General features: G+C 59.1%; 1 protein-coding gene across 3 annotated transcripts; it reads right to left on the bottom strand.

The window, feature by feature from the left end:
- Nucleotides 1-27,243: 27,243 nt before the first annotated feature.
- CYTH4 (cytohesin 4) lies at nucleotides 27,244-55,998 on the bottom strand. Of its 3 annotated transcripts, none has more exons than XM_030320555.1 (13): nucleotides 55,883-55,998; nucleotides 48,427-48,509; nucleotides 46,063-46,127; nucleotides 44,891-44,957; nucleotides 43,237-43,355; nucleotides 41,898-41,978; nucleotides 40,334-40,446; nucleotides 38,565-38,713; nucleotides 32,704-32,815; nucleotides 31,265-31,341; nucleotides 30,797-30,868; nucleotides 30,099-30,253; nucleotides 27,244-28,913 (listed from the first exon to the last, which is right to left on the bottom strand). In XM_030320555.1, the coding sequence occupies exons 1-13, from the start codon at nucleotides 55,899-55,901 to the stop codon at nucleotides 28,841-28,843; spliced, it is 1,185 nt and encodes a 394-aa protein (XP_030176415.1). In that variant the 5' UTR covers nucleotides 55,902-55,998; the 3' UTR covers nucleotides 27,244-28,840. The 3 variants fall into 3 exon arrangements, with proteins under 3 accessions (XP_030176415.1, XP_030176414.1, XP_030176416.1); XM_030320554.1 differs by lacking the exon at nucleotides 55,883-55,998 and adding an exon at nucleotides 49,639-51,143; XM_030320556.1 differs by lacking the exon at nucleotides 55,883-55,998 and adding an exon at nucleotides 48,710-48,908.
- Between the last annotated feature and the right edge of the window lie 12,920 nt (nucleotides 55,999-68,918).

Here is a 68,918-nt window from a genome sequence, read left to right as displayed (position 1 = left end):
TTAGCGCTAATGACAGGATTAGGGACTTGGTATCACACACACTCAGCCCCCGGGGCCTGCAATCAGGGGAAGGCTGGCAGGTGGATGGAGGGGCCTGAGGTTGGGGGGGGGGGGGGGGGGAAAGCAGGGAGGGGAGGGGAGGCCCAGGGGCCCTGGGTCCGCCTCAGGATTCTCTCCAGCAGCCTGGGGTCGGTGGGCATTCCCTCGGCTGCTGGGCCCCGAGTGTCCACTCCCTGGAGTGTCCCCAGCTGAGGTCACCGTGTCCCCTTCCCCCCCCCCCCCCCCCGCACCGTCTGCTCACTGAGCTGCACACAGTGTGGTGGGGGCAGACTTCTCCAGGGGGCAACTCCACCGTGGAGTTTGTAGGAACTAAATGTAACGTTTTTGCCTCGCCCCGCCCCTGCCTTTTCTTCGCTGCCGCCTGGCCCTTTCTAGACAAGCGGGGCCCACGCAGGGACTTTCCTGGTGCATCGAGGTCTCCTTTGATCTGCCCTCCTGGCGGTGTGTCTGAGCCCGTGATCTCCCGGAAGGAGAGGGGGACAGTGGCCCCGCAGCAGGGGCGTCGCCGGTGGGCGCCGTGTCCTTCCCGAGGCTGCCCTCCCTGTCCCGTGGCCCAGGTGGCGCCCCACCAAGAGTGCCCTTGGCCGCTGGCCGCTGTCCCCAGGGGCAGAGCTGGGGGCTCTTCCTCTCCCCCTCGGATCCCAGAGCCCCCACTTAACTCTCAGCGGCCCCGTCCTCACCAGCCCCATCTGGTGTCTCAGGACGCGCTGGCCTCCTCTGCGCCCACCGACTGGGCGGGAATCTCCTTCCTCTCCGTGCGGTGCACAGACACAAGCTTCAGACTTTTATTTAGAAACTCAAAAGCTGAGCCTTAACTCCTGTGGGCATAATCACACTCTGAAGGTGGTGAGTCTGGAATGTTCCAGGCTGGAGAGAGCCGGTAGCATAAGTCGGCGGTGTGGAGAGGGGGATGTAGGCACGGCACGGGTTGACATGTTTTTCCACGCAGAGCCTCCCATACCTCGGTGCCCCCCCCCCCCCCGCCAATGAGGGAGAGGGGGAGGGGGAGGGTAGTGAGGGATCCCAAGTTCCTGGGAGGGAGGAGGGCCCGTGGAGGGGGTCTCCCCTGCCCAGGCTTACCCTGAGCCAAGCTGGGAGTCCGGTGTGTGGGTCCAGGATGGGGTTGAGGCTGGAGGTCGAGGTGGGCAGGGCCCCTGGGGAGCTTCTCTGGAACCTCCAGGCATCCTTGAGCAGAAGTAGGCCGGTCTGTGAAACTGGGGCAGGAGCAGGGAATCTGGGCCGAGGGCCGGGTTTGTCCCCAGGGCTCTGCCTCGTGCGCTGGCACCTTTCTGCTGCCCGCCGCTGCCGGGGCAGCCCAGGGCAGGGCCGTCTGTCCGCCCACTGGTCCGTCCCTGGCCCTCACAAGTGCGGAGGCTTCTGCTGACCCCGGTTCCATCACAAGTAACCAAGGCCCCAAGAAGCGAAGTAGCCCGTCTCCAACCCCAGGACAGCTACGTGGCAGGGCTGGGGTCTGTACCCCGGCTTCCCGGCTGGTAGGGCTTAGCCTTTTCTAGGCCATCACACTGCTGTGATGTCCACAGGGGAGGGGAGAGAGCAGGTGGGAGTGAGCTCTCTCGTCCGGGAGGTGTGCAAGTATAGGCCCGGTAACCCTAGGCAAGGATGCCATAAAGGAGGTTTGAAAATGCGAGAGCTTGGATTGAGGGATTGTTCTGGCCCCGGACTAAAGGAGTTTAGGGGTTCTCTGCCTTACAGTATCGAACCTGCATCGTCAGAGGGAAATCTTAAAGATGCAAAAGAACGGATTGATAATGGTAGGTCGGAGGCCCAGCGACTAGCCTCTGTGTGTGTGTGTGTGTGTGTGTGTGTGTGTGCTGATGTCTGCCAGCTGGGCAACACTGGTGAGTTCCTCAACCTCTCTGAGCTCCGTGTGCTCACTGATGTCATGGAGGCCGCCGCCGTCCCAGGCCCCATTCCCGGGGACGGCCCGCCCAGTGGTCCGTCAGGGGCTGCGGGGGCAGATGTGATCGTGAGTACGGACGTGCCTCAGTGGCAGGAAGTAAGGGTTACTATTATGTCCGTGGTTTTGCTTGCGATCTCTGTCCGGCCAGGCCACAGGACGCCCGTGAAAGCTAATGAATGAAGCAGAGATGTCTCTGCACCTTTGCGTCAAAGGGATAGACCTTTGGAAAAAGCGTGGAAGTCAACCCCTTCCAGAAATCATGAAGGTGAGCCTGGTCCCAGAGCAGGATGCAAGGGGGTTTGGGAGTAGAGACAGAGAGAGCTGGGGGCAAGGCTGTTCGCAGCACCCCCTCCTGCACAGCTGAGGGGGCTGCAGAGAGGTGGCTGGGGACCCCGGAGGGGTGGGTAGGGGCTGTTCTCCAAGTGGGGGCTGGGTGTCTGTATGCAGCGTGCACGCACGTATGCGGGTCAGTTGCGTGTGTCTATTGTGTGTGCACGCGGGGCGCACACGCGTGTTGGGGACGCGTGCCTCCCCCGCGCACACCCGTTTTCTCCTGCCTCGGGGAGAGCTGCACGCAGACCCCGCGGTCTCTGGCCAAGGGCAGAGGAATTCTTTATTTCCGTGGCCTTCCACGGTGATTAAGTCTCCAAACTTTTCCTTAACCATCATTTCTTCGAAATGAAAAATCAAATTACATCTCCAAGCAGCTTGGAAATCGATTGCTTTCAAAATGAACTTTTGGAGAAGCGATTCCAAAGAGAAATAGGAGGAAGAAGGTGGGAGGGGAGAGGGGCGGGGACGCAGCCCCTGCCAGGGCCTCCCAGGACCCGAGGGGGGTGCCCTTGGCTGGGCCGGTGGCGGCCCTCTCTCCCCCACCCCGCACCCCCGCTCCCGCCTGGACAATCTCACCGCCCCTGCCTCCGGCCCCCGCCGGCCCTCAGTCCGCCGGCCCTCAGCTCTGACCCTTCACCGGGGACCTGGTGGCCTGGAAGGGGACACTCCGAGAAGTGCCCACCTCCCGCACAGGCCTGAGCCCTTCCGGGACAGAGACGGGTCTCCACAGTAAACCCGGGAAGGCTGGGCTATCGTGTCTGTGCAGGACTCCGGTGAGGGTAGATGTGAAACGCTCAGCACTGCACCTGGGGTCAGTATGGTGTCGATGGGAGGGACACCCGCGTGCCACAGAAGAGTCACAGGCAGGTCCAGGATTGAAGAAAGGACCGGGTGGCCCTTCGTGGGGGAAGAAGTCAGTGTGCCTCAGGGTTTGTTGAGTGCCAGGGACTCTGGTATTTATTAATATGTTCTATATATAAGGAACTAAGGCTCAGAGAGGTGGGGCACCTTGCCTGAGGTCACACAGACGGGGAGAGCACCCAGATCATCCTGGGTCTAAAGCCCGTACACCAGCTGGGGTCACCACAAAGAGCCTCTGGGGAGGGCTTCCTGGAGGACGAGGCTAGAGAGGGTATTTCTGGCAGAGGGGACCGCACAGAGACAGGCAAAGAGGGGGGAAAGAGTGGGGATGACTGGGAAGCGGCTCACTGACTGGTGGGGCAGAGAGGGGGGTGGGGACGGATCACGGGGTCAACTCAACCCCTGTGAGGGGGCAGGGGGAGGGGCTGCCAGTGCTCCACAGGCAGAGAAGGTGAATGGGGATGGCTGCCCGGCCGGCCGAGGGTACAGAGGTGGGGGTGGGGACGGTGATGATGGCTCACACTGAGCGCTTACCAGGCGCTAGGCACTGTTCTAAGGGCCTCATGTGAACGGATCCAACAGTCCAGTGAGGCAGGTACCATGACCGTCCCACCTGACAGATGTGACAACTGAGCTTCACAGAGGTTAAGCCAGAGCTTAGAAGCGGTCACGCTGGAGGGCCCCTGGGTGGCTCGGTGGGTTAAGCGTCCAACCTTGGCTCAGGTCCTGATCTCACGGTTCATGAGTTCGAGCCCCGCGTCGGGCTCTGTGCTGACGGCTCGGAGCCTGGAGCCTGCTTTGGATTCCGTGTCTCCCTCTCTCTCTGCTCCTCCCCTGCTTACGCTCTGTCTCAAAAAGAAACAAACACTAAAAAATTTTTTTAAATTAAAAAAGGAGAAGAAGAAGAGAAGTGGTGAAGCTGGGACTCCCAGGCTGACCCTGGTCCCCGAGCAGGTGCCCCTGACCCCTGTTGCTCTGCTGGAGAGAGCAGGGGGAGGAGCGGGGAGGCGGGTGGGCACCGCTGAGCCGCTGGGTGGTGGCCCCAAGGAGAAGGAGGGCAGCGGAGGCCTGCTCTTGAGCAGCCTTGAAGGCCGTGCTAAGGAGCTGGGGCTTCCCCTGAAAGCTGAGGGCCTGTGGAATCTTCCAGGAGCCGGGTAGAGGGCGATGAGGAGAGGATGATGGGACCTGGTGGCCGAGCTGCCAGGCCACGGCAGTGTGGGAGCTCTCAGAGACCCTGGCCCGTCCCCACGTCCCCCTTCCCCACGTTGCTCCGCCCACCCTGTCGCTGACACGCCTGAGAGGGAGGCCGAGGCTGGAAAGAGCTGGGGGACACTGGGGGTGTCTGGAGGAGGAGGGTTGGGGACAGCTGGAGGGGCCTGGGGTCAGCAGAAGGTGGGGCCTAGAGGTCAGTGGGGGGCGGGTCAAGTTGCCCCGCCCCTCCCCCAAGAGAAGCACCAGCGAGCCCCCCCCCCCCCCCCCCCCGCGTCTCCCGCGCCCCCTCCCTCCCGGGCTGGCGGCCTGGGTTTGGTCACCTTTTTCCAGGCCTGAGTGGCGGGAGCACTGAGGAGCGAGCAAGATGGCATAGCAGCCGCGAGGGAAGCTGGCCAGCGCGGAGGTGGAGGAGGCAGGAAACACAGGCAGCGAGCTGCGGGGGCTGAGAGACAGACAGAAACCTCAGACTGGAGGCAGCCTGGTGGGGCCGGGGGGGGGGGGGGGGGGGGGGGAGGGGCTCGTCTTCAAGGCAGACCCAAACATGGGCTGGTGTGATGCCCAGTCTCCCTGGGGAAACTGAGGCTCGGCTTGTCATGTATGCCATGGATTACAGAGCCCACAGCTCTGTGGGGGGCGGGAGTCGGAGGGGGAGGGGGGAGGGGGGATGTGTGGTCCAGACGTTCGGGGCGCTGGGGCTTCCTCCCTCCTGGGGATTTCTGGATGGAGGAGGAGGCTGGCCCGCGGGCAGGAGCGCTTAGATCTAGTCTCCACCTTGTGAGACCTCATTGTGCGGTTCTTGGCCAGTCACTGCCTCACTGGGGGCCTCAGTCTCTGTGTCTGTGAAATGCAGGAGGCCTTGGACCAGATCATCTGCAGTGTTTCAGCTTTTGAGACTCGAACCCCGCGAGACCCACCTTGCTGGCACTGACGAGGAGCTGGTGGGCACAGCTAAGCTCCCGACCCAGGACTGTTCCTTAGCTGCTGGGGACCTTGGGCCACTGTCTCAAGCTCTCTGTGCCTCAGTCTCCCCCTGCTCTGATAGGGTATTGGGGCTCGAAACGGATCTGTCTGCCCGGGCCTGGCACAGACTAGCTGGAGGGATGCCTCCTGGTCCCCCTCCCCCTCCCCACACCTAGCTCCGGCTCGGCTCGCTCTGGAAGCCTCCGCAGGCTGGTTCTGATGAAAGGTTCATTTTCCTTTCATTGTGCAGGTGACAAATTCTGCCGCCAATAATCACTTGTGAAAAATCAACAGTGAGGCCCAGCGGCTCCCAGGCCCCCCGGAGAAATTTGAGTGGATTTCCGGAGGAGCAGGGTGGAAAAAACCCAGGGGCAGCTGTGGGATCTGGGAGGGGAGAGGGTGCAGAACGGGGAGGGACAGCCACACTCAACAGTGTGCGGCCAGGGCCACACTGACACTGCGAAGGGAGGGGCTGCCCTTCTCATCACATCGGGGAGCCTCTGCACAGGCAGACCTTCCCTGTCCCCAGCTCCCGGAAGGACACAGGACAGACTTTGGGGGCAGCAGAGGAAGATGGGAAGGGAATACAGAGGAAGGTAGAGGGTCCTGCTCTGATAGGGCCTGACAGCCCAGGAGAAGTTGGGCTCATTTGGAGGACACTAGGAGCCATGGAAGGTTTGGGAGCAGGAGAACCCCAGTTGGCACCAGAGGTCCTTCTCTGAGCTGGTGCCACCGTCAGAGAGCATGAAAGCCCCAGAACCATCTGGGAACCGTTCAACCATCTCGGAAACACAGCCCGGAGAGGGAAAGTGATTTGTCCGAGGCCACACGGTGGCAGAGAAAGGATCGGAACCCAGGCGCTCAGACTCGGCCCCCATCGCTGAGGCCAGGCTGGTGGGCACTGTGGACGTAGCCCCGAGCTGGGCCGGAAGTGTGGGCACTTCCAAAGCTGAGCCCAGGATGGACGGGAAGAGAGGGCAAGGGTCATGGCCACCAGGCACGGTGATGGGGTAGCAGGCCGCAGAGCGGACGGCAGGGCAGTGAGAGGGATCGAGCCTCCTTCGGCTCCCGGGTGGCCCCCTTGAGCGGCAGCCAGAGCTCTCAGTGGCAATCCGGTCTCCTCGAGCCCTCAGCCCTCTGTCTCGGCCTCTTTGCAGCCCCTTTGACCTACTCAGCCCCTAATTTGCATGGCCGCTGGTGAGAACAATGGATCTCTTTCGTCTTGACCCTTCCTCTCTCTCTCTCTCTCTCTCTCTCTCTCTCTCTCTCTCCATCTGTCCTGATGTCTCTCAGACTTCAGCTTCAGCCAGACGTAGTTTCAGAGGAAGGTATTTCTTGGCTGTTGTGACCTTTGTGGAGCCATATCCGTTTATCCATTGCCTTCCCCGGGCCTCACTTTTCTCATCTGTACAATGGGCTTAGTATCACGCTGCCAGCTTCTCGAGGTTTAGGCGTCGGCCGAGGCCCCCGAGCCTCCAGCAGGTGCTCCCTCTGCGGTAGCCGCCAGACAGTGATGGGGATTTGTGGTAGAAATCATTGGACTCCAAGCGCCTCACCACCCACACGCCACCTGACAGCCGCCTTCCGGCTCTCCGTCGTCGCTGCGGGGGAGGCCGGGAAAGCTCCCCACTCCCTGCTTTCTCCTCTGAAGCCTCCTGGGAGGTTAATAGCAGCTTCTCACCGGGATAGTTGGCTTCTTCCCCAGTCTCCTCTGCCTCTTTCTTCTCTATGAGGACATTCTCAGGGTGAGAAGGGAAGGAGGGGAGGCATGTGGCAGTTAAGGGGGCGCCTAGGGATGGGAGGGGGGCCTGGTCCGGGCAGGACCTTGGGGCTGTTGGGGCTCGAAATGGACCTGGTGATCCGCGGAAGAGAAAGAGGTCTGCGGAGCTACAGACGGACGGGAAGACCAGACGACATGCTGCGGGATGGGGGTGGCGGGCAGAACGCCCGGGGTCTCCCTGGCTCATCACTGGAGCCTTGGGTTCCTCCTGCTCCCACACCCTTCCCAGTATGAGCCCCAGCCAGCCCTGTGGGGTAGGGGCTGACCGCTGTGTGTGTGTGTGTGTGTGTGTGTGCGCGCGCTTTAAAAACTGTGGTAACATAACATTTACTATCTTAACCCGTTTTAAGCGAACAATTCTGTGGCACTAAACACATTCACAGTGTTGCACAGCCCTCAGTACGGTCCACCAAAGTCCAGAGCTTTCTCGGCTCCCAGACAGAAACTCTGCCCATTAGACAGGAACTCCCGTCCCCTTCTCCCTCCCTCTGGCCCCTAGGAACTCCTTCTACGCTCTGTCTCTATGAATTTGCCCACTCTGGGCACCTCACAAAAGTGGCATAAAATAATACCTGTCCTTTTGGATCTGGCTCATTTCACTTAGCAAAATTGGGTGGCCTCTTTCGACAGATGAGGCAACTGAGGCACAGAGAGACCACGGGGCTTGCCCAAGCTGTGCGCCCCACCCCACATCCTTTCTGTCTTGTCTCTTTTTTCCATATACCCGTGAGCGTCCCAGTTCACCTGTCACACCCGTAGGCCCCCATTTCAGGGAGGAAGAGAGAGGGAGCTAAGGGCCCCTGGGTTGAAAGAATAGAGGAGCCCCTGTATTCCCCTTCAAGGGAGTCTCCCGGCTCTGCCCGGAAGAGGTCCTGGCAGTTCCAAGGCTTGATGGGGAACATGCCGGAGACTGCTGTGCCCTTGGGGTCCCGGTGGCTCTCTTCTGATGCTGACCTGGTGACCGGACAGATCTTGCAGATTGCCTCTGGCCGTGCTGACATCACCCCTCCCCAGGGCTCTCTGGGTAAGGGAGGGGACAGGCTAGCAGCTAGCAACGTGGCCTGAGGGGCCGCCAGAGGCAAAGAGCCTGATCTAGGGCTCTGGCCTCTGGGTGACTCACGCAGCCTAACAGCCTCCATGGCTTCCTCCTAGGCCTTCTAGGCTCAGTGTGTGTGTGTCTGAAGAGGGCCAGAGTGGCTGGGAAGCTTGGAGTTATTGGGGAACACTTTATTATGCTCTCAGTGTGGGTGTATGTGGGGGCGGGGGGGGACATAAAGCAAGTCAGGTGTCTGATGAGGGAAAAGAAGCTAGAAAGATTTCCCACATGCCCCACTCACCTTCTTAGTCTAACACGTAAGGCCTTTTGTGATCTGGCCCAGCCCATGTGGCCTTCTGCAAATTCCATAGATTCATTCATTCATTCAGCGAGTATCGACTGAGGACGGCTAGGCCCCGGGCACACGGCGTCAGACGCCGTGGCCGTGGCCGTGGCCGTGGCTAGGCAGAAGACAAACACACCCTGCTGGCCTCGAGTTCCTGAGCCTGTGGTCCAACAGCGACGCCCAACGTTAAGCAGACCATCAGACGAGGTATAAGCACAGACAGCGCCCAGGGCTTTGAGCGGGACCCGGGGCCTTGTGAGCAAGCTGGATTCAGACTGGGAGCTCGAGGAAGGGATGGGCCAGCCAGGCAAAGAGCTTCGGGAGGAGCATGCCGGGCAGAGGGAATGGCCCAGGGGTGCAAAAGAGCTTGGCGAGATTGAGTAACTTCAAGGGAGCGCGAGAACAGCGGCCTCGGAGAGTGAGAGTAGAGTGGGGGTAATGGGGCTTGAACCGGGACATCGAGGACTCACCACAGGGTGATTAGCGAGGGACAACGAGGAGAGGTCCCCTCGGCCAGGGGGACAGAGTGGGGGGTGGTGCTTGCCAGAGTCCAAGGACCGTGGAACCAGGCTGGGAGTTGGAGCCTTGGAGGGGCGGGAGCTGTGGGTACCACCCTCAGAGAGGGAGAATCGCCTGGCTTCTCCCTCCTGTCGCCCTGCAGGCTCCCAGTAGGGCCTCCCCTCGGCTGACGCGAGCCAAAAGACAGGTGATGCGGAAGCTCAGGAAAGGTGGTCGGTGTGGCCTCGAGCCTCAGTTTCTTCATCTGTTAAAGGGACCAATCCCACGGACCTTGCGGGTCTTCGGTAAAGGCTGGAGGTAAAGGCAAGGGGACTGCTTCTCTGCCGGGCTCGAGTGGCACGAGCATGGCCACGACCCTGCTTGGCCCCGCTGTCTGTCGTTCCTCTGATCCTTCAGGGGTCACTCTGTCCCAGGGGTCCCGGAGACTCAGGGATGGGTCACGCCGCAGCCTCTACGCCCTCAGCTCAGGGCTGGGTGATGGTGGCAGAGAGCAGACTGGTCTCATGGGCACAAGTGAGCACTTGCCCCTTCGGAAAGACCTCCTCGGGGTAGAGGCTGTGCCTTGAAGGCCAGGGAGCATATGTCAAGCAGATGAAGCATAGGGCACATTCCAGGAACCGGGAAGAAGCTCGTTTGTGTGGCAACAGGGACCTTCCAGATAGGACTAGAGATGGCGAAAGGGAGCCCAGTGGGGCCGGGTCTGAGGGGCCTTGAACCCCCAGTGGAGTTGTTTGACTTGCTCCTCGAGGCTGTGGGAGTCACCGACGATGACAGAGAGACACAGAGACACAGAGACAGAGAGACTAGGCAGATATGCACCGGGAAAGACCTGTTAAGCTCCAGCCCAGAATCAGGTCCTTTAAGACCTGCATTGGTGGGTGGTGGCCTGGAGGGAGTGAGGCCGGAGACAGGGAGACTAGCGAGGAGGGTCTTTCTAGGGGGTCCCAAGACTGAGTCCCCTAGGTTCCCAGCCAGCCCCACCCCTTGGACTGGCTTTCTGGGGCTGCCAGGGTGATGCCTCACCCCTGCCCTGGACATCAGATGTCACTGCCTGGATTCTGAAAAGGTCCCCAGTTCCTGGGCCCGCCCCACCATGTGCCCTGCATTGAGGGCCACGCTGCCACACGGAGACTGGATCACCTGTTGCCTAGATCGGGAAGAGGAGAGCTGGAGGAGGCTGGGGAGGGAAGGGGAGGGGAGGGAGGAGGAGCCTGTGGAGGAGAAGAGGGAGGGCAGCGTGCCTTGCGGTGGGGTCTTCCTGACGCTGGGACAGGCTGTGTGTGTGCACTGGGGACTTCTGTCTTGGAAAGGAGTCCGCAGGGAATTCTATCCGTCCAGCTGTGCCTGCTGTTTTTTCCCCCCTCCCACCCTTTCTTGACCCATCAAAGGTTAAATAGGGACCCCTCCACCCCCCTCCACCCCCCCCCACCCCCTCCCCACCCCCGCACCAGCCTCCAAGCTCCAAGAGAGGGTTAGCCCTGAAGTCAGGCTGGGAATCCCAAGCCAAGGGAAACCCTGTGGGCTGGTGGGAGGCACAGCCACCCCTCTTCCTTCCCCTAGGCGACACTGTAGCCCTGCTCCTTTGTCACACACCCTCACCAGCCTGCCTGGAGATAGGCTAGGGATGGGTGGCAAGGGGCTTCAGCACAGGGAGGGGCTGCAGGGAGAGGAAGAGGAGGAGGAGGAGGGCGACTGAAGAGGCAGGGAGCTCAGAAGAAGCTGGGAGAAGGTGGGGGGGGGGCGGGGAAGGGGACCGAAATTGACAGCCGGCAAGAGACAGCTAGCAAGCCAGGGGTGACAAAACAGGGGCGGTTTACTGAACCTTGCGTGTGGGTCTGGCTGCTTCACACACTTCATCTCATTTAATCTTCTCAACACCCCCAGGTACTGGTTATTATTTCTAAAGTTTCCTTCTGTAAATGTGTGCGTTTTATTTAATCTATTCATCGGAATTGCTAATGCACTTACATATTTCAATATTTACAAAGACAAGGGTGCAACACCAGGTCTCCGCGTCTCCTGGTCCCTTCCAACAGGGACCAGGCACCCCTCCCGGGAGACGCGCAGCTTCGCCAGCGACTTCCTTTCTCGGCCAGGGTTATCTGCGCAGAAACATGGAAACACATGCGTAGGAAAACAAATATGTACACAGATGTTTCCCCCCGCCCCTTTTTTTTTAACCCATTGGAGGGTGGCATTCCATCCCTAGGCTCTTCTGATTCCGCCCCCCCTCCCCACTCCAATCTATTTTATGCCGAAGGCCGGTACTGAAGCTGGGCAGGTGGAGGAGGGGGAGGGGGAGTGCTTGAGACGTTGGTCTAGGGTCGCGCAGCAGGAGGTTGAGACAGTCGTCTAGGGTCGCGAAGCAGGGTTGGAGAGGCGGACAGCGACCAGTGGGAGAGGGGAGAGGATCAGTTTGGGGTGGGGGGAGGAGGGGAGGAGCTCTCCAGGAGGGGGCAGACGGAGGAGGCGCCACGGGAGAAGCGGGGTGGGGGGGGGGACAGCGGAGCGCGGAGGCGCCGGCCGGGGCGGGCGGGGGGGAGACGGCGGAGGCGCTGGGGCGGGCGAGGCTCCGTCTCCTGCCGCCTCCGCTCGGGCGGGAGCGGGTGGTGGCGGCGGCTGGTGCGGGTGGGGGCGCCGTCCTGGATGTTCTCCTCTGCCCCCTTCCCAATTCCGCCGTCGGGTCCCCGCCCTCCCCGGCGAGGGCAACTTGGTTCTAGTCCCGCCCCGGCAGGCCGCCGTCCGACCTAGGACAAGCCACCTGCGAAGTGTGTGTGTGTGTGTGTGTGTGTGTGTGTGTGTGTGCAGGGTCGCGCTGAAAGGAAGACGGGAAGGGGACGAGGTTTTCCGCCCCGGGAGGTTCTGGGGCTCTACTCTCCTCGTTGGCACCGTCCCTCCCCTATTTAGTGTCCCCCCCCAACCCCCCACTCCCCAGACTCGGAGGAGAGGCGGTCCCCGGGCGTAGGGGGCCCTGCAGCCCGCCCCCCTGCCCAGCGTTTCTCCGCCGGACGCAGGGGGTCGGTGCCGGGAGCGCCCAGGCGGGGTCGCCACCGCCGGCAGCTTTGGGGAAGGCCCCCCGCGGCGCCGGCTGATGAGCGCTGAGCCCCCCCCCCCCCCCCCCCGGCGCGCGCCGCCCCCATCGGGTCCCCGGTGCACCGCCCGGTCCTGGAGCGTGGCCTCCGCTGACCTACCACGGGGTTCGAATCCCGCGTCTCTCTGCTTGATCTCGGAGAGCGACCTCCCTGAGCCTCGCTTGGCTCCTCTGGAAGGGCTGGGGGTGCGGTGCGGAGGGAGAGTAAGATCTCAGGGTGTTTGAGAGGGTGGAAAAGAGCCATCCGTGGCGATTGCTTAGTTCAGTGCCTGACTCAGTGAATGCCCGGTTGACGACGGTGATGAGAGTGATTCCAGGGGGCCTGGCTGGAGGGTTCTGGAGCCGGAATGGACCTTAGAGAGGCCCCCATGCAAATCCCCAGCCACCTCTACATTCGAGAATAAAGGAGTAACTTTTTCCTCTCTACAACCGACACTCGGGGAGGGAGTGTGGTTCCCAAGTGGCAATTTGAGGACTCTTGGCCCTCCCCTGCCCTGCGACACTTAATCTCCCCCACAGTGTCCTGCCGCACCCGAGCCCCCCTTCACTCTCTGTCCTTACTCCCTTCTTTGAAACAGCTAAACTGCAAAGGGCTGTTAGATCATCCGGCCTAACCCTCTGCCTCCCTGTGTGTCCCTGAACTAGCCACTCACCTTCTCTGGGCCCATATTCACACCTGTCAACTGACGGGTTTAGGCTAGCCTGGCAGTCCCCAAACCCCAGCCACGTGTGAGAGTCATTTACAGAGCTTAAAAAAAAAAAAAAAACAACAACCGGCTAGACACCTTTGTAGACCTGGTGAGCCAGCTCCTCTGGGATCTGAACTGGGGAATCCGCACCCAGCTGAGTCCTGGTCCCAGACCTGTCCCTGGGAGGCCCAGGCCAAACGGCCTTTTAGCTCTTGACCCCGAACCCCTCTGCAGCCTCCTTTGGGACAGGTAAGGACCCTGAGACCCAGAGAGGGGAGGTCATCTGCCCCTCTCCCTGTCTTCTCTCACTGGGCTCCTGCCCAACCTCCACTGATTCTCTTGGGCTGAGACGAAGCGTCAGGGACCAGACTGACTTGGGAGAGTCCGGGAGGGGGGCGGGGGAGGGTAGCTGCCACCTTGCCTATGGCTGGCCATCTTTGTGCCCTTGTCATCTGATTCTGACCCCAGCGCCAGAGGCCCTGCCTCCCTTTTCTGAGTCCACAGTTGTAAGAATCTCTTGGGTGCTCCCTGAACACCTCAGGTGCCAACAGGCCCCCTCCTGCAGGGGCATCTGGGAAGGACAGAAGAGGAGGCGGGGGGGGGGGGGGGGGGAGGGGGGAGGGGGAGCAGCCATGCAGGAAGTAGGCTCATCCGTCTTCCATCTTGAAGAGCCTGTGTTCTGGTCCCTCTTAGGAGGGATGGTTTGGGAGAGGAACTGATTGAAATGTACTTTACGTTTCGGGAAATTGAAGTCCTCAGTTTGAGAGCATGGCGGCAATTAGTGTTTAATCATGGGAGGGGAGAGCGTGGGGAAATGTTCCCAGTGCATGGATGGGTGGGCTGATTATCAGCCTTGCTTCCTCCTGGGGGGGGGAGGGGGCTGAGGTTCATCCCTCCCCTTCCCCAGGACAGATTAAAGGTATAATTTGATGAATCAATTTGTTTTCTGGAGGAGGGAAGAGGGAAAAGGGAAGCAGAAATATGATAATAGCTGGAATCAAGTTGTCCTGTGCTACGGAGTCACGGAGGGGGGGTGGGGGGGCAAGGAAAAGAGGCAGGTCCAGTAAAGGAGGCTCCAGTGTCTTCCTTCAGGTATAGTGGCCTTGGAAGACTCGAAAACCTGAGCTCAAATCCTGGTTCTGGCGTCGATCAGGTGTGTGTGACCTCGAGAAACCTGCTTAGCCTCTCTGCGCCTCTCTGTCCTCGCCTCTAAGAGAGGCACAGCCCAGCAGGGTGGCTGGGCCATTGGTAAATGTGTCTCATGTGGCGTCTGGCATATAGTAGGTGCTCAGTAAAGGTGACAGGAGAGAGAAGACTGGGTCTGGAGTCCGGTCGGCAGGGAGGAGAATGTAGTGGAGACCGTTGCCCTGCTGAGCTGGGCTTGGGGTGCTGGGCCAGATGGTTCTCTGCGGAGCATCGCGGTAATGGAGTGACTGCGTGGCGTCCGGGGCCAAGCCTGAGGAGTGAAAATAACCTCTTCCTTCCTTCCTCCCAGAAGTCTCCCCATCACCCTGCCAGGTGGGGTGCCCCAGCGCCCTGCCAGCACCCCTGAGGCTTCACGTGGGGGTGGGTGCCTCGTACGCCAGGTAGGTCAGTCAGTGTTGAGCACTGCGGGGAGCTGGCCCGCGGTGGCACAGGGTGACAGGTTCTGGCTGCAGCTGCACTGGCCAGGAGAGGCTGTGCTGCAGCAGAGAGGGCTCGGGTCTGAACCAGACAGACCTGGGTTCAAATCCTGCCTCTCCTCGCTGTGTCTGGGGACAAGCTGCTGCCTCCTCGAAATCTCACCTATAAGTTAACATTTTCCTGGGCTGGTTATTAATGACAGGAACATTTGCCTCCTCTCTCCCTCCCTCCCTCCCAGCAAGGGTGCCCTAGAGAGGCCTTAGCTCAGCTCGAAGGGACGGTTTGGGGGCACTGAGAGGGGACAACAGGGATGGAGAGAGGGGCCTCTGTCTGTTTACTGGCCAGGCTCTGTGCTAAGGTTTTTATGTCCTTTGACTCTGTCACTCCCCTCCAAGAGAGGGATAATTGTCCCCACTTCCCAAACAGAAACTGAGGCTCAGAGAGGTTCCCTGGCTTGCCCAGGCACACCCGTGAGGAGCCGGTTGTTGAACTTGGGGCTCTCTGACTCAGAGTCTGGGCTCTGTCCAATCTGGCCGGACCTGCAGGAAGACGGGGACTGGGGCTCGAGGCTGCAGCCGGCGTGGGTGGGGAGGCCCGTAGATCTTGCCTAACGGTTCCAAGTGGGCCCGAAGCTAATGGGCACTGTGAGTGTCGAACGCAGACCTAGTGGGAAAGTGGGTGCTGGGGGGGAATGGGGCCAAGAGCTCCGCCCACCCCTTTCCTGCTCCCACTCCTCTAGCCAGGGAGGAAGGGGTGGGGGCTCGGGGAAGGGGGGGGTCTGTGCCCAGCCTCCCTTCTCAGCTTCCCTCAGTTTTCCCTTCTGCCCAGTGGGCTAACGATCCCCACCTCTCAGGTTTGTTCTGAGCACTGAGGGCAGTAACGTACGGGGATGAAACTTGTAAAAATCAGGAGGCCAGCTGGTCGCTCTCCCCAGCCCCAAGAAAACGTTCTTTCCTTGGGACCCCAGAAATCTTGGGCATGCAGGCAGGTGCTCCCAGATTCTGCCAGGTCTCCCGCTTTCCCACCCCCTTCACCACCACCCCCCCCCCGCCCGGCAGCAGTCCTAGGTGAGAGACCCACACAGCCTGGCCTGCATGGGTGGGTGGGTGGGTGGGTGACGCTGGCATTGCCGAGAAGTGCCTGCCTCTGATTGGAGAGCTGGTTTCCATGGCGACCGATTGATTGCCCGAGTTGCGGAGACTCAAGGGGAATGAGCAATGGGCCTTTCTCCCAAGCTGGACAGCTCAGGTTCAGGCTGCGAGGCCCAGGCAGGGGACACACCTCTGACTCCTCTCAGGGCTTGAGGGGGTCGGCGGGGAACCGGAGAGCACCTCGGCTCAGCCCGGGAGCCATGGTTTGGAATCTCTGTGTCCTGAGCTACGATGCGATGGGGGAGGGGGCGCGGGGGGGGGGCGGCTGGCAGTTACGAAGCACCTGCTGTATGAACATGAAGCTACTGGCCCAACAGAGTGCCAAGCTCATGGGCTTCCCGACTAGGCTGGATGTTTGCGAGGCCCAAGCTCATTGGGGGGGGCGTGCACCCCAGCACGCACCCTTGGACCACCGGGATGGAACCGGCAGCCTCAAGCCCTGAGGGTGAGGGAGAGAGCGGCCACTGCTGAGGAGGAGGTCGGGGCTGGAGGCCGCTTCAAGAGTCAGTGAATGGATGGGCGATGAGTTGGGACGAAGGACGGTGTTCGGAGCAGGGGGGAATAAAGGCGTCCCTGGGGGGGGGGGGTTGCTGAATAACCTCAGAGGGATGGCAGGGGGCTCTCTGCTTCGTTAGCCCCACCCCTCTCTTCCTCCTTCCCGCTCCCCTCCCTCCTGCCTCCTCTCCAGGTCTGGAGATAGGCTGCTTGAACTCTGAACCCCCTTTGCTGGGGTCTGGGTGAGCCCTTGTTCCTCTGGGGCCGCACTGGTGCCACCTGCCGGAGGAGGGGGCTGGCGCAGGTGGGGTTGCCCCCAGGACTCAGGGGTAGGTGGCTCCTGCCTCTGTGCTCCCTGCTCACGCTTCCCTCTTGTACTCCTTCCTCTCCCCCTCCTCCTCAAGCTGCTTCCTTCTGTTCCCTGGCCCGGGAGGCCCCCTTACTCTGTCACAGTCTTCTCCTGCCCCTTGGGATGATTTTGTCCTGATCCCCGCCACAGTCCTACCTGCATCCTAAACCCAGTCCTCGGATTCCTGCCCCACCCTGGCTCCCCCCTCCCCCACCCCCGCCAAGTGCTGGCCCCCATCCTGTGCTTCTGCCTGCCCCTGCCCCTGTCCAGCCCTGTCTTCATTCCCAGCCCTGTCCCAGCCTCAGCTTCCCAGATGGGCTTGCTGAGGTACTAGCCTCATTGTCATTCTATCCACAGCAGCATCAGTCGCTGGCTGCAGGCGCTGTCGGGGTGAGGGAGAGAACGAGAAAGAGAGAGGTCGGGGCTGCTGGTTGCGGGGAGGTCTAGGTCCACTCCCTGGGCGTCCTCTCTGGGCGGGGGGGTGGGGTGGGGGCTCCAAGCAGGATTGGAAATAGCCGCTCTTTATTGAACACCTACTATGTGCCAGAAACTTCAGACAACAGTGTCCCTGACTCCCGGCAGCCCTATGTGGCAGGTACTATTCTCCATTCCATTTCAAGAGGTGACCCGATGGCCCTCGGGGTGGACATTGACAGGATTCACCCTGGACCCAAGTCCTCCCGGTCAGAGCCCCTGCTGTGTGCGGGCTTTGGGGAATGCGAGAGTAGTTGGCCCCCTACTTTAGGCGCCCCTGGATCCCTGAAGCCCCGTGAGATCTCCAAGGATGGTCAGGGCTCCCATAGGCACAAAAGGGGTGAGTGGGGAAGACACATGGCTGGGGCAGGGGAGGCGAGCTGCACGAGCAGATACTTGGGAGAAGATAGGCCTGGGGCATGCGTCTTGGGACAAGGCTGGGCGGTGATCGGAGCCACCTTATATAGGGCTCGAGGACTTGGAGACCGGGCTGGGGGGGCTGGCCCTCACAGAGGAGAACTGGAGAGCCACCGGACGTTGTTGAGCAAGGGACACCTTGCTCAACACCCGTCTGTATCGATTCCTTCCTTCCTTCCTTGGTTCATTTATAAAACATGCACTAAGTGCCTTCTCCGGCCAAGCCTTTGCTGGGACTGGTGAGACAGAAATACCAGTCACACTCTTGGCCCTCAAGGGGCTCACAGGCTCACCAGCAGAATGCATATTCTTGCATTTATCTTCATGCATATTCATAACGCACTCAAGTCCCACTGGTGCCCCGGATAGCTTTGGTATACTGGGGGCAGTGGACGTGGGAGAGAGATCTGGAAGGGTTTCATGGAGTCAGGGCCTGAACTGAGTCTTGGGTGGGGTGGGTGGGTCCAGTAGAGAATACCAGGCCCATTGGACTGGAGATAAAAAAGAAGATTCGGGACCAGAGGCAACAGCATGAGCAGCTCTCTGGAGGCTTGATCCATCCTCTTGGATTCAGGCAGTTGCGAGCGGTTTGGGTGTTTGGTAAGACTGAGGGAGGGTATAGGAGCTCAGCCCCTTGTGTGCTGCACTGGGGAGCACGGCCTGGATGGAGAGGGCAGTGAGGGGCTCGGGTGGGGGCACAGCACCCCGTCTGCAGGGTAGGAGCTAAAATGGAGACAGCTCTGGGAGGGGGGGGTGGGGAGAGACCCGGCAGGCGATGATGAAGGTCAGAGCAGAGGGAATGGATAAAAGGAGAAGACTGCAAAGTAGCCACCCCTCCATCCATCTAGGAGATGTTTGCTGAGCACCTACTCTGTCCCACGGACTGTGCTGGGCGCTGGAGGAGGAACCAGCCAGGCTTGGTCACTGACTGGGTAGGCGGCTGGGGGCTCAGCTGGTGAGCAGTGGAGTGAGGACAGTTAGGCGGGGTAGGTGATGGACACTTTGGGGTCAAGGAGCTGATTCCAGGATAGGGGAGACAGCGAGGGGCAGGGAGGGGAGAAAATAAAAGGTATTTCCCATGGGGGAGTAGAAAGGGGCTAATTGCGTGGTGCTTTGCTGGTCTTTTAATTCAGCCCCCATTTAATATTGTTCCCATTTGTCCGGATCAGAAAACTGAGCCCGGGACACTTCACCCCCTTGTCCCATTAGTGTGGTGGTTGAGGGGCTGGTGGGACTTTTTCCGGAAAGTGATAGGTAGGAAATACTTCCAGCTTTGGGGGCCATACCTCTTTGTCAAACAGCCTCCGGCCTGCCACTGTCGTGAGAAAGGCAGCCGTACCCAGCACCGAAAATGAATGAATGTGGCTGTGTGCTAATAAAACCGCATGAGCAGTGGGATTTGAATTTCCTATAATTTGCTCGTGTCAGGAAACATTCTTCTTCTTTTGATTTCTTTTTTTTAATGTTCAAAAATGTGAAAACCATGCCGAGTTCCGGGTTATGTTTGTCCGGGTAGAGCTGGGTTTCCAACCCGCCTCCTCCGCGAGCCCATGGACTTCCGGCCAGCTCAGCTCCCAAGTGCTGCGCAAACCCCGTCCTCCCTCCTGCAGTCTCTGTGCAGTTTGTCCCGTGGCCCGGTCACCTGGGATGCTCACGGGGCACCCTGCTCCCAGGAGGCCAGTCTTGGGGAAGAGGCGGGGTGGGTAGGCCATCCTGGACGGGCGGGGATCCCTGGCACTTCCCACTCAGCAGCTGGGAAGACGTGAAACCTCTCCGGGTCTCAGTTTCCCCATCTGTAAAGTGGGGCTTAGCAGAGAACCCACACACTGTCGGGGCCGCTGTGAGGCCACAGTGGGTGCAGGCGTGGAAACGTGCCTCCTCCCTGAGGGCGGCCTCAGTTTCCCTCCTCCGCGCCTGGTCTCCGAGCCTCGTTTCCACGGATGGCTCCGCGCCTCTCCGGGCCCCCGCCTCCCCGCAGCCCCGCCGCAGTCCCCCCTCCTTCACGCCGGGTGTCTCCCAGCTGCCGCCAGCGCCGACGGTTTCTTGATAGCTTTTAAAAATGAGGCTCCCTCCGGGGCGGCGGGGGTGGTCGGGAGGGGGGCGCCGCCCGCGGGAGCTTCCCGGGCGGTGGTGGCTCCCGGCCTTTGGGAAGATCGGTGGCTTATTATTATGGAAATCGGGCCCGAGCGGCTTGCCCCCAGGCGCGGGAGTCGGGGGTGGGGGTGGGGGTGGGGGTGGGAGGTAAGCGCCCGCTAGTGGCCAAGTCCTGCGGCCTGGGGGGGGGGGGGCGGGGGGGGGGAGGGGGAGGTGGGGGGGGATGTCCAGCCCCCCTCCGGGCTCCGGCCACAAGCCTATCCTATCCTAGCCCGCAGCTGTTCCCGCAGGGCTGATGGGCTGAGGGGCAGCTGGAGGGTCTGGGCTTTGAGGCGCTGCGACTAGAGGTCCTGGTGCCGGTTATTTTCAGTCCAAAAGGAGGAAAAAGGCTGTGGGGCCTACCCTGGCCATGGGAACAGAATGGGGTATAACCCCAAGTCCCTTTTACCGAGTGTGCACTTTGCACCCAGCACTCTGCCAAGCCCACTGTGGCTGTTGGTCTGTTTCGAAGTTTCCATGGATGTGGGCGTTACCGCTCCCATTTCAGAGATGGGCAAAGCGAGACTCAGAGAGGCAGAGCCTGCAGGGCAGAGAGATCTGAACCCGAGGCTGCTGACAGCTGCGGCCGGTTCTTACACCCCTGGTCTTCCTGTCTCCCGTTGGAGGAGGGGCCACTTGAACTTCCAGGGGCCCCTCGCCAATTCCGAACATCCCATGCCTCTCTGGAGGGGGCCCCTGCAGATGGGGAGACACACAATCTGCCCACGTCTGGGGCACAGCTGAGGGGGGAGGGGCCTCCGGTAGTGCCGAGGCCCCCGGGTTCCTGGCTACGCCCATGACCAGCAGAGGGTTTGGGGTGAGCCAGAAGGACTCCCTCCTCCCACTCTGCCAACCTTAGGCACACAAAATCCTATCCTTCAAAATCCAATTCCTTTATATGTTTCACACGCTGCAGAAGGGAGACAATCTCGGCTTAAAAGTGATGGAGGAAATGAAATTGGGAACGTCAGATGGATGTGGCCACTCTGGAAGCCAGAAAAATGACCCCGGTAGAAAGGCACGCAGCAGCCCTGGAAAAATTGTTGTAGCAAACAAGACCGGCTATGGCGTCCGCTGTCTTTGCTCTATAACGAGCCAGAGAAACCGGCAGGTACGCGGGCAAAGGGCAAGCGCAGACAATTCACACTAGAAAGGGAACACAGATGCTTAACCATCTCGTGGCAAACGAATCCGTTCCCACTCAGAGCCGTAAAAGGCGCGAAGACTTGAATACACGCAGTTCCAATCAAATTAACAAATATTTTAAAACATGAAGTTATTTAATCTACTGCTGAATGAAAAAAACTGTCTCTGACTGAACCTCCCGGGACACGCCTTTCGGAGCTCTGCAGCTGTTAGCGGCGCGGATCCCCACAATGGCTCCAACGCACAGATGAGGAAACTGAGGCTACGGGAGGTTAAGGATGTAATTTGCCCGAGGTTCCACTCTGCGGAGTCTGTGAGCAGAATCACCTTTGCAATGTTGCAACGCAGGGGCCGTTTTAACTACGAGCCCAGTGGTTCTGACAGTGTGGTCCCACAGCAGGGGCATCGGTACCGCCTGGGGACTTGTTACAGATGCTGATGGCGGGCCTCACCTCGGACCTCCTGGCTGAATTAAACTCTGGTAGAGGGACCCAGCTCTCTGTGTTTTAACAAGCCCTCTGGGTGCCTCCGATGCTAAGCTTCCAGAATTACAACTCCGGGCTCTGGGCTCCAGACTCCAGGTGAGTGGGCGAAAGTGGGCATTTGCTCACGTTCTGGAAGTTACCCTGGCCCAACCCTTTTGAAGTCCGAACGGACAGCAGGTATTGCGAGCCCGAAAAATGGCCCAGAATAATCGTCTGAAATTTTTATCATGGACCGGTAGAGGCCTTCTTGATCTCAGGTTTTCCCTCCTGATCGTTGCATCGTCCAGTTTTCTAAATTTTTTTTTTAACGTTTATTTATTTTTGAGACAGAGAGAGACAGAGCATGAACGGGGGAGGGTCACAGAGAGAGGGAGACACAGAATCCGAAACAGGCTCCAGGCTCTGAGCTGTCAGCACAGAGCCCGACGCGGGGCTCGAACCCACGGACCGTGAGATCATGACCTGAGCCGAAGTCGGACGCTTAACCGACCGAGCCACCCAGGCGCCCCTCGTCCAGTTTTCTATAATGAGCATGTTTTATTATTTTTTTTCCACAGGGCACATTTCATTCAAAAAATACTTCCTTTGGGTCAAAGCTGGGTCCTCTCTGGGCGCTTATCGATTACACGAAAATCCCTGGGAGGAGGAAGAGAAGGGAATTAAGGTTTCGCTTCTAAGGATCAGAGGAGCTGTAAGGGTCACGGGGTGAATCCTCTCGTGCAGCCTCAAACTTCCTGCTGGTTCCCGGGTCCTCCCGGCCTCAACAGCCCAGTGGAGACGAGGTGAGCAGATGCTACTTTCCGGCCTTGTGACCCTGGGCAAGTCACAACCTCGCTGGGCCTCCCACACCCTTGTCCGTTGCATGGGAATAACCCTGTGTACCTTGCGGGCTACGAGGAGGCGTGCTCATGAATGTCGGTGGCTTCTGCCTCGGTCTTCCTCATCCGGCGCCTCCGTGGCGGGGTACCCCTCGGACGCGTGTCTTAACCTCAGCGAGCCTCCGTGTCCTCGCGAGGGAGGAGAAGGACGGTTTTACAGGCCCAGGCCTCCCTGGTTGAGGCTGGAGGTCGCTGTGCGGATGCCAAGAGATGCGGAGCAGGAGGGGGCTTGGGGACTTCGGAGTCCAGGAGCAGAACCAAAGCCCATACCCCACCCCTGACCGCGAGGCCAGCTCTCCAAACGTAAACACTGAAGATCAGGACGACAGCGGGTGCGGGGCGTCCTTTGGAGGTTTGGAGACAGCACGCCTGTTTTCTGACGTCTCTGGGGTCTTCGAGGGGCTGGGGGGGTCAGGAAGGGCTTCCTGGAGGAGGAGGGCTTCAGCTGGTCTTGGAAGGATGGCATGGGCAGCTCCTGGGACCTGTAGGAGTATCCTTGCTCTCGGCCCTGCAAGGAATCCCCCCCCCCCCCCGTCAAGAATGGAATAGTGACAGCTGACATCTGCGGAGGGCATATGGTAGACTTGGCTCACCGTCCTTGTGATCAGCCCACACACTAGCCTGGAGGCAGGACTGGAGGAAACTCACAAAGGGGAAGAGTTCACTGGAACTGGGTTGCGGTAGGGGCCTGGGGCTCCATCCCTTCTGGATAAAACCACTGCTGCCCTTTGCTTCTCTGGGATTTAGCAGCCATAGGTCACATCCCTTCTGGCCCCCAGGGGGCGATCTGGACGTCCCCAGGCGGGCCCTCGTGGATACGACAGGCCTCTTGGGTAAAGCATGTGTCTCGGGGTACCCGGGGCAACCGGTTTGCTCCGGCGTCACCTCTAACCCGGCATTCTCGTAGGGCCCCATTTTGGGCGATGCTTTTGTGGCCACTCCGCATCCATATAGGTCTCAAGTCAGGTGGCCTTGGTTCCACGCTGGCTCAGGTCCTTCTGGCTGGGCCGCGGTGCCCCTGGGAAGTGGGGATCTGTAAAGTGGGGGTGATAGCGCTCACGTTGGAGGGTGTGGGGAGGCTGGGAGGCGCTGTGTTGGCAGAGGCCCTGATGCTATTTAGTGATTGGCGGCCCTGGCCGTGACCTGCTGATGCCTGGCCTGGTGGGGGTGGGCGGGGCCGGGTGTCTGGGTGGAATCTGGAACCTTGGGGTCTTTGTGGGCTGGGTTTGAGAGTCAGCTAAGAGCTCGATGGGGTCGGGGCGCCTGGGTGGCGCAGTCGGTTAAGCGCCCGACTTCAGCCAGGTCACGATCTCGCGGTCCGTGAGTTCGAGCCCCGCGTCAGGCTCTGGGCTGATGGCTCAGAGCCTGGAGCCTGTTTCCGATTCTGTGTCTCCCTCTCTCTCTGCCCCTCCCCAATTCATGCTCTGTCTCTCTCTGTCCCAAAAATAAAAAAAAAAAAAACGTTGGAAAAAAAAAAGAACTCGAACTCGATGGGGAATATAGAGGGAGACCCGCCTCAATACTGCCCGTGAGGGCAAACGCCTCCGCTCTCCCCACCATCCCATACCTGTCCAGCCTCTACCTGTCCCTTTGCCCATTTCCTCCAGCCCCCTGCTGCCCTGTGCCCCCTTAATCCATCCCCGCAAGCAGGCAGAGGGACTGCCCACAAATAGCCCCCAGCCACGATCCTTTCCTGGCTCCAGGGCTCCAGCCCTGCGCCTGCCAGGTGCGGCTCCCCTCTACGCCCACTGAGCACTTTGCTGCTCCCCAAAGGGGCCATGCTGGAGCTGGGGCTCTATGCATTTCCCCGAGCAGTCCTGCACCTCAGGACTGTCCCCTCCCCACTGCCTGGCAGACGTCCCTCCCTTCCCCTACAGGCCCTTCTCCCCTGCTCCTCCCCGCAGGCCTCTTTCCCACGCCCCTCCTGCAAGCCCCCAGCGCTTTGCCCCTCAAGGAGCTCATTTGTGCCTCTTCCCTCTTCCCTGCCTCTGGCCTCAGACTCCGGCTCCTCTATGTGTCTCCCTCAACCCAGCCCTGGCCTGGAACCAGGTACCGGAAGAGCATATTCTCCCCCAAGGAGGCCCTCTGGAATCTGGCTTTTCTCCTGCAGGGGAAGTTGGATTTTAGGAAGGGGAGGCTGTGCTCACAGCTGCCTAGAAGAAGCTGAATGGGGTGCGAAAGACACTGCCAGGCAGGGTGGGGGAGGAGGGTGGGGGTGCTGTTGCTGGGGATGGGTCCTCTCTGGTGGATGCGGGTCCAGAGAGGGTCGGCCACTTGTCCAAGATCACGCAGAAATTTGGGGCAAGGCCAGGACTTTGGCCTAGATGTGTCTTACTTCTTCAGTCATTCTGGGGAGGTCTGGCAGGGTGGAGGGGGGTGCCGGCCCTGCTGGGTAGAAGGGCTGGGTCTCTGCTGCCCCTGGGGGAGACCAAGCCCTCAGGGCACTGGGCGGGATGGGGGGGAGGAGAAGGAGGGGCTCCAGGCTGGCAGCCAGGGTGGGAGGAGGCCGATCTTTGATTCTTTGATGCTCACACTTTGTGGACCCCTGGGGAACGCCTGAGTCATCGCTGAGCCGGCAAACAGATTTAGCTTGTTTCATTGTCCCTAATAAATCAATTTCTCCAGGTCTCTCACACCTACCGCTGGACTCCTGGCTGCCCGCCCCCCATCTCCTGCCTCCTGGCATCGGCGGCAGGGCCCCAGTGCCAGCTCCAGGCCACCAGGCCAGAAGTGCCCCCACTCCTCAGGCGCAGGGCAGGCCCCCCCCTTGCTTCCCAGAGCTCCCCAGCTCTTTCCTACGCCATCCCAGGGCATCCTGTGCTAAGCCTGCCCTCCCTCGGTCTGTGATGGCCTCTGTCCAGCAGCCATGACGCTGGATCCCCAGTCCGAGCTTCATGACAAGGGGCACTGTGGGCTCAGAGACTCGAGGGATTACAGCCCTGTCCCCCCCCCCCCCCAGCTCAGCCCCTGTCGGGGCCCAGCCTCCCTCAACCTCGTATCCACCTTGGCCCGCTGGGGCTTGTGTTTGGCGCCCAAGGGGGTCCCGGAAGTACCAGGCCGGGTCACGCATCCTTGTCCCGGCTCCTCCTGGGTCCATTGGCTGGAAGAGCCAGGCCTCCACTTGGCTTATCTTTCATGGGCACCTCTTCCAAGAAGCCTTCCAGATCTTCAACCCTCTTGCCCCCATGAATCAATCTTTCCTCCACCAATGGCCCCAGCCCATTTTGTACCGTGAAAGCACATCACGGTTTGCTTTGCAACAACAATAATAATAATAATAAATAACAATGATAGCACTTAACATAACCGAGTAGGTACCCAACACGGTTCTAAGTGTTTTGCATATATTAAATCATTCCCATTTTATAGATGGGAAAGCTGAGGCTCAGAGAGCTTAGGAAACTCGCTTAAGACCCAGGGTAGCATGAAGCCTTGAACCGAGCCCCTCGGGGTGGCTCTCACTATTGTCACCCTGTGACCCTTCGCAGTGAGTGACTTTTCTGGCACCCTCTCTTCTCCCCCCTCCCCTCCCCAACTGTTTCAACCCATTCTAGGGTGAGGGCCTCTTTTATACCCAATGTCTGGGCCTCCTTACACAGGGAAGGCCTCGTTAAAGGTTTGTGTCTTGGAACGCACTTGGCTCAGCCCGTCGGGGCGGAAGATCACATCTGGAGGGGCTAGGCCACTAGTTCGGGGGTCCCACAGCCAGAGAGTGAGAGAGCCAGGGTATCTGACTCCTGGGCTGAGCAGGGGCCGCTGTGCCCAGCATGCGGAGAGCACAGACCTGAGCTCATCTGTGCTTGTGGGTGTCTCTCGGGCTGCCGGAGCCCGCGGATCCTAGTTGACCAGCTGCTTCCCCTTCCGGGATGCCCAGGTCAAGGCTCGTCTCCAGGCAGAGTTCCCCTGCCTGCAAGGGACAGCCGTCGGGGACGCCTCCAGTCTGGCTAGGTCCCGGAACCTCTCATTCGTGTGTGGTGGGAGCCCCCTGCTGCCCATAGCGAGTAATAGCAGAACGGTGGGGAGGTGGGCAGAGGCCAACCGGGGAGGAGCCTGGGCCAGCAAGTCACCGAGTCCTTCCTGGATTGTAATGTGGCCCTGCCTGCCCCCACCCAGAGCAGCACCAGCCCTCTCCCAGTCCCCAAGCCCCCACGCGTCTGCGCCCGCTGAGGCTGAGGCCCAGAGGGCCTTTGCAATCGATTTGAGTCCAACCAAGGATTATTGTGCGCTTCCTGTGGGCCAGGCACTGAGCAGTGACCGTCAGGCCTGGGAGGAGTTCACAGCCAGTGTGTGTGTGTGTGGGCAGGGGGTGGAGGAGGGGGCAGCAGGCATGAGGTGACCTCACTGCAATAGCAGGTGTGTGTCCTTTTCCCCGACCAGGCTGCCTACAGAGACTCATGGCCAGCTCCTCTGAGAAGCCTCTCTGCCCAGCCCAGCCCTCCACTGGCCCCTATGCCGCGCCCCCCGCCATCTACACAGCCTAGCCTGTGCCTAGGCTGTCGCTGCCCTTTCCCCCACCAGAACCGAGCTCTTTTTGAAGGCCACAGACTTATCACCATCATCTTTGGATGCCCGGTCCTGAGTGAGGAGCCTGGTACCTGGGAGGGGCGCGGGCCGCAGGAAGGAACGTATGGAGACACTGATCGGTTCCGCACCTTAAGGTTTTCAAGGGGCAACTCAATGGTGGACTTTCAGGCCGGGGGCTGGGTTCGGGTGTCGGGGGGTGCTTCGGGGCCCTACACCTCCAGAGGGGGCTGCCCCGCATCCTAGAATTCAGGATCGCCAGATCGTAAGCCGCCCCGTGGGCTCGTCCCCCCCAAGTGTGGCTACTGAGCAAATATTGTGGGAATAAATGAAGGTTCCCACGTTCAAGCTCAGGAACACTCCAAGTGACTACTGGTTATCAGCCTGTACTTGCCTCCTTCCAGACACAGGCTTGCTATCTACCTCCCGGGGCCGCCACTCATTGGGTCTTCAGACAGCCCTACCTTTGGGGGAGTTCTTTTGCCCTTTCTTGGCCCTGGCAGTGGCACCTCAGTTCTGCCCCTGCTCTGAGGGACCTGTGTCACAAATCCCGCCTCTGGGGACATCTGTCCAGGGTGGCAGTCCTCGCGCTCTGAGGATGAGGGTCTGAGGCCCTCTGAGGGCCCACTCTTCTCTGTCTGGCCCTCCTGCCTTCGGCCGGGGAAGGGATGAGAGGGAAGGGCCTGGGTGGGGTCAGAGGCGGCACCTCTGAGAGGACAGGTGACCTCCGAGGACAGGTGACCACCGAGAGGACAGGCCCCACTCACGGAGTGCGTCGTGAGCTTTATTCTGTCTTCTGCGTGATTCCCAGAACAGCCACTCACGCCCGGAAAATCAACGATGAGAGAGGGGGGCTGAGGACCAGAGAGGGAACTAGGGGGCCAGGGTCACACAGCCAGCGAATGCCGGTGGCGGGAGAGGACCTTGGAGCCCAGGACCCTGGGCCCAGTGCTCTTTCCAGGACCCCTGGCCCCCCGCATGGGGCGGCCGAGGTGGCATTCAGCTCCCGGACTGACCCGGGGTCTGCGGCAGTCCTCGAATGTCCTCCAAGATCCGCCCCCGCGCCCCGGCAGGGGCCCGATCCACACCCACTTCAGGAGCATGTCGTTAGCAGGCACTTACACACCTCCAGAGACGAGCATCTCACCACTCACAAGGCAGCTCGTCTATCCCGACTCCATGAAAGGTGGGCACGAGTCAGTGTGGGGGGCGGGCAGGAGAGGTTGCCTCCCCTCCCCTGCGGACTCCACCTTGCTTGGGCTCGCCCGTGGTAGGGCAGTGAGAGTCCCTCTTATCTCCTGCTTTCCTGCCAGGGACCTTCCCTCCGGGGGCTCCCCCGGGGCCCGTGCGAGGGGGTGAGAAGAGCTTCTGAGAAGGAGCCGGTTTGAGGACTCCTCCTCCAGGCAGCCCTCCTGGTCACCACGGTTCACAAAGCTCTCTCTTCTTGGCTTCTTGTGACTGTGCCACCGGCCCTGCTTGGATACACCCGCCTGGGATGCTCTCTGCCACTTTCTTGGGGAGTCCCACCTGCCCCGCCTCCAAAACGGACATCCTCCAGATCGGAGCGCACGCAGCTCTCGGCTTCCCGGTAGCCTTCAGTCCGAGCCCCTCCCGCTCAGTCCGCACGCAGGCGCAGACATCTCGGGCCAGAAGCTCCTTAGGCGGATCCAGTAAAATCTGGCCCTTCTGCCGAGGAGTCCGTGAGGAGGAAGGTGGGAGCTTGTGCACGGCTACGGTCGGCCCCCCGGGGCTGTTGTCATTGCTGGGGGGGGGGGGGGCAGCACAGAGACAGAAGGGGGCAACGTGTTTCTATGCTCCTGGCATCTCCTGTCTGTGGATCTGAGCGGTGTGTGTGTGTGTCCCTCCGGCAGGGACGGCCAAGCCACAGCTGGAGACAGGGGAGGGGCTGGCTGAGAAGCCCCTGAAGAGGAAGAGGCGCTGCCATGGCCAAGGGCAGGGGGCACTCAGGAATCATAGCGCTCCTCCTCCTTCGAGGGCCGACGGCATTTCAAGGACAGGAGATGTTTAACAGAAGCGGAAACTGAGGCCCACGGGGAGGACAGGGTGGCGGGTGCTGGGGCTGGTTTTTCTCTTTGGCTGTTTTCCTCGTTCCCTGCTGCAGTGACCTGGGGCGGAGGGCGGGGGCCTTTCGTGGCCGGGGCTGGGGTGCCTCAGTGCCCCCTCTGAGCCCTCGGACTTTTCCAGCCACCCTCCCGAGCCCGGCCGCCCCCACTCCTGTTCGCCCAAAGTAATGGGGGCCGGGGGGATGTCCGTGGGCCAGGAAAGCGTGTCCTGGGGGGGGAGGTACGTCTCTAGGTACCACAGGTCGTGGGGTCCCCCGGCACCGCCTCCCAGGAAGCTCAGTGCCTGTTGGCAATCTTCTTCTTCCGAGCAGACACCAGGTCGTAGAAGGGGACGCGGGTGATGCTGGCTCTGAAACGAGAACAGGTGACAAGATGTCAGGGCTGGGCCGGCTCCCCCGGGGGCCTCAGCTCCCGGGGCTTGGAACAGGGCTGTCGGTCTCCCAGGGAGGCGACGGCCAGCCCTGCTGTGGGACAGAGGCCAGATGACCCCAACAAGGGCCAAGCTACGGTGGGTCAGCCGTGCTGGCCTGCCCCGGAGTCCCCCCCCCCCGCCGGGGCAGGGCGGGAGAGGGTGAGGCCGAGAGCTGACAGCCTTGGGAATTCTGCCCCCAAAGGGCTCTGCACCCCTCTTCGGACCTGCTTGCCGGTCTGGCTCTGCCCCGCGCTGGCTGTGTGGCCGGGTGAGCCCCTCCCCCGTCAGGGCCTCAGGGCCTCATCTGTGAAATGGGGCTAAGAGCCGGTCTGGCCTGGCAGCTTCACAGGACCGCTACCAAGGCTTGAGGGGAAAGACCCCGCCAGTGACCACTCCTGTGTCTTCCTCTGGCTAACGCCACCCAGCCTCACCCGTGTCGCCCCATCGGCTGCCGCCCCTCCCCTGCCTGCCTTCCACCTGTCCCTCCGCCGCCCACCTCAAAGTCAGCTCCTACACCATGGGTTTTCTTACCTGGCCACCCCCCTACTCTGTTTACCGGTCTGCGGCTCCCCAGTGCCTCCAGGAGAAGCTAGTCGCCAGGGGGACCAAGGCCTTGCTATCCTGTGCAGCCTGGTCACCTCCCGGTGGGTCCCTGCAGGGCCAGGCCCCTGCACTGCCCGGCATCGGCCACCCCGGGACTCCAGGGTGCTTGTCCAGGCAGGCCACACCCTGACTGGCCCCCCGGTCCTTGCCGGGACTGGTCCTTCTGCCTGGAAAGGCCTGCCCTCCGTCTCTACCGGCTCTTTCCAGGGCCCCTTTTGGATCCTGATGCTAACGAGAGCGCCGTTCAAGGGCACTTGCCACGTGCCGGGTGCCCGGCCAAGATCTTTTCGTGCAACAACGCACGGGATCCTCCCACCAGCCCGTGAAGTTGGGGCCTCCCTTCCCTGAGTCCCGGGGCCTGGCACTGTGCCCGCGACGGAGGGGGTGTTCACAGAATAGGGGCGGAAGGGATTTGCAAGCCGGAAACGAGAGGGAGATTCTGGATTTAGTCCCTCGTACAGACAAGGCTCGGAGAGGAGCAGGGGCTTCCGGAAGCGACAGGAACGGCCCCCCCCTTACCGTATGGCCTTGATCCATTGGTCGCGCTCCTCGGCGCTGGAGGCGGAGATTCGATAAGACTCGTGCTTGCCCTCCACCACCTTGCCCTCGCCATCGGTCTTGCAGGCCTTGATCTTCTGGCCGCGGCAGCTGGGGTTGTAAAGCTCCAGGCAGAACTGTGGGGAGGTGGCCGGGTGAGGGCCGGGCGCGGGGGCCGGGCAGGGGTGGGAGGAGAGGGCGGTTGGGCTGGGCTTTCCTGGGGGTCCTTCCAGGACTCGGCATGTGGGGTTCGGACCAGCAGCAGGCCACACCCGCCCCGGGCCCGCCTCCTGTGCCGGGAGGACGGGCAGGAGCGGTTCTTCCTCACATCGAGAACTGACCATGGGCCAGGACTGACCCAATAAACCCACCCTTTCCCCGAAAACCCCCAGTTGGCAGCTGGGGAAACTGAGGCTCAGAAAAGGCACAGACTTACTCGAGGTCATCAGCCAGCGTCAGAGGCAGGCTCTGAGAGACGATGAGACCGTGCCCTTTTGGATGTTACGGACCTGCCCCCAGGATCCACAGTCTCAGGAGGGAGACCGAGGCAACCCTGAGCCCCGCAGAGGGCGCCCTGGAGGGACCAGCCCAGCCGCCCTCTCCCTGCACCCCATTTCAGAAATTCCCCCAGCCGCTCAGGTCTCGGGCGCCCCCTCCCCTCCCCCCCCCAGGACACCTACTGGCTTCTTGGGATCGTCCACCTCCTGCACTGAGAGGTTCTCAAGGGGGATGATTCCTCGTGGCTCCTTGTCCTGCAAGTTGAACAGGAGGGAAAGGCCACGGGTTCGGCAAATGGAGCCTTGAGCCCCAGGCCAGGGAGTGAACTCGTGGGGCTCCCTAAACCCAAAGAGGCGTGCACCCATCTTCCCAGAGTCTGTCCCGTCTGGGAGAGGGAGGGAGTGGCAGGTGGAGAGGGCGGGGGAGGGGTGGGGCTGGGAGTTCGGCAGCCAGACTCTTGGCCCGGCCCCTCCTCCCCTTGGCAACTCAGTGCCTGCCCCCTCCCCCCCCGGCCCCCCCCACCGGGGAAACAGGTTCCGGGGGGGGGGGGGCTGGATGATCTCAAAGGGGCCCCCAGCTCTGATAGCTGGACTCTGGGAGGGGGTGGGGAGGGGCTGGGGCAGAGGCAGACTCGGGAGCCCCCTGCTCACAGTGGTGAACTCGAAATAGTAGAGACAGTTGTCCGTCAGGATGAACCAGCGCCGTTTCCACGTCTTCACGCGGCCCCCTGCAAAAGGCCAAGAGCCAGGTCAGACTTCTCCCTGGGCCACAGACACTTCCTTCCCTGGAAGAGCGGGGCCTTGAGTGCATTCCTCTGTCCCCTCCCCTCCAGCCTCCCAGCCCCTCGCCCACCACACTTTCCCCCAGACCCGTCGCTGTCTCACCCCCAAACCATAGTGGCTCCAGTCACCCCCCACCCCCTCCCCGGCTTGCCCTGAGCCGTTCGCCCGTGACACGATCCCGGGAACAGTGGCTGGACATTCCCCGTGCTTTTTTGGCCACCCTTCCCCCCCCTCAGTTCATCCCTCGGCCTGCTCGCCGCCTGGCACCGTGCTAAGCATTTCATCTTTCATTTGCCAGGCAACGTTCTAGATGTGCTGAGAACGTATTTGCTAATCCACCCCTGGAACGACCTATGAGGGGAGGCCCATCATTAACCCCATTTTACAGATGAGGAGACCAAGGCGAAGCTGGCAGCTCGAGGTCCTGCAGCCGAGCTGAGATTCGAACCCGGTGTCCTCGCTCCCGACCCCAAGGGCTTGGCCATTCTGCCGCGCGGTGAACCCGCCCAGCGACTGTGATCCCCATTTCACGGCTGTGGAAACTGAGGCTGAGGGAACCTGACCGCCGGCACACGCGTGGAGGAGCTGGGATTCGTAACTTAGAGCCTCCTTGGGGCCGAGGACAGCCAGCGGGACGAGAAAGGACCAAGTGGTCTGCAGAAGGGCAGCTTGGCGCGTGGGCACACAGAGGTGGAGGGCTCGGACGGGCACCCCCGGCCGAGGTCTCTGCTCCAGCGCGAGGTGTCTGTCCCTACCTGGCTCAGAACGCCACTGTCCCTGGCTGGGCTGCCCCCCCGCGGTTCCCCTGCCAGATTCTGCACCTGCTGCCGTGGTCCCCGCACCCCTGCACCCACCCACGGCTCCTCTCTGCAGGCGGAAGGGCCTCCCTGCCCCTAGTCATGTCGAAGGGAAGCTCCCCTGAGCCACATCCTGCCCACTCCCTCCCACATCCTTCAGGGACACCCAACCCTCTGCCCACCCAAAGCTGCCACTCTGTTGGCTGTGTGGCCTCAGACGGGTACCCTCACCTCTCTGGGCTGGGCTTCCTCAGAAGCCCTCCAGGAAGGCAGACAGACCTGCCGCTGAAGGGTCTGTGGACCTGTCGGCCTCTCATCCCCCCTTCCTGCTCGTCCTTCCCCTCCCCCACTGTCCCCTTCACCCCCAGGACACACGGAGGGAGGGCTGGGGCAGGCAGCCCACCGCCCTGGGGGTCACGGGACCCGGGGTTGCCCGACTCCACCCCCGAGGCCGTACGTCAACGTGCGGGTGTCACGCGTGTGCCCTGGGTGCCCGAGTGCGCGCCTCACCCAGCTTGAGCAGCCAGCCCTCGCGGTCGGGGTTGAAGAAGGTGTGAGTGAGGTCATTGCCGTCATCCTCGGGGATGGAGAAGGGCTCGCTCTTGATGCTGTCGAAGAGGTTCTGTCCCCGGAGAAGGGAGGGAGAGACGCGGCTGTGAGGTCCATCCTGCTCCAGGGCTTGGGACCCTGCCTGGCCCGAGTGGCCTCGAGACCCTCCCCGCTTCCCCCAGGCCGCTGGTGCGAAGCCCACCCGCACGTCAGGCCTCCCCTCTGTAGGTGGAACAGAGCCGGCGAGGACCCTGTGGCGGCCCCGCCCACGGCCCTTGCCTAAGGCAGGTTGGCAACCCCTTACTGACCAGGCGGGTGATGGTCCTCACCCCCCCCGACCCCCCCCCTCCGCCACCTTTGCTGGAATTCTACCCAGCAGCATTTCAGTAAGAGCACTGGCTTTGGTGGAAGGCTGTCTGGGTTAACATCTCAGCTTGAATTGATGGCTGTGTGACCCTGGGCATGTTCCTTAACCTCTCTGAGCTGCCGGGCCTCATCAGCAAAAATGGCGAGAGAGAGGCTAACTCCCAGCAAATGGACTGCGCAGGGCTCAGAGCTCCCCCCACCCCCCCCCCCAAGTCCAGGGGAAGGGGAAGGGGAAGGGGGAGTATAGTCCCTGCCTTCACCCAACCACCCAGAGCTGCTCTTATGGGTCAGATGAGGGAGTCAGGGACTCCCTCCTGAAGGTGGGGGATACAAGGACCCTCAGCTGGGACCTGTACGCCCGCACACATGTTCACCTGTGTGAACACACACACACACACACGCCCCCAGATATATACAGATACCCGCTAGGGCACAGCGGCCAGGGTCAGGGCCGTCTTGGGCAACATCCACGAGGGGAGGGGGCTCCCCTTTTGCTTAGTTGCAGTGACAGAGACTTCCAGGGTGTACCCTGGGTAGGGGGACACAGAGGAGCCACTGGGGAGTTAGGGATTGACCACCAACGTCGAGAGGCCTGGCCCAAGGAGAGACTCAAGGCGGGATGCCGAACTCGGCTCTCAAGGGCAGAGACCTGTTCTGGGTGGACGGTGACCACGGGGGTGAGGGTTCTCAGAACACAGATTACAGTCATCTCCGTGCAGGACCTTCTAGCAGTTAGAGCTGCTGAAATACGGATGGCGCGGCCTTGTGTGGTAATGAGTCCCCCGTCACCGGAGGTATGCAAGCCAGGGCTGCGACCTCGCTGTGGCTGAGCCGTGGAGGCCCACAGTGGGTCGTCCCTGCGTGTGCTGAAACCCCTGCCGTGGGCCACTGTGTGCCAGGGATCAGCCATCCCATATTCCCAAGCGTTGGGGAAAACATTCTAAACCGTTTCTGCTGATTAAAACCAGACCCAATGCTGGATCTCCATCTCAAAGATGATGAAGTCATTTCCCTCTGTCACATTTCTAGACACTGCCGTCCAGAAGGCTTCCTTGAGATTTTCAAATGAAACATTTCCCCAGTCCTCTTTGCTTCCCCCGAAGTTTTAGAATCTAGGATCGTGTCTGCTGGGTTTTAAAGGTCTTTTCTGACCTGACAGCTCAAGGGGCGGGGCGTGGGGCGTTACAACCCCACGGGCAGCAGGTTTTCCTGGGTTTGGGGGAGATGTCTTCTGACTGACTCCAGGGTCCCTGGCTCGGCCTGGCTGTGGCCGGGTGGGTGTGGGTCTCTTTTTTGGAGCCCCTGCACCCCTAGCACAGCTGGGAAACCCTCTTGTCCCTCCTGCCCGGGCTCAGCCGGGCCCCCTGAGAATTCCCAAGGGGTGTTGACTGATTGAACAAAGGCCAGTGGCAGAAAGACCCTGTCAGCAAAGCTGTCAGCACAAGCAAGCATTTGGGAGGTCCAGGAGGCAGGCAGGGAGGCGGGCGGCCCCCACCCCCGCCCCCCTCCGTGGTGCCCACAAGGGGGCCCCTGGAAGCTTCTGCGGGTGGCATATCAGCTTGCACATGCTGCCCCCATAAAGGAAACCGCTCGGCTCACCCACATTTCCTGTACCTTGTAAACAACCAGCCCTCCCCCTTAAGTAGACACCCCTGTGCCCGAGCTGGTGACCACCGAACCTGGCTGGGTGGACGTGATTAGAAGGACAACGGCCACCTTCCAGTGGTTTTGCTGGTCTGGCGTCCGTCCCTCTCCACCCCTGTTTTCCTCTGGGGACCCACGTGCCCATACACTTTCTGTCCAGGCTGTCGGGAGGGGTTGACGCCCACTGCCCCCACCGCCCCAGGCTCCAGGAGGGAGGAAGCGACTCCCCTCTGGCCAATCAGAACACTTCCTCCTGCTGGCCACAGTGACTGGGTCAGGGAGGACACGTGACCCACGCCAGCCAATAAGACTTCGCTCTGGGACTTTAGTTTTAACTGCTGAGTGACAATGAGCCCCGCCGAAGCCGCCTGGGCCATCTCTGCTGCAACTTGAAGAGAGTCTTTTTAAGAGGGTAGCTGACGGGGGGGAGAAGGTTGCTGAGAGATGGACAGACCAGTCCTGACCTCACTAAGCACCTGGATCTAGCTGAACCTGAAGCCGACATATCTGAAGCCAAATCAATCCCGGATCTTTTCTATCACATGAGTTGAGAGATTCCTTTAGCCGGGAAGCAACTGGTCCCCAAATCTGGCTTTCTGGTCTCTGCAGAAGGAAGGACCCTGGAGCCAGACAGACATGGGTTCAAATCCGGTCTCCTCACAAACTAGGAGACCCTTGGCCAGCTACCTCTCTTGGGTGTCAGATTCCTTTGCTACAAAGTGGGAATGGCACCCACTGCTTAAGGCCGTCAGGAGACCTTACTGAGAACATAGAGTGGCGAGGATTGGGCCCGGGAGATGGTCAGTTCTGATGGAGATGTTTGGACAAGGACCCACGAGGTCCAGGCCTGCCCACAGTAGAAGATACCCTGAACTGGGAGACTATTCCCCTGCCTGAGCCTCAGTTTCTCCACGTGTAACCCTGGAGGGCTGGAGGCTAGCGAGCACCCCTTCTTGGCCTCTCTCCTTCCCCTCCTCCACCTGAGCTCCCGCTCGGGGCAGCTTTCCCTGGCGGTGAGTGGTTCCCTTCTCGGCATTTCTTGGATGCCTGCCAAGGGCCAGGAGCTTGGAGTGCATTAACTCTGCTTCTCGGGAGAACAACCTGGGTCGGCAGCGGCATCTGCCCACTTCGCAGATGAAGAAACTGAGGCTCACCGGCCAGGTCACACAGCCATAGGGCAGAGCTGGGATTTGATCTCCTATCCCGAGTCCACACCCTGTACCTTTGCTCTGAGTCTCTCGGGCATCGTCCCCCATTCCTATCAGGATGGCCAGGACAAGATGGGCTCAACCCGCCCGTCCCCGGCCTCCGGCGGTGCACCTCTCCAAAGCCTTGTCCAGCTGCGCACCCTCGTGGTCTGTGTGCCCTCGCTTCAGGTCTGTGTTAATTTAATTCCACAGACTGCGTCACTTAAAAGCGTGACGTGGCGGTGTCCTCAGCAGGGCCCAAGCTCCAGTACCGTCGTGGGGGATCCGTCCTCAAAGTGGTAAACTTTGACTATCTGAAAGGTGCTTAAAGCTGAGCTCTTGCTTTACATACCGGGAAGAGGAGGCCCAGAGAGAAGGCAAATGCACCCCCCCCCAATCCACACAGCACCCTCAACTTCTGCCCGAAAAGCCCCGAACAGCAAGGACCAGGGCCCTCGTGGCTCTCTTTGCACCCCGGGAAGCTTCTGGATTACTCGGCCACTCTAACTACACAGGCACTTTGCTAAATACCTCACATGTCTACACTAATCCTATGAGTTGGTTGCTCAGAGAGGTCAAGCGGCTTCTCACACGTCACACAACCAGAGAGTGGGGGAGTCGGGACTTGGATGTGGCTGTGACTCTAACGCTCTGTTTCCCACCCCCCCGCCCCCCCCACCTCCACCCCTCCTCTGTGCCTGCCTCTCTTGGCTGCCAGGGAGGATAATAAACCCTTCCCCAACCTCCCAGGCAGAGTGTAAGCTAAATTGGTATAATAGACCCCTAAAGCCCTGAGAGAAGAAAGTTACAAGCTTTATGCAAATGTAGCGCATTGTTATTAACAAAAGGCTTGAGTTGGGGGGGGGAATACTTAAGGAGCGAGGTGCTGCGCTGGGCTCACTGGGGGCTCCGCAGTAGCCGGGGGGGGGGGGGGGGGGGCTGCCTGGGAGATCGGGGAGCGGGTGCCTGCGTGTCATTAACTCATCATCTGCCAGACAAGGCGTGCTCAGCTTCCTGCCACACGAGTGCCGCAATGAGATGAGTTACCGATTTCCAAACGCATTTCACATTCCGGGCATTCTACTAAGTGGTGGTTGTTTTTTTTTTTTTTCTTTTTAAATTATGGTTAATTATTCTTAATAGTGACATAAACCACCATTTAGAGCCTGTGCTGCGTACCTGGCATGGGCTATGCCCTTTACGTTCTTATAAATTGCTACTCACAGCAGCTCTGTGACGCAGGCGTCATTATCCCTGTTCTCCTGGTTGAGAGAATGGTGGCTTGGAGAGGGTGAGTCATTCCCCAAGGTCACCGGCAGGCAAACGGGAGATGGGAATCGACTCGAGCTCCAACCAGCTCGCGGAGCCCTCATTCTGTGTCGCGGCTCTCCCTTTCCTCGCGATAAACTTTCTCCTCTGGGGACCAAGGAGGGTGGTGGGCTAAGGGCGTGGCAGTTCTCGAACACGGAGGGGCACCAGGGTCCTTCCAGACCCAGGCTTCCCTCCAGACTTCTGCGGCTGGAGGTTTGCAGGGTGCTGAGCTGGGAGGGTGGGGTTCACACCCTTTCCTCCCCTCCTGCCAGCCTCTCACAGGGAGGTGACTGAGGCTTTATCGAGCTCTGGGGCATCTTGAGTCCTGGAAATGAACTGCCAATTCATTTTTGCCGCACCAGGCTCTGAATCCCACTCCCGTGTTTACAAAACTGTTCCTAGCTCCGTGTTACCCACAGCAAACAGGTTGTCATGCAAAGCCTTGGATGCTCTGACCCCACCCAGCCACTCTGGACATTTCTGCCTTTCCCAGCTAGGCCGGGCTTGGGTTGTGGCTGCTTCCCCTTTGTGCAATGTCCTTTCTCTGCTCCCCTCCGCGAAAACTCCTATTCAACCGTCAAGGCCCAGTTCAAAAGTCATCTCCTCTGTGAAGTCTTCCAAGATGGCACCCTTCCTTCCCCTGCCCCCAGGAGACTGACAGGAGCGTCCTCTGTGTTTCTGTGGCTATGTTCCCACAGTTAGGACGGCACGAATCACACAGGGCTACAATTCACTTATGTATCTTCCCACCAGACCCTGAACTTGGCCTGGCAGGGCCTGTGGTTGACGCATCCGTGGGTGCCCCATGCCGAGCACAGGGCCCGGTGCCATACGGCAGGAATGGGGGGCTGCTTGATGGAGAGACGGGAGGCCTGGGTTCTGCTTGGCTCTCAAGCTGCCTTGCGGAAGACCTCGGTTTCCTCCTCTCTGAAGGAGGGAAGGGTCTTAGCGGAGTCTGAGGATTTTCAGCTCTGACATGCTGAGAGTCTAAGAATCTGGGATTCCAGGCAATACGCCTGAGTTGCGCGAGGCACCCTTGCTGGAAGGTGCGAATGATGGGTGCCCAGAATCCTGCAAACGATGAAGTCTGGGGGGGGGATCTCCTGGGTGGTCTCTCTCAGACATCGCCCTTAAGATGGGGATCACTCAGGAATGCCCTTCTCACGACAGCCACCAACCTGGGTGGGGTCCCTCCCAGCAGAGAATCCCCCTGCAGAGGTCTGTCTCAGAGGAGCCCCCCTGGGGCTGTCCACCTAAGGACAAACCCCTCCCAGATGCCTGGGGACCAGGTGGGTCGGGCCGTGCCCCTCTTACCCGCAGCTGCTCCTCAGGCAGGTCACCGCCGCCATTGATGCCACGGTTCATGGACACAAAGCGCTCGAAGGGTGGCCTGTCCCGGACATTGGGGTTGTGGAGGCTGGTGTTGAGCATGATGATGGAGAAGGACAGGACGTAGCAGGTATCTGCGAGATGGGACAGGGGTCACAGGCCTGGCGCTGGTCACTCTCGCCTCCTCTACCCCGACCCCTTCGAGGGGCCCATCATCACCCGTCTCAGTCCCCGAAGGGCCAGCTGTCCTGGCTTGGCATTCGAGGCCCCGCCCCCTCCCCACTCTTCTGGCCTCCCCGCTCCCTTTAGCTGCCTTCCCACCTCTGCACTTCTGCTCCCGCTGGGCCCCCTGCCTTTCCCCTTCCCTTTGCTGCGTATTTCAATCCTCATCTCTCAGCTCCAGCTCCAGCCTCTCCCGGACCCCTTCCAGCCTCCCTGCCCACTCTGTTCCCTGCCTCCGCGGAACACCTATTGTTGGCCACACTGTTCAGGGCTTAGTCACGTTCTGCTCGGCAATCTTGTTGGCATTGCGGGGCTCCTGGCGGCCCGAGTTCCTGTTCTGTTATTCAGACTTTCATGGGCTTGGGGGAGAGGCTGGGCTGGGCACTGGGGAGGGAGGTGATGCTCCTCTGGGGCGTTTTTGGGCCCCGGGTTCCAGAGTCAGGGAAGTCCGGCTGTGTGTCCCCGGCTGGTCTGGTGGACCTTGGGAAGGCACCTGACCTCCTGGAGCCTCAGCTCCCCCCACTGGTGACGTGAGGAGGTCTAACCTGAAGTATCCTCATGTTCTAGAACACCGGCGACTCTACCTCCGAAAACAGCGGCACCTAATAGAACAACCTGGTAGTTGCCGGTGCTTGCCCTGTGCTAAGCTCGACATCCCTGTAACAACCCTGCGAGGCGAGTAACCCCATTTTACAGAGCAAGACACTGAGGCCCAAGGGAGTTAAGTCACAGGCCCAAGGTCACAAAATTGCGTACTTAGACTGGGACTCAGATCTGGTGCTGTAAAATCCCTTCCTTTCCAGAAATCTTTACTGCGTACCCACAGAGTGCTGCGGACTGGGGAATTTATCGGCGAATACATTCAATACGGTTCCCGCCCTGTGGGATGTTTAGACTGGTGGGGGGGGGGGACAGATAAACCAGCACCCCCTCCCCCCCAGTTCTGTATAACTACAAGGTAGGACAAGTGACTGGTAGGACCTGACTATGGTCACACGGCCAAGAAGCGTTGTGTCCGTGGACAAGTCACATCACTTCTCGGAGTCTCTGTTATATGCAGAGAGGGGGGATGCTCCTGGCCTCAGACAGTGGATGCAAGGACCAGATGACTTTGCACGGGTGGTCCTCAACTAACGGAATTGGTCCTTGTTGTTATGGTAACTTCAGGAACAGAGAAGGAGGGCAGGACAAGCTTGCCCTGATGATTTCTTGCCCAGCCCGCGGTGGGGGGGAAGGGTGGCGGTGGGGGTACGGAGTTCTGATCTCCGTGGAGATCTTTCCATACACCTGTGCTCCCTACGTCCCGCACAGGGTGTTTCATGCTTCTGGCCTTTACGCAGATGAAAACTCCTGCCCCAAAAGGTCCTCTCTCCCCTTGACCTTGGGCAGAACTCCTGTTCATCCTTTAAAGCCCTGTTCAGACACCGTGGGAAACCGGAAGGGGTGGGGCGACCCTGGCGCCTCCGGAGGAGGATCTGGGCCTGCAGCTCCGAAGGGGTCCTGGAGCCCCGGGTCCCATCCCACACCGGCACCTGTGGACTGGAAGACGCCTGGGTTGCAGAGGCAGTAGCGGGTGGCAAAAGTCTCCATCATCCGGTCGATCTTCTGGGCCTCGCCGGGCAGCCGGAAGCTCCACAGGAACTGTCTGGGGGAGGAATGGGGCTGTGGGCGACGGAGTGGGCGGGGATCTCGGGGGCAGGTGTCGGGGGTACCCCGGACAAGCTGCTCTGTCTGTCTAAGCCTTAGAGTCTTCATCCTGTCGGTGGGAGCGTCTGTCCCCATCACGTAGGGTCACGGGAAGGTGCCTTTTCTTTCAAAGTATCAGAGCTCGGTGGGCGCTCCCCTCGGCCCGTCTGGGGTCCAGAACCATCTGTGGCCCCTCCGCCTCAGCCCAGGGAGGGGGGGGGGCTCTGTCTGCCCTGGGGTCTGGCTGGGGACCCTTCCGCAAGTGGCTTCCCCTGGCTGGGCTTCCTGCTCTTGGGACTTAGTTCCTCGAGGGGCGCCTGGGTGGCTCAGTGGGTTAAGCGTCCGACTTTGGCTCAGGTCATGGTCCACGAGTTGGAGCCCCGCGTCGGGCTCCGTGCTGACAGCTCAGAGCCTGGAGCCTGCTTCCGATTCTGGGTCTCCCTCCCTCTGCTCCTCCCCTGCTTGTACTCTCTCTCTCGCTCTCAAAAATAAATAAACATGAAAAGAAAATTAAAAAAAAAAACAAAACTGCGTTCCTCCAGGGCGAGGACCGTCTGCGGCTGGTCCCCTCACCTCTCCTGCTGGGCCTCGCGCAGGCTCGGGGAACCCCAGGACTGCCCCGTAAGGAGTGAAAGAGTGAATGAATGAACAAATGAATGAACACGGGAGCCTCCCGACCACCGACCCTTCTCCCTTAAAGAACAGGGGAACTGGAGGGAAGGCCACACTGCTTGGAGGGTGCTGGCTGCTTCCTTCTCTGCCTTACATACAAACTCCCGATCATCCTCCAGGGCCCGGATCAAATACCCTCATGGGGAGCCAACTGTTCAGGCAGCGAGACTTACTAAGCCGATTCTAAGTACCTCCTCCTTTACTCGTCACAACCTTATGACGTTGGTACTGTTATTGTTCCCTTTTACAGATGAAGAAACTGAGGCACGGGGAGTTTTGAGTGTGTGTGTGTGTGTGTGTGTGTGTGAGAGTAGCAGAGCTGGGCTATGACCTGGGCAGCTTGGCTCCACAGTTCAATATGTCGTAACAAAGGGACTGCCCACGACGCTGCACTAATCAAATGAATAAAACCCTAATCTCAAAAGTAGTGGCAATGGCAGGGGTAACAGCAACCATGGGTGCCGTGATTAACTATCGCTCTAATCGTGGAGTTAACACCCGGAGCGCTCGCTGTGATAAGCCAGACGCTTGTCCCCGCTGTCCCCGGAGGGGGGCCGAGCTGATGACCCCACCTCTGCTCCAGAAGGTGGTAACTGTCAGTAATTCATTTCGGCTCCTTAGGTCCTCCCGTCCTCCTCGTCGCACCCCTTGCTGTGTCTGTGCCGTTAGCTATGTGGCTCGCGGTCCCCGCCCGGGCTCTGCCACCCCCGAGGGCTGCCCCCCCCCACCCCCCCTCACCTGAGGGCCTGCACGAGGTTGAGGTTGGCAAACTCATGGCAGTCCACGAAGGCCTGGAGGACCTGCAGGTTGAAGGAATCCCTGCAGGGGACAGGGAGGAGGGCACACGCGCTTGCGAACTTGCCGGCACCCGCCTCCTGGGGGGGGGGCGGGGGGGAAGGGGTTGAGGTGGGGGAGGGAGAGGAGGGGAGCCGCGTGTCCTCCTTCCGGATCCAGCCACCTTCCGGTCCGCTGAGCCACGTCTGAGCCCCTCCCCCCGAACGTGCACACGTATTCCTCACACTGGAGCAGACCCCCCCCCCCCACCCCTGCAACTCCCCCACGGCTCACCGGCGCTGTTCTCACCCGGGAGGGGAGGGGGCGCTCTCTGTCACCTCCTGCCTGGATGACCCTACTCAAGCCACTGGACCTCCCGGAGCCCCAGTGTCCTCCTCTGTGAAATGAAGAGAGCCGGGCCTACCCCGATTTCTCCCTTCTTCCCAGCTCAAATCGGGAAGCTCTGTTTTTCTTGCACCAGCATCCCCTGCCCTCTCGGGGGAAGGAACCTGTCCCCTGGGGAGCCCGGGAGAAGGGCTGCTGGTCCGGCTGCTGCCTCGTCCCTTACAGCCCGCCTGCCTCTCCCAACAGCCCAGAGGGGTCCTTTCTCACCCCTCCTGTGCCCAGACCCTCCCATGGAGCCCCACCTCATCCCCTGCCACTTCTTCCCTCCCTTGGTCTCTTCTGATCTCACCAGCCTGCCATTCCTTGAGCATGCTTCTGCCCCAGGGCCTTTGCACAGGCTGTTCCCGTCGGCAAGCTCTTCCCCCAGATGTCCTCACTGCTCACCTCCTTTACGTGTCAAACATCACTTTCTCGCCGAGACCCTTCCTACTCACAGTAGTTAAAGTCACGGCCCTTGACCCATGATTCCCAACGCTTCTCATCTCCCTTCCCTGCTTTCTTTGCAGTCCAAAGAACTTAACATTTTCTAATGTATTTTGCATATTTGGGGATCTGTCTTTCCCACTAGAACGTACCTCTCCGAGGGCAGGGGTTTTGTTTTGTTTATCTTGGTCACTAGTCTAAGTCCGGGGATTTGACACTGCTTGGCACACAGTGGAGACTAAAAAATATCTATCTGTTGACCAAATAAGTGAATGAAGGCAGGCAGGAAGGCAGGCATTGGTTCAGAAGGTGGAGGGGAGTGATCAGTTAGCTGTCTCAAGCCCCAAGAGTTAGGACTTCCCTAACATAATTCGCTCACTCACTTACCTGCACACGCACACGCACACACACACACACACACACACACCTGCGCAACCCTCGTTCCCTATCTCCCTGAGGCCACGCACCGCCTTACCTCTCCCCCAAGTACGTGCCGATGGCCGTCTTGTTGAGGCCCTCGCCCTTGTACAGGAACTGCGCGATGTCCTGGACGTCGGGGGTCAGCAGTTTGTGCTCAATGAGATACTGGACGCCCTGGAGGGGGTACACGGAGCCCATGATCAGCAACCCCCCCCCAGCAGCTGGCCTCAGTGGAGGAAGGGAGGGGCCCCCCGTGGCCAGACTGTGGGGCGGGCTGTGGGGGGACCTGGCATTCTGACATTGGCACAGACTTTTCTGGGAAGTTGTGTCCCTCCTTAACAGAAGCTGCCATTGGAAGGTGGTGAGGTCCCCATCAATGGAGGCATGCGAAGACAGAAAGCATCCTGCAGCGGGCCAGGCTCATGCCAGGGGCTCCCTGGGTCCCCTTCAGGCTCACACTGATTACATGCTTCAGTGAGTCTATGAATTTATAATTTTAAGATTCAACGATTCAGCCCTTTCTTTTGTCCCCTTCATATTCATACATTTCAAAATAGCGTTTCATGTTTTTTTTCCTCACAAGCAATCTATGTCCATTGTGTAAAAAATTAGAAAAAAATCCGGCTAAATCAAAAGGAGAGGAGATGGCCACGTCCCAGCATTCAGAGGGAGAGAGTTTCCATCGTGGCGACTTTCCTTCCCTTTCTACATGAAACCTGCTTCCGATGTGACAATATCACGCACACCTCACGACCCAGGCGCTCAGAATCTGTCCTTCTAACTCTGGGAGTTCGGGGAAGAGGTTGCTGGAAGGTGGTGGGGGAGGGGCGGTTGTGAGGGGCTCTCAGTGACAGGCAGAGGGTCCTGGGGGCCCCTCAGTGGCCCCCCCCCCAGGTGCTCTGTGTGTATGTGCACCTGTGTGTGAGCACGCGTCTGTATGCCCGAGTGTGTGCTTGTCTGTGTGTGTGTGTGTTTTGTGCGGTTGGGGCAGGGGTCCGAGTCCCGTGGCAAGGCAAATGGGTGTGTGACAAATGGGTGAGCCTGTGTCACTGTGATGGGGAAGAGGCAGCTCTCTCAGCCAGAGCAGTAAATTTCCAGGGACCCTTTGACTGCCCTGACCCTACCCCCGTATGTCAGCTTGTGGCTTCCTCCTGTCTTTGTTCAAGCAGGAAGGGACCCGGCTGCCACCTAGCTAGGTGAGAGGTTGCTCTGAGGCCAGGGGAGGGGAGGGTGGGGTGGAGGTGGGGGGTGGGGAGGTGGTGTGTGTGGGTGGGGGGAGGGACAAGAGTCGTAGCAGCCTGAGCCCCCAGTGCTCCATGCCAGCACCCCCAGACTGGCCCTCCCCCAGCAGAGAGGCTGGGAGAAACTTCTGGAGACTGAGCCCCAGAATCGAAGGGCCCCAGTGTCCAAAGACCTACTAAAAAGGAGGAAGCAGAGACTCGGCCAGCGGACTCCAAGTCTGCGGACTTCATAAAATGTCACCACCTCCTCCCGGCTCCTACCTCATGCTCTGCTATGGGGTGACAGGGCACTGAAGCCATGGCAGGCTGTGGGCCACCGGACAAGCTCCCGAGCTCCGCTGGGCCTCAGTTTTCTCACCTCTAAGGTGGGCCATCGTCAGTCGAGGGGAACGAGAGGACATCGTGAAGGTGTCCAGCATGCGGAACCCCCGACCCCACGACCACCCGAGCCCCCCACGACTGCCCTACCTTCACGGGGTCCATGTTGAACTTCTTACGCCCAATGCATAGCTCCTTCTCTTTCTGGGCCATCCGGCTGCAGACAAGGAGATGTCAGCCTGGACCGCCCCAGAACCCCAGGACCTCCCCCCACCCAGTCCCCAAGGATGCTTTTTCCGCAGCTACAGCCAATATTCCCCAAGGGCCCCCAAGGGCCTCCAAGTGGGGTCCTCACATCCTGCATTGGAATCGCCTCGGAGAGACCCTAGAAATGCAGGGTCTGGGCCCCTCCCAGACTCCCAGATGGGACTGTTCCAGTGGGCCCAGCTCCAGCATTCTAGCCGGTTCTGCAGCCGTGGCCCTGGAAGCCCAGAGTCACTCTAGGGAGAGCATTTAGGGGGGCCCTGTGCTCGAAGTGGGGGCAGGATGACAGGGAGGCCGGGGGTGAGGGCACGGCCCCCGGGGTCCGACTCCTGGTGCAAACCCCGCTCTGCTGCTTTGTTGGCCGAGCCACACGAGGGGAATCACTTCACCTCTCTGGGACTCAGTTTCCCCAGCATGGTTGAGAGGCTAAAGAGTTTAAAGCAGCTTGGTGGTAGGCGCTCTGTAAAAGTTATGCTGGTGTCGGGGCTGGAACAGGACACCTGGAGACACGGGGCAACCACGTGTGGGGGTTTGCGGTGGGGCTAGAAAGGTGATCGGAGATCAAGGGACGGCAGGGGCAGGGTGGCGACTTCCTGAGACGAATGTGTAGCCGTCGGTACCCGGGGCCTCAGGGGATTATGTAGGCACCAACCTTCTTATTCCCCACAAGGGGGGAAGCTGAGGCCCAGGGAGGGGCGGGGACAAGCCCCAGGTCACAGAGCTGAGCGCTCCTTTTCCTAGCCCATCCCGTGATGCTCCTGGCCGGCGATTGATCAGGGCCTGGGTCAGTGCGGGTTAGGAGAGACTTTGGGTGGAGGGGGTGGGGATGGGGAGTGTCTCTCAAAAGAGGGGGCTGTTGGCAGTAAGGACCAGACCAGACCACGAGATGGGCTCTCAGGCCCTCCCTGCTGCCTCTTCTTCCAGGCCGATCCCTGATGTCACCAGGGCCCCAGGCCCAGGCAGGGCCCCTGTTCCCTCCTGCTCATTCCTGGTGTGGGACATCCTCGGGAAGCCACCATGGCAGTTTCCCAGGGGCCCCTGGCCTGGCCCCTCCTCACCTCTCCTCCGCGATCTCGAAGCAATCGATCTGGGCAAACACATCTGCGATCTCATCCTTCAGCTTCTGCGGGGCGGTGGCGGGGGGGGGGGTGCGACGGAGGGAGAGTCAGGGACAGACTTCAACAACCACTTCCACCCCCGGGCGTGACCCCAGACCTCCAGTGAGCTGTCACTGCCCGCCTACCTTTGAGAGATCCCTTTCCCAGATGTTTCTCCCTCCCTCCCTCTCTCTCTTTTTTTATTTTAATTTTTTCACGTTATTTAGCGGGCACAAGTCGGGGAGGGGTCGAGAGAAGGAGAGACAGAAGAATCCCGAGCAGGCTCCGCACCATCAGCGCAGACCCCGACGCGGGGCTCGAACTCACAAACCGCGAGATCATGACCTGAGCTGAGAGTCAGATGCTTAACCCGCCCCCCCCCGGTGCCCCCCTCCCTTTCCCAGATGTTTCTTATCCTCAAAATCCCAAGCCAGCCTATTGCCTGTTGATACGCGATTCTCCATGGGCTCCTGTCTCGGGGGACGCGGTCCTCAAGTCCCCACCCTTCGCCCCACTCTACTTCCAGCCCTCCCACCTCCCCTCTGCAGCTGTGGAGTCTCCTGCCCTTTAGCCAAGCCTACCCGCCAAGCCCTCCTGCGCCCAGCTGCCAGCTTCCTGAAGCACAGCTTGGTGCCTGCCCTTCCCCAGCTCCTTCCGTGGCTCCCTACTGCCTCCCCAGCCACGAGGAATGAGTTCCCACCCTAGGACCAGGCCCCAACTCCTCTCTGGCTTCCCTCCCCCATCCATTTACTCTGTCGCTCACCCTTCACTCAGGGCCTACTATGTGCCCAGTATTATGGGGACCCCCCCCAGGTACAAGATCGCGCAGGCTGTCTTTTCAGGGACCTTGCCACCCCAGTGGAATGTACAGAAGAGGTCGCTGAAGTGCAGAGAGGTAAGGGGACGTGTCCGAGGCCCGATTCCAAGTCTGCGCTTTCGCCACTCCCCTCAAGCCTTTTTCATTTTTATTTTTGTCCTGACCCTGCAGGAGGCGCCCAGGGGCAGAGGACCCCCTAATTATGCCAGCCACGACCGCTGGGCGGACAGGAGAGTGGCAGCTGGTCCAGCAGACCCCTGCAGGGCAGCAGCATGGGGACCTGGCAAGAGCCCCTAACATGCACCCTAGCGCCTCCTCGCCTTCCCCTGGAATCTGAGGGATGAGAGCGGTCCCAGAGGAACCTGGGTTCCAGGAACCCGGGGGGTCGCAGGGGCCTGGAGACTGTACCTGTACCTGATCTTGGCCAAGTCACTGGGTGGCTTCCCCCCACATAAAATGGGGATCCACTTGCAAATATTAATTGAGCGCCTCCTGTATGCTTTGACTCTGGAGCTGGGGCTATGGTGATGGGCAAGACAGACCCACGCTTTCACGGGGCTCACAGCCCAGTGGGGGTGGGATCACGGTGGTCATGGGCAAATGAAATGACGAGAGTAGCTACCCTGTCGTGGGCGCAGCGTAAGGGATAGCCTTGTCCAGGCACCGGGGGGGGGGCACCTGAAGCCAATGGAACGTGGGGTGTCACCCGTACTCCAATAAAAAGAGAACGATCTCTGATCACTAATGTCGTGTCATGGTACAGGAAGAGCCTGGCCACCTAGTAGGTCTCAACAAAGCACTTGCTGAGTGAGTGATTTTGTATCTTCAACTTTCTTAGGTACACGTGTGTTGGCGTGGGGTTGGGCCCCAGCAACCACAGCCAGAGCGGTCAGGGCAACATTCGAGCCAAGAACGAAACAGTGAGAAGGAGGTGCCCCGAGGAGAGCTGCGGAGAGTCCCGGGGACCACGGGAACGGTGAGTGCAAAGGCCCGGGGGCAGGACTGAGCTCCGCACGCTCCAGGAACAGAACGAGGACCCGCCTTCGAAGGCTGCTAAGAGTCAAATGGGTGAACGTCTGAGAAACTGTGTTGGCAAGGGCCAGGCACACGTTGGTGTTATCTTGATGAAATGGGTGACATTTTTGAGGGGCTGAAACTGGGGCCCGGGGTGGAGATGCGACCAGATCGGGGCCACACAGGCGGGACTGGAACCCGCCAAGCCATCAAGTGCAGACAGCACCAGGCAGGGCTTGGCACACGGTAGGTGCTTAACCGATCTCCCCCCACCCTCCTAGCTCTCTCTAGCCCCCCCGGAATTCCATTCTCCCCACTCCGGGGGCGGGGGGGGGGCGCTGGATGGAGTCTGGCCCTGCCCTCTGACCAGGCCCCAGGGGGCAGGAGTGAGTGCGGGGCTGCGTGAGCGCCTATGAGGGTTTGCTCGTGGGAGGGCGTGTCGGCTCGAACCCGCGTGTGGACAGGAGCCTGTGCGTTTGTGAGTGTGCACGCACCTGGATGTCTTCCAGAAGCTGCCTCCGGTGCCATTTGATCTGCTGTAGTTCCTCTGTCTCCCCACTGCTCAGCTCTGCTGGGTCTGGAGAGAGAAGAACGGGGATGGGGGGGGGGTCCCTGGCTTGCTCCCTTCCTCTCCCCTCCCCTCCCTGCCCAGTTTTGTACCCTCTGGGGACATTCCCCTCCCCCCCAACCCCACCAACTTGTTTATTTGCGCCTTTCCTGCTCTACTCGTTATACTCTCAGCACCGTGACAGCAGAAACTTCAAGAATTTTGCTCACCGCTGCATCCTCCGCCCCCTAGAAAGAGCTGACATGTAGCAGGTACTCAAAATACTTGCGGACGTCATTCATTCTTCCTTGGCATTTCATCTGCTCTTTCCCCAGATCGCTTGGTTAGCTCACTTGGCCGCGTATTTATTTGCACAACCAGGGAGTGGGGTATCATTTTGCCTCCCAGGCCATTGGTCAGACAGAGTCACATGACCACACCTAGCTGCAAGGGAGGCCGGGAAATGAGCCTTTAGCATGGCGGTCCTGATACCATTGTGACCGTATAAGATGGGGAGACTGGCTTTGGGGGTGGGGGGACAATTCGCAGCTCCTGCTCCAGACGCTGAGGCTCAGAGAGATGAGGTGACCCGGCCAGGGCTCCACAGGGACAAGCTACTCAGCCCGGGTGGGGCTTGGATTGGGCTGGCTACGAAGCCTGGGCTCTTTTCTCGTTACCCGGAATGAAAGGAGACGCGTGTGTGCTGGCATTCTGTGCAAGGTGCTGTGACAATTCCCGCACTGGGGTCGGCTGGCTCACCTCTAACCCCTCGCACTTCCTGTTGCATCCACAACACTCGCTTGGCCAAAATCTCCACGGGCTCCCTGTTGCTTAGAGGGAAAGAGTTCTCCTCCTGGTCCTCCACAATCCCGGCCTCTCTAGCCGGCCTTGTCTTCCACTATTCTCAGTAACAGCCTGGGAGTCTAGCCTGCCGGCTCCTCACTCCCCCCAGACTGTCTCTGTCTTACTTTCCCACTTTTGCCCGTGCTGTTCCTCGACCCTGGGATGCCTTCTCCGGTCTGTCTGTCCATACTCTCCCCAACTCTTTAAGTCCTAGTTTTAGGGAATACCTGGTCACCTTTCTTTAAGGTTTTGCAAGGACAGCCCTTATGTCTCCCAAATGAAAGCAGAGAGAAAATTAAAGGCTCCCTGTCCCTACCTTTCCCTCCCACTGACCGAGCTGCCATCTTGGATTGGAGATCGAAACTGGGTGTTGAGACGGCGAGGCACCAAGCAAGTATTCTACACGTGGGAAGGGTCCAATGCACGTATAATGGATGCTGCGTTGTGCCATCAGCTCTCCCCTTCAGGATCAAGGCACCCGTTTCTTTCAGTGGCTGCGGGTAGGGTTGGGGGTAGGCTGCTGATGGCACAGCTGAATTTCCTCCTCCCCAGGAACTTAACTCAGCCAAATGGAACTGCCTCACCCGAGGATATGGCCCTCCCCAAGGACAGCCACTGCATCAAAAGCCAAGACCTTTCGCCCAGTTTCTGGACCTGAGCCAGTCCTCACACCCAGGCTCTACTGACTGAAGGAGAAGCTGGGTGCCCAGAAAGAAGGGTCCTGAAATGCGATGACAACTGTATACGATGATTCCCTTGGTCAAGCAGTCAAGATGGCTCTGGGTGACCCACCAGGTCATAAAGTCAAGTGAGCACAACGACAGTCCTTCACAAGTGGCTCCCTGAGGAGGAACAAGTGTGAATAAAACCAGAAGGTTCCAGTAAGCTCCGTGAACACATCACCCAGGCCCCTATGCCATCCACGGCTGTCGCACCCGGTCCCTTGGCTCCCACTATGTCTGCGTGGGTAGGTCCCTTGTGATCTCTCTGGCAAAGGAGCAAAGCACCCCAACCTGGTTCCAGAATGGGTGGCTTCGTGTTTGGGGACACGTAAACGCTGGGTAGCTGTTGACCCCTGCCCAAAGGTGTCCTGGAGAGACAGGGGTGAGAAAGGCTCCCAGTGAGCAGGACTCTGGGGAGGGTGCCTGGCCACCCATTTCATGTGCAAAGAGCAGCGGCCCCCAGCAAGAACACGCCTGCATTTATGGTGTGCAAATTGAGAAAGGAAATCTCCTTTAAGCAGGGGGGGCTCTCACACCCACTCCTCGTCAATTGCAGACCCTACAGGAGCAGACACACCTTGCAAGTGGCAAAGATTGTAGCTACTAAGTTGCTCTCCCTGCAGCGGGAAGGAAGCTTTCCTCCTCCCTCCGCAACAGCCCAGCCAATGAGAAAGTCACAACTCAGCCCGTGAAAAGCCACTACGCCTGGAGCCCCCAGTTAACTCCGATGGACTTGTTGTTTATCGCGCAGCCTTTCCGACTCCCCTTTCCTAACGGCGACTCCTCTCTCTGTCCTTCGGACTTGCCGAGGGTTTTGCCACAGCTTGCTTGTCCTGGATGGCGGTTCTAATACTCTTCTGGAATAAACCCCTCCTTGGCCAGGAAAACAGCCGGCAGTTTTGTTTTTTTAAGGTTAACAGTGAACAGGAGAGGGTGGCTTGACTTCTCGGAGGCTGGGAAGGAGGAAGATCGGAAGATCGGGAGTAGGGGGGTCTGGGGAGGAGGCAAGTGGGTGGTCCCCTAGGAGTGGACCCGGGGGATGAAGATTTTTGTGACGCCCACCGGTGCTGCCCAGCAACCATCCGGCACAGGGGAGAAACTACACCGCCAGGCAGACGGAACGAGTCGGCCGGTGACCTCAGCCAGGCTCTGACCGGCAGCCCAGTGCTGGTACAACTGTCCACGTGTGCAGTAGCCACGTGGCCCGGGTGGAGGCTACATGAGAAGCCACCCACCCGAGCTTCCCGAGCTATCGCCACCTCTGAATCTCTGAGCTGCCGGCAACAGAGACCCACTGTTTCCCCTCGAAGACCCATCAGCCAACTCGGGAGGCAATGGGATTGCAAAGGATCCCTTTTACTCCTAAAGGCCAGCGATCCATCTTGACCGGAAGCCACACGTGGTCCGGACGTGCGGGGGGTTCCTTCCTTCCCACAGAGCCTCGGCCAGCGCCACTGTCCAGGGGTCGTCATATGTCGAGTACTGCACAACGTCACGCTGGACCAAGGGGCTCTCTTCACAGGAAGGCAGGCGTGGGAGGAGCATCTGGCCAGGGGATCCGCTGGTCCTCTGGGACCACTTCGCCCCCCGGAAGCTGCCAGCCTGGTGGAACAAAGCGTCAGCTTGGAGCTGATGTCCTGCTTGGATGGGGCACCGTCCTCCAGGATGCAGGATGCAACCTAACCCAGCAGCCGTCAGGTGGTGTTCTGGCCCCCGCAGGTCACTGACACGGACCCAGGAGGGACGAGCAGTGGCGCCATGTGCCCTCCTCCTGGTGGCCCTCTTGGGAGTCTTGCTTTCTGTCCCTGCAACACTGGGCTCCGCAGGCCCGGAGAGCCCCATTTCCAGGGAGGAGGTGGGGGGTGGCGAAGGAAGAGTCTCCCATTGACCTTCGGCTCAAAAACACGTGCTTTGCGCCAGCGGCTCGGTGTAAATGATGTCACTCGATCTCACAGCTCTTTGAGGCACACTGACACGCACCCCTCTCTCACCCTTGTGTCTCCCCCGCGCCACACCCCGTCCATCTCCTTTCCGTTTCCACGGCCCCACCCCCACCCCCACCCCGACCTCGGCGTGTCCCTGGACCCCGTGTCTCCCGGCCTCCACTCGGCACCTCCCATCCAGTCTCCTGCGGCGTCCCGTTGCCCTGGGGATGACACCCCGAGTCTTCCGGGCCCCCCGGTTGGGCAGGCAGGGCCCCATCTTCCACTGACGTTGCCACCCCCGCCCCCGGCTTGAGGCCTCCTGGACGTCCTCCACTTGCTCCCACGTGCGCCCTCTCCACAGGCTTCCGCACGCACAGGCTGTTCCCCATGTCTTGAATGCCTTTCCTTCCGCCCTCTGCCTCGTCACCCCCGCTCAGCGTCTCCCTTCTCAGGTGCCCTCCTGTCCTGTGTCCGAGGTGACACGGCTGGAAGGTGCTGGAGCTGGGGGTCACACCCAGGCCCATCCAGGACTCCCGAGGCCACAGCCCTGATGTTGGTCTTCCGACGGCAGATATCTTCGCGCAAATCATCCAAACCCCACCAGGTACTAGTCCCTGGTTGTTCTGACCGGAAGTGCTGACCGTGGCTCCTGTTTGAGAATGAAGACCAGATGCAGAATGATGCCTCGTTTTTTTGGCGGGAGGTGGGGGGAAGAGAGAAAACAAAGCCAACTCTCCAGAGCTGGGGAAACTGAGGCATAGGCGTGTGTGGCGAGTTTTCTCAGGACAGTGGGAGGGCGTGGGGAGGGGGCTGTCTGCAGTTTTTCTTCACAGAGCTTCTTTTGTGGTTTGGCAGGCATGTTCATGGACCCCTGGATCCCCTGTCCCCTTCTGGAGGGATTCTGACCCCCCCCAGCAGGTGGCCCCTGTCACGTGAAGCCCGGGGCCTTCCACCCCTTCGCCTGTCTGTTTCAAAGTGGGGATTTCTCCCCATTTCAGAGCTGAGGACACTGAGGTTCAGGGAGGGCGACAAGGACGCAGGGTCAGAGTGGCCACTTCTGAGTCTGAGCCTGGTGACGCTGGGGTTTCAAGCACCGAAGCAGCTCGTGGGAGTTGGATTTAATTAACAAAAAAAAATTTTTAAATGTTTGTTTACTTTTGAGAAAGAGAGAGAGAGAGAGAGCGCAAGTGGGGCAGAGAGAGGGGGACAGAGGATCCGAAGCAGGCTCTGTCCTGATAGCCGCGAGCCCGACGTGGGGCCCGAACTCACAAACCGCGAGATCATGACCTGAGCTGAAGTCAGGGGCTCCACCGACGGAGCCACCCAGGCGCCCGCCCCGTGGAGTCGGGTTTTAGTAACAGTGCTCATGAAACACGCAAAATAACAACACGATAACGATAACAGCCGCCACCGTGAACTCTGTTGACTCCGCCCTGGGCTCGGTGATTTTCCCGCCTCACGAAGGCTGCTTTTGGACGCCCCCCCCCCCCCCCCCCCCCGCCACGCTGTAGGCTGCGGCTGCCCTCTGCACGGTGCCCAGGCCAGCTGTCAGTGCCCTGGTGCCCACCCCGGCCATCTACCTCCCCAGCTCCTCCTTACTTCCTCTTTGTCCTTCCTCTTTCCCATATCATATTTTTAGAAATCTTTCTGCTCGCAGGCCCGTTTCCAGGACAGCTGGCCCAGCTTCCCCTTTCCAGGGCGGGAGGAGGGCGCTATCCTGGGGGCCCGAGGGCAGAGGCTCCTCAGAGTCTGGGGGGGGGGGGCCTGGGGCAGGAGGGGGTGTCTGGCGGAGCTGTTCCTCGCCCCGGCCCCCGAGGCTCTGTGGGCGACGTGTGGCTTCCTCCCCACCCCCAGAGCCAAGCTGCCTCTATTTTTAACTATTCCCCGGCCTCCCTGCACCAGCCCAAAGGTGCTGTCTTTGGTCACACAGAGGTTTTGTTGCCTGGACCGCTCACCTTCCCGGCAGGCCCTGGGGGGAGGAGGCCTGAACACACGGGAGGCAGGCGGGGAGGCCGCCCTGGGGGACCCGACTCCTCCAGGAAGTTTTCCGAGATCTCCCCCTCGCCCACGTGGAAGGAGTCGCTTCCTCGTTTGCTCTGGGTCATCGTCCTGCAGGATCTGGGGGTCTGTCTCCCACTCCCCCATGTCCGGGACCAGCAGCCTCCCCCAGGGCTGGGCCTGCTGTCCCCAGCACTGCCCAGCACAGACCCTGCACTCCGGAGGACTGCTTATAGCACGAATGAATGAATGAATGAATGAACCAATCCGTGGAGACCTGAAATCTCCCAACAGACCGCCTGCGTTGACTTCACTCCATCCCTTCCCTCCCAGGGCCAGCCCAGAGCAAAGCAGCAGCCCGCCTTCTGGGCTGCACCTTCCGCAGCCCGGGCTAACCCGTGGCTCTCTCTCCTTTCAGGTCCCTGCCCTGCCACTTACTGGCCCCCTGACTTCAAGTAAGTCAGTCCTCTCCCGCAGTAAACCTCCGTGAGCCTCAGTGTCCTCGTGATGGGGACAACCATCCCTCCTCTTAAGGACCCATCACTTCGTATCGGCCGGGTAATCTTAAACCAGGTGCTGTTCCCCGCTGGGTCCCCACCTTGTCATCTAGTCTCCACCTAAGACCTATTCACGGAGCCTGTATGGTCTGGGAGCCACCTGCCGTCCAAAGGCCAAAAGCTGTTGAAAGGGAAGGGTGGTTCTCTAACCATGTTCCCCCAAGCCCGTGGGGTCAGGGGAGGCGCGGTGGGCGGGGTCAGACTGCTCGGTGTTAGGTTTTGTTTGAAGAAAGGGTTCTGTTGCTAACGGGCTTGACGTCATCTGAACTTGGGGAACTGGACAGCTCCTGGAAGCCCTCGTCTTCTGGATTTCCAGGCAATGCTGGGACATTCTTTTTTTTTTTTTTTTAAATGTTTATTTGTTAGAGAGAGACAAGAGTGCGAGTGTAGGAGGGGCAGAGAGGGGGCGGTGGGGGAGACACAGAATCCGAAGCAGGCTCCAGGGCTCCGAGCTGTCCGCACAGAGCCCGATGCGGAGCTCGAACCCACAAACTGTGAGATCATGACCTGAGCAGAAGTTGGACGCTTAACCGACTAAGCCACCCAGGCGCCCTGATGCTGGGACATTCCGATCGCAGGGCACAGAGACTTTGTCCCTCTTCTTCCCTCTGCCTTGCAGAAATGCAGTTCTCTTCCCTACCAACCGTACACATGTCTCTCCTCTTTCCCCCAGACACGCGGTCCTGCTCACTGGGGAGGGGCTCAGCCATGGTTCTCTGCTGCTCCTCTCTGGCCCCCTCCACTGGCACTCTAGGGGGTGTCCTCAGCCTCCCCAAAGGCCACCCTCATCCCCCCACCCTTAAAGTCCAAACAGGAGCTTCAGGGCCCCTGTGCCACCCAGACGGCCATTATCACCAACATCATCATCTTCAACTCAAGCAACCTTCCTTGCACTGGTCGTTCCTTCCCCTGCACCCCCCCACCCTGAATATTCCTTCCCCAGAAACCGACAGGGATCACTCCCTCCTTCCTTCAGGTCTCTGCCCAAATGGTGTCTCTTTCTGAGGTCTCCTCGACCACCCCCTCCCATGTCCCTTATCCTACTTGACTGTCCTTCGTCCTGCCTGTCACCCCCTGACACATTACATTAATACCTTTATGTCTGTCTCCCCCTGTAGAGCGTGAGCTCAGGAGGGCAGGGACAGGGCCTGCTTTGTTCCCTGTTCTCCCAGCACCTGGGGCACAGCTTGGCACTTAGCCTGAGCTCGTAAACATTTGTTGCATGCTTCTGCATTTCCACCCTGTCTTACATCTATTTACGTATGGATTCCGTCCAGGATCCTGGGAGGCAGGCACTATTGTCCCCATTTTACAGAGGAGGAAACTGAGGCCCGGAGAGGTCGGCCCCGGGTGCTTACCTGGGTGGCACAAGTCCATCCTGAAGCCCCGGGGAAGGGTGGCCTCCGCTCCCGTCGCCTGCTGACCCAGCTGCTGCTCAAGCTGACCAGGCAGAGATGTGTCACCGAGGCTACACCAGGCCCCTTCCGGGTGGCCCCTCCCAGCCCCGCTTGGGGAGGAAGTCCTGTCTGCCGGGACCCGGTGTGCAGGCTCTTGAAGCAGCAACACTTCCTAAAACCAGCAGAGTTTCGTGTGGCAGGGACTCTTTGCATTTTTGGGTGTGGGCTGGGGAGATTTAGAGGCAAAAGAGACAAACAGAGGGAGGGGTTGGGGGTAAAAAGAGAAAGTGAGAGCGAGAAACACATACGTGCGCGTGCACACACACACACACACACCTACACGCGTGCACACACAGAGGATGATGGCTGCCGGAGGGCACAGTCTTCCCTAGGGGATAATGTGGGATGATGGGCCATTTACTTAGCAACCTCCCGATAAAACCTTTGGACAGCGGGGCCCCAAAGAGTCCACCCTACCCACAAGCTATCTTTCATCTACTTGGGGAAAAGGAAAATGGATTCAGTGCCAGGAAAGGCTTTGCTTCCCCTCCGTGACATGTCTGGCTGTTTCCTGTCTAGTGACCACTCGGCCATATGTTTAGTGTCCCTTTTCCCTCAGGCTGCTAGGAAGCTCCTAGTCAAATGTGAAGCTCCTTTGCATCTGTTCTATTGTCGCATATCGACTTGGGGGCCAGATGCGGCCGTGGGACGCTCAGCTCTGCCACTCGGGACCCGTGAGAGGTTGGACAAGCCGCTTCTCTGCAAGGAGCCTCAGTGTGCTTACCTATAAAAGGGGGATAATACTACTCACCTCCGGTTATAGAAAAGACGAGGGGGGAGAGTGTCCGTAAGATGCTTGGGACATAGTGGGTACTCAATAAACCCTACCTTCTTTCCCCTTTTGTTTTTAATTTTCTTCCTTGTTAAAATTCCCAATTTCATTGCTTCTGCCTTTTCTGGCCGATCGAGCCAACGTCTTCGTGGGGAAAAAAGTATCGTGTGAAGAAATTTCGAGGGCCGCCCGGGTGGCTCCGTGGGTTAAGCGCCCCACGCTTGATTTAGGCTCAGCTTATGATCTCATGGTTTGTGAGTTCGAGCCCCGCGTCGGGCTCTGTGCTGACAGCGTGAAGCCTGTTCAGAATTCTCTCTCTGCCTCTCTCTCTGCCCCTCCTCCGCTTGCGCTCTCTCTTTCTCTCAAAATAAAGAAAGAAAGTTAAAAAAAAAATCTATAAAAATAAATAGAAATGCTTCCTCGGTGAAACTTTGCAGCCCACCTCGATTTATTCATCTGTTTCCCCACTAGTCTGGAGGCTCCATGAGGACAGGGTCACCTCTGTGTCTCTGTGTCTGATAAAAGCAATGAATGAATGAATGAATGAGTGAACGAATGAAAGGAACATGGGGGGGGATATCTTGGTTGCTGCCAAAGTTGGCTGCACCTTCCACCCTTCCCCGTGTGCACACCCCTCTGCACGGCTACGCTGCCTCTCCTCCCATCTGGAGGGAGAGTCTGTCACTTCCCCTCGAATCTGGCCACCTGCCATGAGAACCGGCCTGCAGGCTCGCCTGCTGGAGGACGGGAGGCCATGCGGAGAAAGGCCCAGCTGTCCTGACCGCCACCCGGTTGCAGCCTCCTGAGTGAGCCCGGGCGACACCGGAAGAAGGACCCCTAAGCGGAGCCCAGCCCACATGGCTGTCCCACGGCACTGTGAGATGTGACAAATGTCTGCTGTTTTCAGCCACCGGCTTTCGGTGTGTGTGTGTGTGTGGGGGCTTGTTATGCAGTGAAAGCTCACTGATACAGGTGCAATCCAACGCCTTCATTTCATGGAAGCGAACACTTCCATGAGGATCATCTCTGGGACATGCTTGACGGAGTTGGAACTTGAGTCAGTGGCCGGCTCAGGGCCAGGCCCACCCCCTGCCAGCCTTGTGCTCTCAGGACTCCTGGAAGCGGCCCCCTTCCCGCCTTTGGCTCTTCGGCGACGCAACGTGATTCTCTGGGAAAACTCGTCGAAGTGATCTGCGTAGTAAACTAGCCTTTTTTTTCTCTGCAAATCTGGGTCTGAGGCACAAAACACCATTTCCTGGGTCACCTCAAAACCAGAAATGCGGAGGAAGGCGTCATACCCTGCGTAGAGAAATGAACATGGCAGGTCCGGGACTGCCATCCTTTACAAAGCATGCTTGCAAGTCTGGCTTTGGGCTGGCTTCTGGAAACTTGGGCTTCCGGTGGGTTCCTGCCGTTCCCTGATAAGAGTGGCTCGCTGAGCCTAAACCGTGCAAACAACGCGGGTTATGCTGACCACCTGCTTTCCTTCCGGGGGTCTAGAAGTTTGGTGTATGCTGGGCGGGGGCTGCCTACGTGGCCAGCCCCCAGTAAAAGCCCTGAGCAGAGTCTTTTCCTGCGCGTTCCTGGTTAACAGCACCTCGCGTGATTGATAGTCTCTCATTCTCTGAAGATTCAGCTCAAACACCACTTTCTCTGTGAAGCCTTGTGATTACACCTTCCTTCCCTCCGTCCCGACAGCCCTGGTCACGTCTAATCGCATAGAGGCAGGTAGCCTGGGAGGGAGGGACCCTCTCATTGTGGGCGGCAACGCGTTTGGTAGAATCCATAGTAGGTAAACTGTAGAGACCTCGAGTCAGTCCAGCTCAACACTTGCCAGCTGTGTCACCTTCTCCCAACCAAGCTTTGCTTTTTGTCGTCTGCAAAATGGGGACAGATAAAATTGGGTCTGTTTATATGAAACAGAAAACCCAAATAACAATGGTTTAAAGAAATTAGACGCATATTCTTCCCTTATGAGAAAGAAGCCTGAAGGAGGTAATGTAGGACTGTTCTCAGAGAAGCCTGGTAACTTGCTTCTACCCCGAAGGTCTCATGGCCCCAAATGGCTGCCTGATCTCCAGCCATTGTGCCTGAATTTCAGGTAGGGAGAAGAACGCAGATGGGAAGGGCTCCCCTTAAAGGCCTATTCCTGAGGTTCTGTGTGGCCTGAGGTCAGCGCTTTTTCCCAAAACAGGGTTCTGCTTCCTCCATGTGAACGATGTGGCCGTCCATAGCTGGTCCTTAGTTGGTGATGGGACACCTCACAGCAGTCTCCAAACATGGAGTTTGGGAAGTCTTCAGATGGCCACCACTACCATTTATGGAGTGCTCACCTCAAGCCAGGAACTGTGCCAAGTGCTTGTATATCCTCCCATTTAAGCTTTTCCACAACCCAACAAAGCGTATTACTATCCCTGTTTTATAGGGGTGAAAACTGAGTTAAGTTACTTGCTCAAGGTCACACAGCCAGGAAGAGGCAAGCCTGGATTCAAGCCCTGTGCTGACCTCATTCCCACTCTGAACTTACCTAAGCATCCCTTCGAACATTTAGAAAGAAGTTTAGTGGTCTGCCCTCCCCTCGGGGGAGAGATAGGAAAGGTCCAGCCCTTGAATCCAATTGTAGCAAAACCATGTAGGTGATGCTTTCTGTGGCCCCAAAGCTCAGAATTCCTCACCTGTTGGGCACAGCTGGTTTGAAGGCGAGAGAGCTGGAAGGAGCCTAGAGATGGTCTAATTCAATGACCTCATTTACATGTGGGGTCACTGAGACCTGGAGGAGGCGGGGTTAATGAGTGAGTAAGGGGCAGAACTTGCCCTTGAGCCCATTTGGGCTGCACAGTTAGAGTAATCCATCCATCCATCCATCCATCCATCCATCCATCCGCCTGTATGTCCATCCATCCATCCATCCATCCATCCACCCATCCATATGTCCATCCATCCATCCATCCATCCATCCACTCATCCATCCACCCATCTATCCATCCATCCATCTGTCTGTATGTCTGTCCATCCATCCATCCATCCATCCATCCAACCATCCATCCGCCTGTCTATCCATCCATCCATCCATCCATCCATCCACCCATCCATATGTCCATCCATCCATCCATCCATCCACCCATCCATATGTCCATCCATCCATCCATCCACCCACCCATCCATATGTCCATCCATCCATCCATCCATCCATCCCTCCATCCATATGTCCATCCATCCATCCATCCGTCTGTCCATCTGTCCATCTGTCTGTCCATTCACCCATCCATCCATCTGTCCATCCATCCATCCATCTGTCCATCCACCCATCCATCCATCCATTCGCATCCATTCAGTAGATGTTTACTGAAGGCCTACTATGTGTCACGCACTCTTCTTGGCATTGGCACAAGGCAGACAAAAATCCTGGTCCATGCAGGGCACGTGGTTGAGTCCGCTGGGCCAAGTGGGACGTGGCAGGTGGTGGGTAGGGTGTGTGTCTGGGATTAGTCCTCTCTGAGGCCCCTCCCTTTCATAATTTTCTCTGATTTCTCATGGCTTGGAACTGGAGGCAGGCTCTGTCCGGCAGATGGGCCACCCCTGAATCTTGGGACTGCTGAGGCTCTGGCCTGTGAGACCCCTGCTGCAAGTGAGTCTTCCAAATGTGCCCAGTATCCCTCAGACCTGTCATTCCTTGTCCAGGTTTGGCCACTTACTGGGAGCCTGTAGCACAGAGGGACAGGAGGAAGCTGGGCCTGGGGAATGGTCCATGACTTAGTAAGCCAAAGGCAGGGTTGGGGGTCAAGGGCAGCAGAGCACCCTTAGACGTTAAAGTTCATGTCTAGAAATTGCCCCTAATGAGATAATTGCACACATGTGGAAAAGGACGGGTACACAAAGGATCTTCTCCACGTCGCTGGTGGCAGGGGAATTTGGGAACTTGGTGGCAGTCGAATGCTCATCGGGGACTGAATGGTTAATAAATTATGCTGAGCCCATATGATGGGCCAGTGTGAGTCATTAAAGAGAATAATGAGGATGTTGAATTCAAGCATCTTTTGGTTTTAAGTAAATATAACTCAGTCTAGCTCAAGCTGGAATTTACTGGCTCAGTTCCTGGAGAGTCAGAGATGTGGTTGGCCTTGGGGACATGGATATCAGAGGCTCAAAATCTCCCTCCCTCTCTCTCTTTCTCATTTTCTCAGTCTGTCTGAGCTGTTTCTTTCTCTGGCTTAGATGGGTTTTCTCCATAGCACAGCCAGCCTGGCCACACAGACAGGGACAGGCTCACATCAGATCACCTTTGACCTTGGAAAGACAGCCTACCAAAAAAAATTCTCAGGGAAAGACTCTGATTGGCCAGGCCTGGGTCATGTGCCCACCTCTGGACCAATCCCCTGCAACATTGCGGGAGGAATGCCATGATTGGTCAGGACCGGGTCACATGTCCAGCCTCCTGGTCAAGGAGGAGGTGGGGAGAGGGGCTGGGGGACAGCCACACCAGAACCACCAGGAGAAGGGCTGTTCCTTAAAGGAAGCAACACTGGGTGGATAAAAGCAACAAATGTCTACTCTTGCTTTGTTTTTTGTTTTGTTTTGCTTTGTTTTAGTTTCTCTTGTTTTTATTTTTATTATTTAGATGATCCTAGACTATATTGATTGGTACGGAACATTACCCTCAATCCGGAGCTGAGTGTGGGGTGCATCTTTGCATACAGGAAGGAGACAGACTCTGGAGCCAGACTGCCCGGGGTTCCAAGGCCGACTTTGCCGCTTTCTGACTGTGGTCTTGGGCAGTTGATATAGCCTCTGTGAGCCCCAGTTTCCCCATCTGTAAAATGGGCCTAACAATAGTGCTTATTCCACATCACTACTTTGAGAATGAAAGAAGTTAACCCACGTCCGGCACGTTTGAGTGGTGGTTCTGTGCTGTAGCTTTTCGACAGATGTTGGCTCTTGTAGATGCCTAGAGCAGAGGTTGTCAGCCTGACGGGGGTCAGGGAGGTAAGTGAGTGAGGCCAGTGGACCTGCTTGGGGGCACAATAGGGAAAGGTGGGGACTGTGGCAAAATAGAGGGGTCTGTCCCGTGCGAAGTGGTCCTCAGCTCCAGCCGACGATTGCCTCGAATTGACAAGAGCCCAGGAAGGCCAGATCTCTGTTTTTCAAGGATTGCTGGATTTATAAATTTGTGTATGATATTAACGAGCAATTCGCTTTTTCAAAACCTGCAAAATGGTGGGCTGGAGAACAACACGAAAGCCAACAGAAATGGGTGGATCCGGCTCATGGCTCATCCATTTGAAGCCTCGGAGGGAAACACACGTTGGAAGGATGTTCAGCAAAATGTTAACAGATATTGTCTCTGGCTTGTGGGATTTAAGGTCATTTGAACGTTCTTTGTATTTTAAAATTTATTTTTGTTAAAAAATTTTTTTTAAAGTTTGTTTATCTTTGAGAGAGAGGGAGAGACAGAGCGGGAGTAGGGGAGGGGCGGAGAGAGAGGGAGACACAGAATCTGAAGCAGGTTCCGGGCTCTGAGCTGTCCGCACAGAGCCCGACGCGGGACTCGAACCCACAAACCTGAGCCAAAAGTTGGACACTTAACCGACTGAGCCACCCAGGTGCCCCAAATTTATGTTTATTTTTATTTTTTAAAATATTTATTGGGGCGCCTGGGTGGCGCAGTCGGTTAAGCGTCCGACTTCAGCCAGGTCACGATCTCGCGGTCCGTGGGTTCGTGCCCCGCGTCGGGCTCTGGGCTGACGGCTCGGAGCCTGGAGCCTGTTTCCGATTCTGTGTCTCCCTCTCTCTCTGCCCCTCCCCCGTTCATGCTCTGTCTCTCTCTGTCCCAAAAATAAATAAAAAACGTTGGAAAAAAAAAAAAAAGGAAAAAAAATATTTATTTATTTATTTATTTATTTATTTGAAGCGGGGGGAGGCACAAGTGAGTGAGGGGCAGAGAGAGAGGGAGAGGGAGAGAGAGAGAGAGAGAGAAACGGGGCTCACCCAGAGCTTGTGTTTTACTCGAAGCAGGGCTCATGCTCACCTGATGTGGGACTTGAACTCATGAACTGTGAGATCATGAGCTGAGCCAAAGTCAGAGGCTTAACGACAGAGCCACCCAGGTGCCCCTCTCTGCGTTTTTTAAAATGTTTATTTTGAGAGAGAGAGAGAGAGAGACAACGAGCGAGCACGAGCAGGGGAGGGGCAGAGAGAGAGCGGGAGAGAGAGAATCCCAAGCAGGCTCCATGCCGTCAGCACGGAGCCCGATGTGGGACTCAGTCTCACGAGATCATGACCTGAGCTGAAACCGAGAGCTGGATGCTTACCCGACTGAGCCACCCAGGCAGCCTCCTTTGCATTTTCTGTGTTAGTCTGAGCCTTGGGCTCACATCCCATCTCTGCCCATGTGGCCTGGGGCGCGTGACTCGACCCTGTGGGTCGGTTTCCTTGTTGCCAAAGGGCAGATAAGAAAGCCTCCTTCGCTCCTGGGGGGAGGAGGAGATCGCCAAAGCAAAACACGCGAAGGTCGCGGTTCAATATTTAAAAACAAAAAAAAAAATTTTTTAACGTGTATTATTTTTGAGAGAGCGAGAGCCAGAGAGCAAGCAGGGAAGGGGCAGAGAGAGAGGGAGACACAGAATCGGAAGCAGGCTCCAGGCTCTGAGCCCAGAGCCTGACGCGGGGCTCGAACTCGCAGACCGTGAGATCCTGACCTGAGCTGAAGTCGGACGCTTAACCGACTGAGCTACCCAGGCGCCCCGGTCGTCATTCAGTATTGAGGACACAGGTGTATACGGTGCATGCAGCCGGTACCTAGGGGTGCCGCCTGGCTCAGACGTCCGAGAACGTGGCCCTTCGGTGCTGGAGATGTGTGTGTTTCCAGGGTCCCCAAGTGTTTTGATCTGAGCCTAGGACTCGCAAGGTGGAATGTCGAGGGGAGGGGAGACGCGAGGTGAGGGTTGTCATTCCACACCGAGTGGGTGGCCGGGAGCTCCTGAGTGCAAACCCGAACGCCCCCACCAATGCTCAGTGATAAGCCTGGGGCTGGGGGGGCTCTTAGCCCACTCAGTGGGGGCTTCCCAGGGCAGGGACGCCCGGCCAGAGCCTTGGCTATTTGTACGAGAAAGGAGAGAACGCTACGGAAGGTCAGGCAGGAGTCTGTGCTTCAGAGAAGGTGGTGGTGGAGCTGTTCCAGGTTCGCGGAACAGCGCGAACGAAAGCTCAGAGGCTGTGATGGGGCGGAGGGTGGGATTAGTTCTGTCTCAGGTCTCTCCCTCCCCCCACGCCTCCTCCCGGGCCTCCACCCTCCACTCAGCTGCTCCCGGACTTCCACTTCCGCTTTCCGACCAGGTGGTGGGAGTTTGGGGACAGCAGCTTCTGCTGGGGACAGGAACACACATTTGCCCATCAAGCATATGCAGGCAGATCGTGTGCACACAGGGGGCTCTGTCCCTTCTGGAAAGCTCACCGGAGTGGGGCCTGGAAGGAGCAGAAGCCTCCAGGGAGCCTGGGTGGCTGTGCTGTGGGGTGGGCTGGGGCTGAGGTCTGGCGGGAGCCAGAGGCCGTGTCTCCCTGCGGTGGTCGCTAGATGGCCTCGGCCGTCTCGGGTGCCTGTACCTGTATGACCACACGCGCCAGGGCTCTGCTCACCCCTTTTGGCCCAGGCGGGCCCGTGCTCACACTGGATCCTGGGAAAGAGCACCAGGCATTTGCAGCTTGCTGGTGGGAGGGACGGGGGTGGGAGGGGGCTGCAGGTGGGAGCCAAGGTGTTAGCCTGGGGGGGGCCCTGCAGGGGCGGGGGGGGGGGAGGATGCTACTACAGCGATGGGGGTGGGGAGGAGGGAGCAGGTGAGACCAGGAGGAAACCCAGGCATAGTCAGAGACCCTGAGATGAGGCCCTTTGAAGAAGTGCTCAGCTGTGTCTCTGGTGGGTGTTGGGGAAGTGAAGGTCTCTGAGCGCCCAGTGGGTTAGCGGCTCGGGGTGGGAGGTGGTGAGGCGGGGTCGGGGGGGGTGGCGCAGGCAGGGGGAGCCGAGGAAGTGGAGGCAGTGAGGTGGGGTGCCCAGAACAGATCAAGAGGTGGGGGTCCCCCCCCCAGGGCTGGGGTGGGGTGGGCAGGGTGTTTTTAAGAAGGAGCGACTCTACCTGAGTCAGGCCACCAGAGACACGGACATTTGTGGCAGGAAGGGACCCATACCATCCCCCACCCCCCCCCCCCCCCGACACGCCGGGAGGGGAGGAGGGCCCAGAGGGGAAGGCAGCTGGAGGGGGAAAGGCCAGAGGATTCCCCTGGCCCAGGCGCGTCCCGTCTGCCCTCGCTGCTTTACAGACCAGAGGCTCAGCGCGTGCCGTTGCCAATATGCAGGGATTCCGGCCCAGAGTTTGGTTCTGACTTTTGTGATCTTGTGGTTGAGACTGAGTCATATTTCTGGGACATCAGTTCTCCACTCCTCTAGAGTTTTTGTCGGTTCTTCAAAAGATTGAAACCTGATACCGGAGGCCTTAAACTTGTATCAGGTGCAGTCTATCCTGGGGTCTCTGCCTTTTTTGTTTTTGTTTTTGCGCCAAAGTGTAATTTATAGACTTTAACGGAATGATCTGTTGACACATGGCCTCATGGGTCTCCTTTCTGCCGTTTTGGTCTCTTCTCTTCAGCTCTCGGGTTCATGGGCGCAGCGGCGGCTGGGGGGGGAAGGCCGGGGCTACCCAGCTGCTCCTTGTGGGTTGACAGAATCACCCCCACCCCACGGCCGTGACCTCCTGCTTTGAAAGCCAATTGGTCACATCACTCTTCCCTTAAAAACCATCAGGGGCTGGACCTCCAGGTGGCTTGGAGACTCCATAACATGACCCAGGAGACCCTCTGGAAGCTGGCCACCGCCTGTCACTCTTCCCTCTGCCCTAGGCTACAGCACGAAGGGCGATCCTTCTTTGTCTTGAGCAGTCCGTGTTCTCTCCTGCCCCAGGTGACCGGCCCGTGACTGCAGTGAACGTGTGATCCCTGAAGCTTCTGCTGGAAGGATCCTCGGGACTGTCTGGGGTCTCTCCCCTTAAGGAAGAGAACGGCCGTGGCAGGGGCGGGAGGCGGGGGCCCAAGCGCCCTGGGTCTCGTTTCCATTCTCTTTTCCTACTGTCTTTTCTGTTCCCTCAGCTGCCGCCCAGGCTCTGTGGCTCAGCCCACACCGGGGAGTGTGCCGGGGAGTGGCCTTGGATCCACGGGGTCCTGAGACAACCCTGGCACAGATGGGGGATGCGTCTTGGCCGAAGTCAACACCAGGGTGGGAGGGACAAAGGGCTCCTGACTCCCACCTTCTAGAACTTTCTATCTGGACCCGAGTCTGCAGGCCGGGACCCCTGACAGGTGGGGGTCACACGGGGTGGCACGAGGGTACAGGAGGGCACAGAAAGAGCACGGGGCCCGCACCGAGGCCAACCCGGGCTTCGCCTGCTGGCTCTGTCCCTCCTGGCCGTGCGACGGGAGCTGAGTCACTCAGCCGTGCTCAGCCTTGGTCTCCAACTCCACAAGATGGGACTGTGTGCTCACTTCACCCTTAGACACGCCCCGAAGGCATATATTCTCCCTCTCTGGGCCTCGGTTTCCTTTTCCATAAAAGCAGGGATAATGATGGCACCTCCCATGAAGGAAGGCATGGGGGTTTGCCTGGAAGGGGCCACAAAAGGCAGCTAGCGCTGGGCACTGCGGCCTTGGGGCAGTGAGAGGGCCCGGCCGGGGTCATCAGCTCCTGGGAGCCTGGGTTGCGAGGAGGAACCAGACAGGGGGGCACCGGAGGGTCTGACCCCTTGGTTCCCTCTTCCTGGGTTTCCCCGGAGACCAAAGCCGGCCCGCGGGCTCCGCCCTGTGGTGGCCGCAGGGATGCCACTCAGAGAAGCCACAGCCTGGGGCTTCCCAGGGGTCTTGGGCATTGACTGCAGGCTGAGCCGGGCCTGGAAACTTGGAAACTCTGTCCTCCCGTTCCCTCTCGGCTCTGTCGCTCCTGACCCTCCATTGCTGGCCTCAGGTGGCGGAAGGGGACAGGGAGGTGCCAGGAGGTGCCAGGAGGACAGGTAGGTAGGGCCTGGACCAAGGTGAGTGGGCTGGGGTCGTACAAGGGCTGGCCCAGGTCCTATCTTTATGTGAGTTGTTGATGTTTTGTTCACCATGATTTATTGCCCGGATTTTGATTTATGAAGCTAGCACAAAGTAGTATTTACGCTGATTGGTGAATTTTTGGGTTCCGTCAGATTCTGTGCCCCAGGTGATGCCCTACTTGCCTCCCCCTAGCCCGGCCCTGTTGGGGGAACAGGTGGGGAGGGGCTGGGCTGCCCTCCCAGGGAATCCGCCCCCCCGACTGTTCATTTGTCCCCCCTCTCGGCCTCCCTCCACCTCCCGCCATCCACTTTCCGTCCATCCCTTCATCACCTGTCCATCTGTCCGGCTGTCTGTAGCTAAGAACCAGCATTTGCGTTTAGATGGTCCGAGTTCGCCTCCTCGCCGCCCATCCTGGGCGAGCCATGACAATTAAAAATGTTGTGAGTCAAAACCCACCATCAACACAGTAAAAACCCCACAGAGTGGGAGGAAATATTTATTTTAAGTCTTTCAACGTTTATTTATTTTTGGGACAGAGAGAGACAGAGCATGAACGGGGGAGGGGCAGAGAGAGAGGGAGACACAGAATCGGAAGCAGGCTCCAGGCTCCGAGCCATCAGCCCAGAGCCCGATGCGGGGCTCGAACTCACAGACCGCGAGATCGTGACCTGGCTGAAGTCGGACGCTTAACCGACTGCGCCACCCAGGCGCCCCTATTTTAAGTCTTTATATCTGATAAGGAATGAACGCCCAGAACCTACAGAGAACTCCCTGAACGGCCTCAATAAAAAAGCAGGGGGGCCTGCATGGCTCAGCCGGCTGAGGGTCTGACTCTTGATTTCGGCTCAGGTCATGAGCTCACGGTTCGTGAGTTCAAGGTCTGCGCTGACAGCCCAGAGCCGCTTGGGATTCGGTCTCTCCCTCTCTCTGCCCCTCCCCTGCTCGTGTTCTCTAAATAAATAAATAAACAAACAGACAAATAAATAAACAGACATCAAAAAAAAAAAAAAAAAAAAGCGAACAACCTGATTCAAAAACGGGCAAAGGACTTGAACAGACACCTCTCCAGGGAAGACGTACTAAAGGCCGATGGGCACACGCGGGGACGCTCAGCCTCCCTCGCCACTGGGGAGAGGCCAGTCCGAACTGCAATGAGATAGCACCTCACACCCGTCAGGATAACTTTTCTCACACACAAAAAAAAACAAAAAATAAACGTTGGCGAGGACGTGGAGCGATCGGAACCCACGGGCACTGTTGGGGGGAAGGTGAAAATGGTGGGGCGGCTGTGGAAAACGGCTCTTCCAACTTCTGGGGATACACCCACCGTGTGATTTACGAGGCTGACGCCTGCCCAGATCCGGGAAGGGCGTGGAGAAGGCAAGACCGACGACTGGCTCACGACATTCCGTCTCCTGGCCGCGGTGACAAGTTCAAGAGTGAGCCTGTGACCAAAGTAGGGCCAACGGGGTTCAGCCGTGGGATTTTTGCCGGGACAACCGGGAGAACGAGACCCGCTTTCAGCTGTGAGTTCTAGCCGGGAGGATGACGCCGATCTGGAGCTGGTGGTGCCACCAGAAGGACCCTGGCGGGAAGCGAGCGCGCAGACGGAGGGCAAGAGATGAAGTCTGGATGACACGCCTTGAGCTTCTGGATCCGCCACTGCCCGGAGCCCGGACGCCGCAGGGGTGTGGCTCCAGGCCTGGGCTGCCTCTTCCTGACATCTTGCCGTCGCCCGCAATGGAGAGGGTCCCCTTGAGACGCAGAGCCAGGAAAAGGAGCCCAAGGCAATGCAGGCTGAGGGTTTGAAAAGTACTTAAAAGGGGACCAGGAGCCACCAGGCCAGAGATACAGGGAGAACGGGGCCTGCTCACTGCGTCCGCCCTGGATCTTTCCCCTCGTTCCAGACTCATCGTGCAACCGCACACTTGGCATGCCCCTGTCCAACAGGCTTCTCAACCGAAAGGTCCAGAACGGAAGCCTGGATTCCTGACCCGGCAAACCCTCTCCTCCAGGTCACCCCTCCTGGTTAAATGGCACTTTGGTCTGCGAGATCGCTAAGAACGAAGCTGGTCCCATCCTTGACTGCGTCAG

This window comes from Lynx canadensis, chromosome B4 (assembly GCF_007474595.2).
Source record: "Lynx canadensis isolate LIC74 chromosome B4, mLynCan4.pri.v2, whole genome shotgun sequence".
In the NCBI taxonomy this organism is placed as follows: Eukaryota; Metazoa; Chordata; class Mammalia; order Carnivora; family Felidae; genus Lynx; species Lynx canadensis.
Note: the sequence above shows the minus strand (reverse complement) of the source record. Positions and strands in the feature narration are given on the sequence as shown.

Bases quoted from the DNA above. Each gene is read 5' to 3' on its own strand.
- CYTH4 (XM_030320554.1), bottom strand. From the start codon at position 49,666: ATGGCAGCTCGGTCAGTGGGAGGGAAAG. The intron at 48,510-49,638 runs GTAGGGACAGGG...TTCTCTCTCCAG, and splicing joins TCGGTCAGTGGGAGGGAAAG to ACCCAGCAGAGCTGAGCAGT. The intron at 46,128-48,426 runs GTGCGTGCACAC...ACCGCCCCGCAG, and splicing joins AGCTTCTGGAAGACATCCAG to AAGCTGAAGGATGAGATCGC.